Source organism: Ursus arctos, unplaced genomic scaffold, assembly GCF_023065955.2.
Source record: "Ursus arctos isolate Adak ecotype North America unplaced genomic scaffold, UrsArc2.0 scaffold_5, whole genome shotgun sequence".
Taxonomy (NCBI): Eukaryota; Metazoa; Chordata; class Mammalia; order Carnivora; family Ursidae; genus Ursus; species Ursus arctos.
In genome coordinates this window covers 2,297,612-2,368,224 of record NW_026623067.1, presented here as the reverse complement: position 1 = coordinate 2,368,224, position 70,613 = coordinate 2,297,612, and the positions used below count along the sequence as shown (strand labels likewise).

The 70,613-nt window shown below is 52.2% G+C and overlaps 2 protein-coding genes across 3 annotated transcripts; one reads left to right on the top strand and one right to left on the bottom strand.

Annotated features, from left to right (window-relative positions):
* Nucleotides 1–14,031: 14,031 nt before the first annotated feature.
* SNAP47 (synaptosome associated protein 47) lies at nt 14,032–54,158 on the bottom strand. Its single transcript, XM_026488576.4, has 5 exons — nt 53,885–54,158; nt 47,718–48,253; nt 32,776–33,266; nt 25,762–25,886; nt 14,032–15,037 (listed from the first exon to the last, which is right to left on the bottom strand). Exons 2-5 carry the CDS (start codon nt 48,200–48,202, stop codon nt 14,891–14,893), a joined length of 1,248 nt encoding a protein of 415 aa, XP_026344361.2. The 5' UTR covers nt 48,203–48,253; nt 53,885–54,158; the 3' UTR covers nt 14,032–14,890.
* Nucleotides 54,159–54,223: 65 nt separating this feature from the next.
* JMJD4 (jumonji domain containing 4) lies at nt 54,224–59,632 on the top strand. 2 transcript variants are annotated; one of them, XM_026488613.4, is made up of 6 exons: nt 54,224–54,632; nt 54,721–54,886; nt 57,450–57,575; nt 57,859–58,126; nt 58,668–58,814; nt 59,208–59,632. In XM_026488613.4, the coding sequence occupies exons 1-6, from the start codon at nt 54,368–54,370 to the stop codon at nt 59,508–59,510; spliced, it is 1,275 nt and encodes a 424-aa protein (XP_026344398.2). In that variant the 5' UTR covers nt 54,224–54,367; the 3' UTR covers nt 59,511–59,632. The 2 variants fall into 2 exon arrangements, with proteins under 2 accessions (XP_026344398.2, XP_057163172.1); XM_057307189.1 differs by having other exon boundaries at nt 59,126–59,632.
* The last annotated feature ends 10,981 nt before the right edge of the window (nt 59,633–70,613 follow it).

Here is a 70,613-nt window from a genome sequence, read left to right as displayed (position 1 = left end):
CAGCACAGTGGTTTAGTGATTCAGGCTGTGCGCTCTCGGGGATGGCATCTGGAGACAGATGTCTGCTTTTGGTGACAGTGTGTGATTCCATCGTGCCCAGCACACAGCTACGCCAGATTTCTGCAGTGAGAGGCAGGTCAGGGGTGGGCGCCCAGGGTGGAGCCCTCTCCAGGGACAGCTGCAGCCCCTCACCGGCCTCTTCTTTTGGGATGGGACCTGGACACAGCCACCCCTCCTCTCCCTGGGGCCCCACTCCAGGCTCGTGACTCTCTGAGTCCTTCTCCTGCCCCACAAGACGTGAGCTGGGGGCTTCAAGGTTTAGGGCAATCCAGAGTCCCCCCTCCCAGTGACACAGGCCTCGGGAGCTGGGTGTCACGCAGCCACAGCCCTAAGCAGGGTACACACCGACTGTGTGATGGGCAAGCCCACTCTGACCTCAGCAGCCCCTCTGGAAGGGTGGAGGAAGCCGGCTGCACACGGGCTTTGCAGACGCACTCAGACCCTGATTGGCACTCGGTGTCATCTCCGGGACTGCTAGGGCCTCACCCTGCACACCGACGTCCTGTCTTGCTGCCTCTGGCCCATCCTTGTCCAAGGGAGAGGCCAGGCAGTGGGCAGGCCCACAGGCTAGGGTGCTCAGGACTTGGTCTTTATCAGGCACCATGGCCTGCGTTCGTGGGTGCCTGCCTGTCTCTCCCATGTGGAGCAGGGCAAGCTCCAGAGAGACCCGGCCCCTGGGGCCTCCATCTCTTTCTGCCTCTCCTCTTGTCCCTGCAAGGCTGTGCTGGTGGGGCGAGCTGTGCCCACAAACAGTGGCAAACTGTGATTTCCTCTCTTGGGCCCAACTCACTCCCATGCATCCTGGAGGGGGGTTCTGGGCCCACAGTGACCTTCTGTCTGTGCCGGCTTCACTGCTGTAAACACCATGCACTACGATATAAACCATTCAATTGAAAACATGCCAAACATGTGGAACACATTGGCACGTTTCCGTGGATGGGGCTGGTGTCCACCGGCCTTCCAGCATCAGCCCCTGGCCACCCCTCTCTGGCCTGCTGCAGGTTCTGATCCGGCCGTCAGTCTGCAGTCAGCCGGCCCAGAAACATAGGAGGGGTTCCAGCAGATTCCCCTCGCCCACCCGGCTGCTGCCCCTGTGATGGGCTTCCTCGAGCTCCTGCTGTGTCCTCAGACATATGGGGGAGAGCGGGGGACTTGCCCAGGGCTGCAGCACTACGGGGGTCCTGGAACGAGACAAGGAGCAGAGAGGCAGTCGTGGTCTGGGCCAGGGGCTCTGCCTGGCCGGCACACGGGCTCTCGAGGGTGTACACAGTACTGATGCAGACATGGACATTCACAGGAGGGAAGGGACTTTCCCCAGATGGCAAGGAAGGGTGGCTGAGTGTTGAGCTGTCTGCTCCCTGTGGGTTCGTGGGGAGTGAGAGTGGACCACAGCTCTCCTGGAGACAGAGGGGCAGATCCCAGAATCTCCCAGCATCCCTGCTCTGCTGAGCACACAGCTACTCCCAGTAACTCAACACTAGCCAGACGGCACTGTGACGGGGTTCTGCAGATGGCATCAGGGCCCCAGATCGGTGGAGCTTCAGACATATCCAGGTGGGCCTGACCTCATCACGTGAGGTCCTTTACAAGCAGACTGTTCTGCTGGTCATGGAAGGGGAGTCTGAAATTCCCAGCATGGAAAGAATCTGGCTGCTGGCATGGATGGAGGGGGCCATGGGGTGAGGACTGTGGGTGACCTCCGGGAGCTCAGAGTGAAAGGAAGGAGGGACCACGGCAAGGAGTCGGATTCTGCCAGCAACCTGCATGTGCTCGGAGGAGCCCAGAGGAGCCCCGGGAATGCAGCCTGGCTCATACCTTGGCTTCAGCTTCTGGCCTCCAGAGCCATGAGAAAACACATCTCTCAAGGCACCTAGTTTGTGCTGCTTTGTTCCGGCAGCCCCAGGAAACTAGTGCAGATCCTCTTACCACGGCGTGGGGCACCACTGCAACAATGCCTCAAACTGTGGAAGTGGCTTTGGAATTGGGGAATGGCTTGAGAATTTTGAGACACACGAGAGAAAAGTCCAGGCTGCCTTGAACAGTCCGCGGTCAAAGAGTGCCAGTGGGCGCTCAGCCAGAGACGGTGGCGCTTGTCACGGCAGCAGAGGCTTCGGCTGAAGTGTGGCCTCCTGTTCAGCACAGAGGGGCACTTGGGAGCCACGGCCCCCGGGAGATTCCTGAGCTGGGGTGGAAGGTGTGGCCTGGCTTGTAGCGACATGGAGGCCAATGGAGGAAGACGCCTAGAGGAGCTCCTGATGGTTTGGGAAGTTCTCTGCCTGTCCAGGTTGCAGAGTTCCATGGTTGGGAGAGCACACCCCACAGAAACCCTGCACGTGGCTCACGGGCGCCCCGGCTTCTCTGTGGAAACCAGGAACAGAGGCAGTGTGGCTGGTGAGGTCGTGGAGAGCGTCGTGTTGGCACAAGCAGTACCCGCTTAGGCCGAAAGGGCCCGAGGGAAACAGGACTGTGGCACTTCCAAAATTCCACAGGCACAAAACAGGCTGTGGGCCTGCACTTCCCTTCGAGAAAAGACAGGGACTCCAAGAGTGGAGAGCAAAGCCCTGAGTCACAGGCCTTGAAGCTTACTGGAGGTCCCCCTGCTGGATTTTGGTATTTCTTGGAACCGAAGACTCCTTTCCTCCCCCGACTCACCGCCTTCCTCAGCAGACTCTCTTCTCAGGGCAGTCATAGGTTCATCAGAATTGAGTGGGAGGGAGAGAGTCCCCACACATATTCTGATCCCACGTACGCATGGCTTCTCCTGCCGTCAAAACTCCACACCAGAGGCGTGCACTCATTCAGCCCGATGGCCGCCCTCAGTCCCCAGTGTAGGTCAGGGTGCAGTCTTGGGGCCAAGTGCTCTATGGGTTCAGACAGACACATCCACACCACAGTGGCATCACAAAGAGTGATGGGGTTTCACGGCCCCGGAGCCCCGCTGTGCTCCCCCAAGTCCGCCGGCACCCAGTAAGGGGCTCTGTCTCCTGTCTCCACAGTCCCCCCTTCTCCAGAACGCCACCCTGTCCTTGGAATCACAGGGCAAGTAGCCTGCTCGGATGGGCACCTTTCACCCAGTGACACACAGTGCGGGTTCCCCCGCGTCCGGTGGTGTGGGAGCGTCCTTCTTTCCAGCGCTGACTGTTCATCCTCTGGGTGGACCACAGTTCATTTATTCATTTGGTCCTTGGGATAACAGTCCTTTATCAGGTATGCCGTGCGCAAAAATCCTCTCACTGTCTTGACAGTGTTTTTCCCAGAGTAGAAAATGGACATTGTGATGAAGTCCAGCTTATCCATTCTGTCTTCTGCAGGCCGTGCCTTCAGCGTTAGGTCTAAAAGGCCTCACCACGCCCAAGGCTGTCTGGGTCTCCCCCATGTTGTATGGTTTACATTTGGGCTCACCATCTATTTCTGAGTTAATTTTTGTGAAGGTAATATAAGGCCGCTGCCTAGATTTATTTATTTACTTTTTGGGCACGTGGATGCCCAGCAGGATTTGTTGTAGAGACTATCTGTGCTCCGTTGTGTTGCCTTTGCCTTTTTGTCCAGGATCCCTCGGCTGCGTGCATGGGGGTGTAACCTGGGCTCTCTGTTCTGCTCTCTCAGCGACACCACGCTGCCCCGCGTACAGTGCCTCTACCCTGAGTCTTGGACGGTCTCTGGCTGCTGTTCTCGATCCACACGGAGTTGCCCTACTCTGAGTCTTGCGCCTCTGAAAATACACTTCATAATCATCTTGTTGATGTCCTCAAAATAACTTGCTGGGGTTTTAATTGGGATTGCACTGAATCTATAGATCAGGTTTGGAAACGCTGACATCTTGACAGTGTTGAATCTTCTTATCTGCAAACAAAGACAGTTTTCTCCCCTTTCCGATCAGTATACTTTTCCTATCTTATTGCATTAGCTAGCACTGCCAGTGTGATGTTGAAAAGGAATGGCAAAAGGGAGCACTTTGCCTTGTTCATGATCTGAGCAGGAAATTTGCTGGTTTTTCACCATTAAAAATGAAGTTGGCTATAGATGTTTTATACATTTTCTTTATGAAGTTGACAGTTTCCCTCTGTTCCTATTTTACTGGAATTTTTCTTAAACATGAATGGGTGTTAGATTATGTCAAATGCTTTCTCTACATCTATTAATATGATCATCTGGTTTTTCTTTAGTCTGTTGATGTGATGAATTCTATTAATTGATTTTTGGATGGTGAACCAGCCTTGCACACCACTTGGTCATGGTGTATAATTATTTTATGCATTGTTGGATTTGATTTGCTAACACTTTGTTGAGGATTTTTGCGTCTATGTTCATGAGAGATATTTGCCTGCAGTTCCCTTGTAATGTCTTTGCCAGACTTGTGTTAGGGTAATGTAACCTCATAGAATGGGTTAGGAAGTTTTCTCTCTGCTTCTATCCTCTGCAACAGACTGTAGATAATTACTATCACATCTCCCTTATATGTTTGGTACAGCTCACCAGTGAACCCATCTGCTCCTGGTGCTTTCTGTTTGGGATGACTATGAAATCACTGATTCATTTTCTCCAATAGATATATGTCTATTCGAATTGTCTATTTTTTTGTAATGTGAGTTTTGGCAGATTTTATACTTCAAGGAATTGGTCCATTTCACCTAGCTTATCAAATTTGTGGGCACAATTGTTCATAATGTTCCTTTATTATCATTTTAATGTCCAAGGGATCTGCTCCTCTAACGGTAAGGTGATTTTCCCCCTTAGGTTTGTTTCAAGATTTTTTCTTTATCTTCTATTTTCTAAAGTTAGATTATGATATGCCTAGGTTTAGGGTTTTTCATTGTTGTTTTGTTTTTGCATTGATCCTGTTTCGTGTACTCTGAGCTACCTGAATCTGTAGTTTGGTTTCTGGAATTAATGTGGGGGAAATTCTCAGTTGTTATTGCTTCAAATATTTGTTGAATCTGTTCTTTTTCTGTTCTTCTCTCTTGCTTCTCCTGATCTTCCCCTCAAACGTATGCTTCACCTTGTGTAGTTGTCCCACACACCTTAGAGGATCTGGGCTCCTTGCTTCCCAGTCTTGTTTCTCTTTGCTTTCATCTTGGAAATTTCTGTTGACACACCCCCAAGCTCACGGAATCTTTCTTCAGCTGCATCCACTCTACAGATGAGCCCATGAAGAGCATTCCTCTTTTCTGTCATGGTGTTTCTGATCGCTAGCATTTCCTTTTTGTTCTCTCTTAGCATTTCTATCCCTCAGCGTACATTGCCTGTCTGTTCTTGGGTGCTGTCTACTTTATCCACTAGACTCCTTAGCTGCTGTAAATTCTTGGTCTGATGATTCGAACATGACTGCTTTACCTGGTTCTGATGCTGCTCTGTCTCTTCACACTGTGTTGTCTTTTAGTGCGCCTTGTGATCTCTTCTTGATAGCAAGACACGATGTACCAGGTGAAAGGAACTGCTGTAAACAGGCCTTCCATGATATGGTGAGGTGTGGGGAGGTCTCAGTCTTCAGTGAGCTGGTGTTTCCACTATGACCTTCATCGTACTTCTTGGTCTCACTCGCACCCCTGCTGGTGGGGCAGATGGCTACAGCTAGCTGCGGGTTATTTCCCTACCCAGATCCCTTCCCCATTGGGAAGATGGGCAGGTGCTCTGGCATATTTCACAATGGCTACTTTCCTCTCCCTGCCAGGAATGTGAGGGGACGCTTTCTCTAATCTTTCCTGGGAGAACCTGGTGTGGTTCCTGGAGGCAAAACTCACAGAAGTGTGGCTCCCCACCCCTGCAGTCTTAACTCTCAGACTTGTCCACACTGAGCCTCCAGCAGCCTGTCTGTGAGAGTATAGGTTTATGTACCCAAGGACTGGTTCCCAACGGGGTGTCTGCTCCAGTAGGTTGTGATTCTGCGGGTTGACCTGTCTCCAGATTTGGGGGCAGCAGTTTGCCCATGACCTCACTTCTCTGAGGGACCAAAGGGGAGTTGTGTTCTTCGTTTGTTCAGCTTTTGTCTGGCTGGATGTTAGAAAGGGGTAGTGACTTCCCAGCTCCTTGGTGGGAGACAAGAACAGGAACTATGGCAATCTTTCTAACTTCCATGTTTTTCTCTCAGAGTAGGGGCAGTCTGCTACTCTTGTCCTATGCATGTCCCACCAAGTAGTTTGGAAGCAAGTGATTTGTTTTCTGGCTTCGGAAGTCAGAGATGGAGAGGAATTCCGCTCCAGGGTAGACCATACTGAGTCTCTCCCTCCAGTACCAGGTCGAGGGCACTCAGATAATGAAGTAGGAGCCAATGATATTTAGATGAGACTGGACAAAGAGCTGATGTGTAAAGAGTTGAGACTTTTGAAGATGTTGGGATGGAGTAAATGTATTTTGTATGTGGGGTGAGTGTGAGTTCAGGAGCAACAGAGGGCAGAGTGTAATGGGCTGACTTGTTGCCCTTAAATGATATGTCCAAGTCCTGGTTCCAGGAACCTGTAAATGTGAGCTTACCTGGAAGAAGTGTCTCTGCAGAGGCAGATAGTTTTAAGGAGCTTGAGATCACGGTGGGTTATCTGGTGGGCGCTGAACCCATGACAAGTGTCCTCCAGAAAAACACAGAGAGGAGAAGGCAGTGACGCCAAGATGTGGGGGGAGATGGAGAGATGCAGCCACAGGCCACCAGCAGGTATAGAGGCAGGGAGGAGTCTCCTCTGGGACCTCCAAGGGGAGCAATGCCCTGATCATACCTTGGTTTCAGATGTAAGCCTCCACATGACAAGAGCATAAATTCTGTTGTTCCAAGCCAGCCATTTGTAGTAGTTCCTTATGGAAGCCCCAGGAAAATCACACACCTCCAGCAGATTTTGTACAGTTTGCAGCCAGGCCAGGTGATGGGGAGACCCCACCCGGGCTGTGAGGTCTGTGCATGGTGAGGGGAGGGTATGGGGAGACCCCACCCGGGCTGTGAGGTCTGTGCACGGTGAGGGGAGGGTTCCGGTACTGGGCACTGTAACAAGGGAGGGTTGAGCATGTCCATAGCAGCAGGTCTTGGACTGTGGGCATCCTAGGGTCAGGGTGTGATGTGAAGACAGGAGGGCAGAGCACTTACTTTTCCAAACCTAGAGGTCAGAGTGAGCTTGGACAGATGCATAATCTCCTTTCTCATGACGGGAACAGTCCTGCGAGCACACAAAGCAAGTGAGGTGGGGGGTTCAGGCCCCTCCTGATTGGGTTGGTGTGGAGGGATCAGGACACTGTTGCTACCTAGGGCATCTTGTTCCGCTTGCCCAGCAATTTCTCCAACGACGCAGTGACACCTTCTGTCAGGGCCAGGTCCTGCATGGATAAGCCAGTTCCTGCATGGATAAGCCAGTTCCTGCATGGATAAGCCAATTCAGAAGAAGCTGGTCTGTGGGATTAGCAGGCAGCCACTGACTCCGGAAGGAAACCAAGTCCTTATGGGATGGGGCATACAAGGGTGGGTTTGGATCTGCACGCTGAGTGGCCTTGGTGCCTCTGGGCCCCACCCTGCGACCTGAGCCACCTTCCCTTCTTTCCACACTGTCCTTCCTGCAGGCTCACTCCTGCTGGCCAGTGGGGATCTCATGTGCAGAGCAGACAGTATCTGCTGGAGGGGCCAGTGCCACTCTGGGGCCCCTGGGAGCCCTCAGAGCAAGAGCACACAGGGGGCAGAGGTGAGTGTGTGATGCAGGGATGAGGCACTCACTCAGCACCTGCGGACGGTGCCGGGGCCTGACCTCCTGCCTGACCCTAGCACCTCATTCCCCAGCAGTGCCTCTCAGAGCTGTTGCCATGTGTGGAACCACAGTGTCACATCCATTGGAAAACACAGCCTGAGGTCCCAGTGGCAACATCCAAGGGACATCATGAGGCTGTACATTCCCTGCTTTTCCTTGATAACCTTAAAAATAAAACAGTTGTTTTATCAGCAAGAATGGGTTTATTCCAGGATAGCAGAGAGTTCTCAGTGGTTGGATTGCAGGGGTAGTCAGTTTTTGGTAGAACAGGCAGTGCACACCATTTCCTTCTGGGGCCTGTAACTGGTGACTCTGGCTGAGGGTGCTTCTCTTGGGGTCTGCAATGACAGCTCTTCGTGCTCCCCCTTCTGGCCTCTCTGGCTAGCACTGGAGTCCACTTGAGGGAGGCTTCCCTGACTTTCCACCTCTTTGCCTTACAGTGTGGGACCAGCGCCAGTGGCTGCCCCCCACCCCTCCCAGGGCATGTGCCCCGGTGCCTCCCAGAAGGGTCAGCCTCACCAACCTCCTGTACCAGCCTCATGGACAGGCCACTGTGGGTGGATGGGGCGGCCCAAAGGGCAGCGGTGCTGGGCTGTTTGAGCACTTTCAGGGAAGCCTGTGAGGCCCTGACCCTCCTCCACATCCAGCCGGGCTTCTGCACCCTGCAACCAGACGGACGCAGGCCCTCTACTCGTTCCAGGAAAGATGCCCTTTTGCTAAGCTTCCTGCCCGCTCCAAGCAGAAGGGTCAGCTGGGGAAACAAGTCACCCGTCCTCAGCTCACACTTCTCTTAGGGTGAGAGGAAGGCAGTGGTGGGGACAGGAGGTGGTGAACAAGATCCAAAGGGCCCTGCGGAACCCAGTGGGGGACTGTGCCGGGGGTTAGTGCGGAGCCGCTGCGCCGGGACAGCGGTTGTGCACGACGGGGCGCCAACCATGCTTGGAGGACACGCTCACCCACACCTGCTGGAGCCCCGGATGTGCAGGCCAGGAGGACAGAGCACAGTCTCCACTCCGGTCCTGCCCATAGCTCCCTGTCCCCGCAGCCTGGGGCTCCTTCCCTGGCACCACGGCCCTCCACCCCGGATACCGAGCGTGGCCCGTGTGGGTGTCCTGGGCTGGGAGGAACTCCCGGCGTCTGCCTCCTGCCTGCTTGTGCCAAGGAAACCAAGGGATGAGACTGAGCGGCCCGTCTGGGAAGCAGGACCACCACTGCCTCCAGCCCTGTGGCTTTTCACTTTCAAAATGAATCAGGGAAAATTACCTCCTGGACAGGCTCAGTGCTGTTCCAAGTTTCCAGAAGGGTGCCAAGAGTTTGAAGTATTATGTGGATGTGGAAATCAGTTGCCAATGTGAAAATGGACTACAATTTGCGTGTCTTTCCAGTTTTACTCAAACCTACAGCTAGTCATTACACTGACAGCAGGTTGAGAATGGAGGGGGCTCCTCATAGGTGCGGCTGGTGGTCTCGCACCAGGTTGACACCCCAACCAACAGAGCTGCCTCTGAGAAGGCATTTTATCAAATTTCAAACCCAGCCAAGAACCCCCACCCTGACTGACTACATATAGTCGAATTTTTTTGTGTGTGTGTGGTGTTTGAAAATATCTCAAGGATGTTTGTTTTTTCCTCTCCTAAAATTTCTGCGTATGTGGATTTGGGGGCCTGTAGAGAAAACAACTTGTGGACACCAGCACCAGTCATTCCTCACCTCACTCCCCTCCCCTCTCCTAGCTCTGCCTTTCAAGGGGGTAGGACTATGTGCCATCACTGCAGCCTGTGAAGCTCGGGGCAGCTGAGCACAGCCCAGGCACGGGGTGGGGATCTCCCGGCCGCGACCCTGGACTCAGCTGTGCAGTCGGGCTGAAGAGGGCAGTGTGTCGCCCTCCAGGACAGAAGGCCAAGTGCTGTGTCCTAAGGAACACACACCCCTAGGCAGGGGGTGGGCCTGCCGCCTGTCCTACAGCTTGCGTGCTAGGACGAGTTTAAAATTCAATTAGTTGAAAGAATAACATCAAAACAAGCGTAACATTTCATGACACGTGAAATAAATGACACGGGTAGCTGTCTCTGAATACACCAAGCCCATTTGCTTACAAGTCCAGGCTGCTGTCCTGTAAACAGCACACCTCAGATGTTGCAACAGACATCCTATGGCTCATAAGATGAAGTAGTTACTTCTGGGCCTTTTATAGAAGAAGTGTGCCCATCCCTGCCCAAAACTGATTAACTCAGGACGGTTTGGTCCTGACTGAGAATCAGCAGTTTCACGTCAGCACAATGTTGGTACCACAGCTGCGAGAGTCTTACTTTTGGCCCACAGTTATATCGAGTAAAACTGAACTCAAAGCATTTTGTGTTTTAGGAAGTGCAAACACCTCACTGGGTGACAACAGACCAACATAATCCAACCCCATCAGTGGAAGGGCAAACATTTTGGTGCAGGAATAAAGCACACGGGTGACCTCAACCCCACATATGGACTGAATGTCAGTGTCAGATTGGTCCACATTATGAAAGTAAAACAGGAAGGAGGAAATGCCATAGGCCCCATTCCAAACAGCAGCCCAGTGCGGTCCCCCTGACACGCTCCAGAGAATCCACTCACCTGACACAGAGAACTTCATTCCAGCCATCACAACAATGCCTGGGCTACCTGAGGATCACAGGAGATATCACGAGCCTGACTACTCACCTACTTCCCCTTGTCCAGCTTGCAGGAGCAACTCAGTGTCCACTGCCAGTTATGTTCTCTACAAGAGTCCAAAATGTGAAGGCAGAGCCAGTCCATCCAAACTAGGGAGTAGCAGGAGGTGGAGTGAGTGCACATAAAGGGACCAGTAGTAAAGTTAGAGCTCCTGGGGTGGGAGCACTGGGGGTAGAGTCAGAGCTCCTGGGGTGGGAGAAATGGGGGTGGAGTCAGAGCACCTGGGGTGGGAGCAGTGGGGGTAGAGTAGAGCACCTGGGGTGGGAGCAGTGGGGGTAGAGTTAGAGCTCCTGGGGTGGGAGCAGTGGGGGTAGAGTAGAGCACCTGGGGTGGGAGCACTGGGGGTGGAGTCAGAGCTCCTGGGGTGGGAGAAATGGGGGTGGAGTCAGAGCACCTGGGGTGGGAGCAGTGGGGGTAGAGTAGAGCACCTGGGGTGGGAGCACTGGGGGTGGAGTCAGAGCTCCTAGGGTGGGAGCAGTGGGGGTGGAGTCAGAGCTCCTGGGGTGGGAGAAATGGGGGTGGAGTCAGAGCACCTGGGGTGGGAGCAGTGGGGGTAGAGGAGAGCACCTGGGGTGGGAGCAGTGGGGGTAGAGTAGAGCACCTGGGGTGGGAGCAGTGGGGGTAGAGTTAGAGCTCCTGGGGTGGGAGCTGTTGGGAGGGTGGAGTTAGAGCCAGTGGGGTGGGAGCAGTGGGGGTGCAGTTAGAGCTCTTGTGGTGGGAATAGTGGGGGTGGAGTTAGAGCTCCTGGAGTTGGAGCAGTGGGGGTGGCGTTAGCACCTGCCGGGGGAGCACTTGGGGTGGAATTAGAGCTCCTGGGGTGGGAGAGTTGGGAGATGGAGTTAGAGCACTTAGGGGTGGAACAGGGAGGGGGTAGAGTTAGAGCTCCTGGGGTGGGAGCAGTGGTGGTGGAGTGAGAGCACCTGGAGTGGGAGCAGGGGGGTTGGAGTTAGAGCTCCTGAGGTGGGAGCAGTGGGGGGTGGAGTTAGAGCACCCCGGGTGGGAGCAGTGGGTGGTGGAGTTAGAGCACCTAGGGGTGGAACAGGGGACGGGTGTGTAGAGTTAGAGCCCCTGGGGTGGGAGCAGTGGGGGGTGGAGTTAGAGCTCCTGGGGTGGGAACTGTTGGAGGGTAGAGTTAGAGCTGGTGGCGTGGGAGCAGTGGGGATGGAGTTAGAGCTCCGGGAGTGGGAAATTCAGGTGGAATTATGGCACCTCGGGTGGGGAGCAGGGGTGGAGTTAGTGCATCTGTGATGTTGTGGGAACAGTGGGGAGTGGTGGTATACAGTTGGGATTGCGAGTAGTGGGTTTTGGAGTTATTGCCTGGTTTCATAGGGTTTTTGCACTTTTGCCTCTGTGTTGGAGACTAGTAGTCAGTTCAACAGGTAGGTTTCTGTGCTTAGGCTCCAGGCAAATCACTTTGGCAATGGATTTTTTGCTACTGGAAGGGTCTAAGGAGAACAAGTTAAGTCTGGGGTCAAGGTTAGTAAGTACCAATCGTGATGGACCTTTCCTTTTAACACTGTAATTCTACAGAGAAACAGACCACAGTTTCTATCATTTAAGTATCTATGGAAGAGAATGGCCTGGAGCATAATGGTCTCATGGTGCTACAATGCCTTCAGTCCCACATGCCTTCACTCCCAGTGTCTGAGGTTTTAAGCATCCCCAGTTACTGGGAAAGAAGGCTTGTTTGGGGCAGAGTCCTGTCATTGGCCAAAGTGTGTGCAGCCCCCATGCCATGCAGGTGCTGGGCGGTGCCTATTTTCAGGACGAGTGGCGCCCTCCTGGGATTCAGAACAGCATCAAGGCGGGGGCAGGTTTGTCTTCCCTTTGGCTGCTCGGGGCTCTCCGCAGATGACTATGGAGAGAGAGCAGGCCTGACAGCACTAAGTCAGCCAAGCTGTGACTCTCACTCTGCCTGCTCCTTAGAAACACTTGAGATCATGTACACCCATGGAGATTCTGACTGAGGAACCTGGGGTCCGTGTGTGTGTGGGGGGGCATTTTCTGAGTCCCTGGTGCAAGCCCAGAGTGCAGCTGTCACTCAGAAACACATGCTCCACCCCTGGGAACGCCATTCTTCGTGGGCCGTGTGATAGGCTGCAGCTTCTGGGTGCACAGCCCGCCCACCTGCACTCGCCCTGGGCCCAGGGCACGGGCTGCCTTTCCTCCAGCATCATTCTTCGCGCCATAGGATACGATCCAGCCACTGCCTCTGGGCGCTGCATAAGCTCTCCATGACTGACCTTGTTGACGCGTCTACACATGTGCTGTGCTCTCCCTGCCCTCCCCAGCACTGAACATGAGCGGAAGGAGCTGCCTGGGGCTGAGACCTCTGGAAAGGCTGTAAGCCCTGAGAGCTGCATCCTCATCGTGCCAGGAAAGGTCAGGAGCAACCACACACACGCCAGCATTGGAGTCGGAAACCCTGAAGGGCAGGCGCACTTCTCATTTGGAAGGTCGGGAAGTACAGAGCAAATAACGCAGCTGGAGACTAAGAACAGAATTCAGCGCATTGAAGGAGGAGTGAAGCATGAGAGACTATGGACTCTGGGAAACAAACTGAGGGCTTCGGCGGGGAGGGGGGTGGGGGAATGGGATAGACTGGTGATGGGTAGTAAGGAGGGCACGAATTGCATGGTGCACTGTGTGTTATACGCAACTAATGAATCATGGAACTTTACATCAAAAACCAGGGATGTACTGTATGGCGACTAACATAATATAATAAAAAATTATTATTATATAAAAAAAAAGAATTCAGCACATTGAAAGTGAAGAACTGGAAGGCCCCTGAGAAGGTTATTCTCTGTAACTGCTCCTGCCTGTGTCTTCTTGAATAGATCAGCCACCACGAGGCTGAGCACTCCTGGATGACCCCACCAAACCTTGGAATGCAACCTTAGCGGGAACCGTCACACCGTGCAAAGGCTGACCGGAGGCAGCTCTCTGACGAAGGCAGAGATTGGGGAGATGTGGCCACGGGTCCAGATGCCTGACCCTCCCCCCCAAGCTGGGAGAGAGGCAGGAGGGCCCCTCCTGGAGCCATCAGAGGGAGCACGACCCTGCGACACCGTGACTGCAGACTCCTGGCCTCCAGACCCGGAGAGGACAGAGCCTGCCGTCCTAAGACCTCCATGTGGTCATTCGTTAGCAGCCCCAGAACACTAGCACTGCGCCTGTGTATTCACTCTTCAAACCACCCAGGACCCAGAACGCCAGTGCAGGGCCTGCCGGAGGAGAAGCAGAGGAAAGGTGCCTCAAAGGGACACCTCGGCAAGGCCCCACGGCACCTCTCCGTGCACCGCCCTCTGGGACGCCATTCCAAAGCAGTCTGGAGGTGGCCTGTTCTACTGTGACAGGCGAAGGGGTCACCCACTTCTCCACTCTGCCCCCATCCGTCCTTCCTGGAGGGGCCCTCCCACCAAGACACCCCAAACCAAGCAAAAAGCAGCATGAATGCCTATCTTCAAAATATATTCTAAAACTATGATTTCTCTTTTGTTTCTGGATAGAAATGGGGCAGTTAAAGAAAAAAAAAAAACAACACTTTTTAAAATAGGTGCAGTATGTATTATTTTCACATTTGGCTACAAACTGGGCAGTGAGAAGAATATTCCTGGTGTTGACAGGATGACCTCGAGATGTACTGGACTTCAGGTAAAAAGTCACAGAACAACCCAAAAGAAACCGGCCTGTCAGAGAAGAACAGAACAAAGTGACTGTGGAGTGGCCCATGCAGAGCAGCCCCCAGAGGGGAGGCAGGCTTGGGCCTGAACGTGGTCCTGGAGAAGGGGTTCCGCGGACACAGGATGCGGGGTTTGGGTGGGCAGACTCAGAAATCAGCACATTTCTTTCATAGAGATTTAAATTGTCCTTTTACACCCAGTGAGAACAGAAAGAGAATGAAAATTCAGCTAGTGGTGATGCTGGCCACGCAAAGTAGCCACAGAGCACTGGGTGCAGCCAGCCTTGCAGGGTAGAGCCTTCCTGCTGCTGTGGACCCTCTGAAGGGCTCAAGTAGGAGTGGGGAGCCTGGTCCTACAGGAAGCAGGGGAGAAGGAAGCTGGGCCTGCAGGGAGGTAGGGGGAGAAGGGAGCTGGGCCTGCAGGGAGCAGAGTGCAAGCGCAATGGGGGCAGGGCTGGGAGGTGGCTGGCTGGGTTTGCAGGCACAACTCCCCTCTCCTGGAGCTCTTCCTTCCTGCATCTGTGCTGTGGTCCAGGTCACAGCATACTGAGCCCTCCACCCTGGGGCAAGCCTGAACCTTCTGGCTCAAGGTGTCCAACTACTAACCAGCCCTTGGAATGACTTCCCAGGTTTTTACGTCAAGCACACGTGCAGGTGTTGAGAACAAAGTACTCAGGGGAGCGACTGTCATCAAAACCAGTCCCCTCTCTGCTCTCCTGTCCTAGGTCAGTTTTTTGGCACGTCGGGTATGCTTGTCGATGGTTAAGGTGGTCCGGTCGACAGCTGCAGTGATGCCATCCAGGGCCTCATCCTGCCTCTCCAGCTCCATCTCAGCGTCCAGGGCGAGACTCTTCAGCTTCCTCAGGATCTGCAAGAGCAGCACATATGGCAGGAGGGGCTGCTGTTTCTCAGACCCTCAAAAATAGACGCTATTTCTTTCCATCATTTTTACAGTACTTGGGAAACTCTGTGAGTCAGTGGGGATGACAAACACTGTCCTCCCATCCTGGGTTTGGGTCTCAGCTCTGCAGCTTACCAGCACGGACCCCCAGGGAGCAGGGACCCCCAGGGAGCACAGACCCCCAGGGAGCACGGACCCCCAGGGCAGCAGAGCTGAAGGAGACGAGGTGTCAGCCCTCTGGCCCTGCTCCAGGCCACAGTCCCTACACCTCCCGACAATGCCCCTGGGGCACTGTTGCAGCAGGAGGGCTGACCCAGGGCACAACCCGGACCCAGTCACTGTCTTTATTACCTGTCTGTACCCACGTACCTAACTGCAGACAGAAGCTGGAAAAACAGGATTTAAAATGAAAAGCCAAAGCCCCTTCCCTCCTCCCTGCTGGAAACATTTCACAGGTACCTTTGCGCAGCTCCAGGCGGCGCAGCAGCTACAGACGCACAACCCTGTGAAGAGGGGGGCTGGCCTGGGAGCCAGGCCCCGGGGCTCCCGGAGGCCAGGCCCCTCACCCCAACTCTGGGACTCATGTCATGCTTCCTACGTCTCACACACTGCTAAGAACAGCCACTTTATTGCAATCCTATTGAGACTACTTGCATTGCGAAACGTACTTTAACTACATGCGTGGGGAGCCTGCGTTTAAAAATTTAATATCCTCAAGCTGACAACAAAAAGGAATGATTTTAAGAGAAACCTTAATGACCAACTACTTGCAATAAATGTTAATGCCTCTTTTAGGGGAAGTTTCAGATCCCTGGTTAGGTCAAGACAAAGGAACTGCACACTGTGAATCATCACCACAGTCCTGGGTGCCTGTTACCAAGTCCCCGTGGACCAACCACATACAGACGCGTCCGTCCTCGGCCCTGTGGGGATGGATGTCAGCGGCGAGGGCCCCAGATCCAGCGCAGCTGGCAGTGCACCACGCCACACACGGACCTCACCCTCACGGGCACAGCCCGCTGACCTGCCGCCTCGGAGCCGCCCCAGGACAAGGAGAGCGCGGCACCCCGGGGGAAGGTGTGACCCACGGTGCCTTGCGCTAACACCAAGCAGCCTCGCACTGCCCACCAGCACGTGGGCGAGCCGCGTCGTCTGCCACATGAGGACCAGAAAGGAGGCAGGGAGGTGGCCAGAGGGTAATAAGATCAAGTCCTTCCTCAGGAATGGGGAGGCTGGACTGACCGCGCAATGTGAACAGGCTGTGAAAACTATAAAGTGCGAGGTGAGGTGCCCCTGCCAAGTCCTGGAGGGTTCAGAGGCAGGGGCCCTGCGCCGCACGCATGCTGTAGAGGGACCTGAGGCCATCTGCAGTCACACACGGTTGTGGCAGAGGCAGGCCGTGCCCATGTCTCTGCCAACACGGCACCATCCCTGGGAGCTCCGTCCAGGCATGGAGGAACAAATCCTAACCCCAGGTAGCAGGCTCAGACAGCAGCCTTCTGCGCCCTCTGGGAGCCGCTGAGTCACTGGAAAAACTGGATGGAGCTCTGGAAAGTATACCGTGGGGTCAGTCGGCTCCGAGGGACGGGCTGGATGACCTCATACAGGAGGTCTTTTCCATCGCGTTCCTATGACCTCATATGGCTGAGGCCCAAACGGTGCAATAAACAGTTGCAGCTCCGCACCGTGGGAGCGGGTCCTCGAGCCCCTCTCTGCTCCACGACCCCTCCCCGCCGGCCCGCGCTGTTCCGTGCACTAAGGAGGCCGCTCAGCCAGGCATGCACACATACAGCCCCGGGGAGGCCGACCTCTGCCACCCGCTTGCACCTGATCTCACTCCCAGGAGCGGCCCCCGCCCTGTGTGGGGTGATCAGACCACACGCGCTGTCCTTGTCAACCACGTCAAGTGTCCTTCAGGGCCCAGCAGGCTCTGGGCGGTGAGCGGCCATCACCACACCTGTGTGGATGGCCCACGATCCTGCTCCAGGACTCCTACTGCAAGTAGGAAGTCAGGACACGGGACCAGAGAAGAAAATACACATTGTCCCAAACCAGGATGCCATCTGTGCCCGTTGGACAAGCACTGCTGGTGACACGGGGGCACCTGTGTGCCCAGCGTCCTTCCATCGCATGCCCGTAGGCTGGCACGGACACGTGACCCTGGGGGTGGAGGCACGCAGCCACGCAGCTCTGTCTCCTGCTTCCTCGTCCCCGGTCGTCCCGGATGAGGGTGAGGGCTGTGGGGCTCTGTGACGCTCAAACGACTGTTCCACACACAGGGCTGAGAGGGCGTGCCCAACACCCCAAGCTCCACGGCCAGCTCAGAGCATGGCCCGGACAGGATGCGCCTGTGGACACCAGGGGTCTCCGTGAGATGCCGCCGTCACAGCCGCACACTCACAGGCTCACGCTGCACACGTTCCTTCAAAAGGCAAAAGGGCCTTCAGGGGTCAGCAAGCCATTCAAGCAGCCACGGGAAGAGGGCGCAAGACCCGGGCCCACTCTGGAGCCGTGAGCAGCTACATATGGCAAAGATCCTGAGTGAGGAGAGCCACACCTGTGACTTCAGATTTTCTAACACTCACGTTTTCAACAGTAAAAATGATAAGCATTTTTTAAAGTTTAACTTTTTTAAGTCATCTCTACATCCTCACATGGGGCTCAAACATCAAGACTCACATGCTCCTCCGACAGAGCCAGTCAGATGCCCCATAAAAAATGATAAGCATCATTAATTTTAATAATACATCCTGTTTAACCCAACCAAATAAAAACACTATCATTCCAACATGAAATCAACATAAAGAACAACGAACGAGATCCATCCTTTGATATCTGGTGAATGGTATACTCACGGCACATCTGCGCACGGCTCTCCCACCGAGGGCTGTGCTCTGTGTGGGCCCCTGCTGCCTCCCCGCCCACAGAAGCAGCAGCACCGGGAGGAATTCACAGGGTCCAGAGTCTACGCTTCTTACGCACAGACACACAGTGACAGTAGGCACAATACTTACTTTGTGAGCAAGACCAACCGACCTGCCTACGAAAGCTGGGCGTTTATGGAGTCTGTAGTATACACACGGGCTCGTTCCTGCTGAACTGTCTGGTTTTGGAAACGTCTCACCAAGACCCCTGCTTCGCAGCTGGAAATGCTTCAAACTACGCTTGAAATGAACCAATACTGCAAAAACCCAAGTGATCTGCATAGCTACCGAGTCTGCAAAGAAAATTACTGAGGAAGCTTCGAACTAAGAGTCCCTCCGGAATATCGGTCCAGAGTCTTTCCCTTTAAGGAAGGGACTGGAGACATTAAATGCCATCATGTGCATTCCACAGAACACGGGGTGGAAAGAACGGGGAGCGTGAAGTCTGGCCAGACCTTCACGCACTTGTGACTTCTGCGGCCCAGGATGACAAGCCGTCTAGTCATCAGCATGTCACACCGCCAGGCTCTGAAGTATCAGCTGGCCGCTCAGGAGAGCCTCCGACCAGGCCCCGTACTCTCTTTCTTGAGCCCCTGCCATGCCAGTAAGTAAGCCGCTGACCAGCCATCTCGGCAGACACATCCACTCCTAACACAGAAAGTGTGCCGAGCTGAGCAGAGGCAGGAGGCCGTCCGGGAGCAGCATTGGGACAGAAGCCACAGAAACACTCAGCCATCTGCAGCCCAACGGCTGCAGGCGCTCAGCCAAGTCTGCACAGGAGGCTCAGTGCCCCACAGGCAGGGGGCGTCCGTGACCAAGGGGGGTGGGGACACATGGCCCAGATGCCCTGGCTGGAGGCAGGGGGCGCCACGTGGTCCCCAGGACAGAGCAGACACTCCCGTGCTCTCTGCCGTTCTGGCCTCTACCTCCCGACACCACAGATGCGAGCAGATACAGAGACGTTTCCATCTTGTTTATACAAACGGGAGAACAGCTCATCCAGCAGAGGAGGTCCGCTGACCAGAGCAGATGTGTTTAAACGTGGGCACCTCGTGCCAGCCATCCAGGTGTGGGAAGCAGGGGCTCAGAGGCCCGTGGAGTGTCCAGCCTCGGGCGTTCAGTGTAAGTGCATCAGGGCAGGACGTGGGGCACGGAAGCGCGGGGCCCTCATGTTTCCAGCACATCCGTAACGTGCTAGTGGCCTCACTGATGGTCTGAAAGAAAACGTTTTGTTCCACTTCATGATGAGACTCCAGCATTCAGAGTATTATCATATTCATATGAAGACCTAAAGTGAGTTTAGTATTAGCCAGACTGTCTGCCCTGATCTTGTTATTAAGCTGACTCACTGAAAACCTGTGAATTTTCTTGCAGTGAGAAATTAGCAACCATTTAAGAACAGAGCTGGGATAAATCAAGCTGTCTGCAACTCCAAATAGTTCTACCAGTTGGGGCCATTAATATGCTATAGAGAAGGTAAAGAGGGAAAAACTGGCTTCCAGCACAGCCAAAGCTCTGGAGGCTGTAAAGAACATTCTAGGCTACAATCTGTCACATTCAGCACTCACAGACCACCCCTGCGTCCCACCCTATCCCTTCTGCTGCATTCCTTGAGGCCCCAGGGGTTATCTGTGGACAGCGGCACAGGGTTGTCTTCTACGGAGGCCCCTGCTGCGGCCCCCTCTTCCAGACCCCCTCTCTGTGGGGGGGCGGGGGGAAGCTAACGCACCAGGTCCCCACAGAGCTGCGTCCCCACAGCGAGACTCTGATAGCGGAGTCTTCAGGGGTTTGTCAGCCCTCACTCCAGTTCCCAGTGGCCTCTCAAGGTCCAGACAGGGCAAGCACATGGCGAGCACCGGGCTAGAGGGGGACCCTGGGGACCAGCCTGCTCGCCATCAGGTCACGATGGGATCCAAATAGGACTCATCCCAGAATACAAGAAAATAGACATAAAGGCCTAAAAACCACACATCACACTGAAAGAAATTAAAGACACTGAAATAATGAGGGATGACCTGTGTTCCTGGACTGCAAGACTTAATACTGGCAAGACGCCTCCAAGTGACCTGCACATTCAACGGAATCCATATCACGTTTCCAGCAGCCTCTTTATTCCCCCAGAAACAGGAGAATGGATCCTCAAATCCATTGGAATTGCAAGCAGCCCTGAAGAGCCAGAGCAGTCCTGAAAAAGCAGAATGAAGTTGGAGGACTGACTCCCCTCACCCGTCGCCAGCAGGAATAGAAAATGGTGCGGCCGTGGCGGAGCACAGCCTGGCAGCCCCTCGCCATTCCCCATGTAGAGTTACCCTGGGACTCGCTAGGAGCAGCGACAGGACCCACACGGATCCCTGTGTGTGTGAGCATTCAGAGCAGCACCACGCACAACAGCCGTGGATGAATGCATACACACAACGTGGGCCCCTGTACAACGTGCACCACTCAGCTGCGAACACAGAAGACGGATCTGCCCGCCCGAAAACACAGTGGGAAGTGAGGACAGCAGGCACGGAAGGACATGTGCACGACAGAGAGAAAGCCGCAGGGGCTGGCGCTTCACGGGACCGTCTGGGGTGGGGGCACGGAGGGTGCTACGTGCACCGTCAGTGGGTGAAGTGGCCGTATGTATATGTATTTACTATGATAAAGAAACACCATTCTACAAGACAGCCAGGCACTCAACGGTGAAACCACCGAACGCCAACGTTAACGCTTCGGGTTCGCTTCCAGGCTGACTGGGGAGACGGGAAAGCACCCATTCCCTGGCCCTCGCTGGCCCTCACACTCCTCCCTCCGCAGAGCCCAGCAGCTGCTCTGGAATCCTGTCCACACCACCAGATCCTGAGGCTCCTTGTCTGGCTCTGCCAGCCCATTTGCGTTTCCGGGACAGCGGAGGGAACAGAATGTGGTCCCCCTGGACCACAAGGGAGCCGTCCCTCCACGTGGCCCAGGTTTGTCCCAGCTTTCTCAGCAAAGGCGAAGACCCGCCAGCCCTGCCCGAGACGGCACACGGGCCTGCCCTAGGGTGGGGGCCACAGCCAGCGTAATGCGAGCCCCGCAGGTTGTCCAGTGATTGTGGAGGGAAGCCCGAAGGGGGGGGCACATGAAAGCACAGAGGGGGCCCGGGGCGGGGGTCCGTGACGGCAGGCTTGTGGCTACCAGTGACCAAGGTAACAGCAGAGCAGATGGGAAACCCATGCATGCATCTGGAAGGTACGGCATGATGCTTCCCTGCAAGTCAGCTGGCATCACTGTGCTCGTTCCTGCAGCAGGTGGTGGCCAGGGCAGGTGCACAGCCCACCTGGGAAGCTGGGGTCGACAACAGCAGTGCCAGGACCCCAGTTCCAGTCCAGAGCTTGCCCTGCGACGCACGTCCTTTCACTGAAATGTCAACTGTCGTGGACGTCACAAGTCACTAAGCACGTTTTCCCCATTACCAAGGCTCTTCTTGTGGTTTAGCAGACAACATAGGAACGCTTGTTAATAATTTACAAAGCAACAGGTCTAAGCCACAGCGCGTATCTGGACTGCTTTCAAAGCCATGAATACAAACAGCATGATCACCTCCCCCCCCCCTTGTTGGTGCCCCATCGGTAATGAAAGGAACGAACAACCTGGAAAAGGGCACCAAGAACACCTGAGAACGAAGGGCAGGAATCTGGAATGAGAACATCTGCAGTCCTTCCAAACAGCTCATGAAAGCAAACCCAGCCTCGCCCGCCTGGCACACAGGCTCCGGTGGGTTCCTGGACACACACGGCTCTCTGTCCCCGAGCTCTCTGCACAGCCTGCTCCAGCAAGGTCTCCACATGCCCTCCCGGTCGGTCAGGGCCTCGCTGTGCTGGAAGGCACTGACCCTGCCCGGCATTCTCACCGGCCTCCCCGCATAGCCATCTGCTCTTCCAGGGACATGTCCATTCTGGAACATGTGTTCCTGGAGCAGGGTCTGGGCTGTTGCCACCGCGGATGGGAAGCATGGCAGCGGGTTCCACGGCTGGGACGTCACCCCCATGACTGCACTGGCAGCCACCCAAAGAAGCGGAGATCTGTCATCTCTCCAAAAAGACAGTTAACACACTGAGACCAGGGACAGGTCCTGCACTGATAAGACATTTATTTTGGGCTGAACTGCATGTGTTAAGTCGAATTCTCTTGCATCAATTCGGTGTGGAAGAAATGACACAAGAGGAGACACGTGAACGAGGACAAGCTTGAATACCACGAACAGAGAAGGGAGAGAAGAGCTGAACACGAAAGGTGCTCTCCTCTTCCTACATGAGAAGGAGACAGTATTGTGCAGAGTGTCACAGCTCTGAGCCGGGACCCGCTCAAGAAGGCACAGGCCGGCGGCATCTCCACAGCTGCTCCAGAGCTCCCTCCTGCCACGACCCCACAGTCTGCGACCCCTGTGAGCCAACCCTCGGTCCCTCTGTTAGCTCCCGAGCACTGTGATTACTGCTTACAAAAAGTCACACCTAGAAGGCAGACCGCCTGCCTCCTTAGTCAGAGGAGTGCAGAACCATGACCTAACCCCAACTGCACCAGCGGCGCCCCCCTCCCCACTACGGGGACCCATGACCTAACCCCGAGTGCACCAGCGGCGACCCCTCCCCGCTACAGTGACCCATGACCTGCACCCTGAGTGCACATGCGGTGCCCCCTCCCGCTACAGGGACCCATGACCTGCACCCCGAGTGCACCAGTGGCGCCCCCTCCCCACTACAGGGACCCATGACCTAACCCCGAGTGCACACGCGGCGCCCCCTCCCTGCTACGGGGACCCATGACCTAAACCCCGAGCGCACGCGGCACCCCCTCCCCACTAAGGGGACCCATGACCTGCACCCCAAGCACACACGTGGCGCCCCCTCCCCGCTACAGGGACCCATGACTTGCACCCCGAGCGCACACGTGGCGCCCCCTCTCCACTACGGGGACCCATGACCTAACCCTGAGTGCACACGTGGCACCCCCTCCCCGCTACGGGGACCCATGACCTAACCCCCGAGCGCACGCGGCGTCCCCTCTCCGCTATGGGGACCCATGACTTAACCCCGAGTGCACATGCGGCACCCCCTCCCCGCTACGGGGACCCATGACCTAACCCCCGAGTGTACACACGGCGCCCCTCGTCACGGGGAGGCCAGGAGCGCCTACTGGAGTCCTCCGTGGCCGTGCTGCTGTGTAGGCAGGTCTGGACTGCGGAAAGGAGGCGGCGGGACTAGCCAAAGCAGTGGTGGTGAGGATCTGGCGAGGGAACGTCCCTGGACGCTGGGATGCCCTGAGGGCACCAGGAGCTGCACCAAGCAGGGAGCAGATGCAGATTTCCTAACAAGCAAGGAGCAGCTCTGAGGCAGGAAAGGCCAGCACATCAGACGTGAGATGGTTCAGGGCGCTCCGCCAAACCCATCCCAGCGAATCCGCTTCCTTTCCTGGCCGCCACCGCACGCCCTCCCCGTGAACGGTGGATGCTGCAGTTATGGCCGCTGCGGGGGTCTGGCACAGTGGGAGCTGGCACAGGGCGCAGAGCACACTGGCCCTGGGGAAACCACAGCCGGTCGTCGCTCTCAGCATCCCACTGCAGGGTAAGTCACGGAGACCCATTTCCACGTAACGACGGTAATCGCATCTGCCACAGAAACCACAGCTGAACGGGGGGAGAGGGGGGGCTGGTTCTTGCATTTCTGTTTTCCCCAGAAATTTACCTCATTCCTACTTATGCTGGAGCTTCAACGCCACAGCTAAGAATTCTTCTCTAAATAGGAAACATGTGTTTTACCTCCAGAAGACGATCTCTGGTGGAACTGGGCTGTCCCTGCAGGGAGGAGGACCAGCAGCTGGCTGGTGTGAAGCCCTGCTCTCCCGCGGTGGCTCTCCCCAGCACCACCACTCCGGGGTCACCACTTCCCTACCCTGCGGCCAGCATCCTGACTCACGGCACCCGCTGTTCCCGGCACAGACACCACAGGGCTCACCAACCTGCTGACGACGCTCAGGACCGACCCCACACTCGCACCCTCGTGGAGACGGAGCGTGAGGAAGCTTGCTCTCCTCGGCGCCGCTCCTGTCTTCATCACGACCTCTACCATCCTGGCTTCTAGGGCACAGACGGCTGGTTTGAAACCAGAACAGCCCTCTGGCCACCACCAGAATTAACATACAAAATCCCTACATTTCCCATCAAAAAGCCTTGTTCCCACCTTGGCCTTGACAGAGTGGTGGGACACTCTCGTAGGAGGGTGGGAGAGGGGCCCCAGATCCCAGCAACCTGAGGCGTGTGGGCGCACACCCACCCTCAGGAAAACGGAGGGTTTCCCTTTATAGGATGAGGGTTTTTCAAGCCCTGAAGCTGTGTTCCGGGGTCAATATGTGCATCAAAAGCCATCATTAGTAACCTGCAGAATTTGCTGGTTGCAGCTAGAAAGCAGCTTTTCTGTGGGTCATTACTCAAAGTGACTAAGTTGGACCAGGGGAAAGACTGACCAATCGTGCATATTTAAAATATCCCATAGCAAAGATGAGCGCTTTTTTCCAGAAAGGAAATGGCCAAGCTTAAAGGAGGCCATGCCTATGCAGACACGTCAGTAAAGACTTCTTCTTTAAAAACAGGTTTGAAAGACAAACGGTCTTCCTGTGTGTCCTGGTGGAAGTGTGTGGTGCCAGGGATGACACGGCCTCTCCAAAGCGGAGCCTGGATCCGAAGAAACCATGAGCTAGGAACCAGGGAAACCGAGTCAGGAAGCTGCAAACCAAAACTGCAACAGAGAAACAACGGAGTTTTTCCCACAAATACACTGTGAAGCAAATGAGAAGGACGGAAGGAAGCCGTATCCTAAGAAGCACTTTGCGGAGCGGCTGGCACAGGCCTCACACGGGTTGTGAGCTGAACAGACGCACGGCACACGTCCCTGAATGAGACAGCTGATGTCTGATGAGCTGAGGTGAGCATGGCACGGTATGGGGCTTTTCAACAGTTTTTAAGTTCTAAAGACATGTACGGAGATATCTGTGAATGATGGGATACAAGGTCTAGGCATCTGCTTCAAAACTACTTAAAAAGGAAAAAGAAAAAACACTGTACTGTCCAGCAATAACACAGGAAGACAACCTAAAAGTACTTCTATCAAATATTGTTTAAATTTCTACTTGCCGGACAAAAAGTGGCAAGCGTCCTCAAGAATCCAGTGTCAAACCCTTGAGAGAGATCTGGGAGAGCAAGCACGGTCAGCTGTACACGCACCTGTGGAGCCATGCACACACACGCACAGTACACGCACACACACACAGACACACATAAACACATGCACAGTACACATGTGAACACACAGCACACACACGTACATAAAATGCACCCACAAGACACACAACACACACATGCACATGTGGATGATCTCACCGCACACACACAGCACATGTACAGCACATGCACACACACATACATGTACCACACATGGAGACCGCACACACATGCACGCACAGAGCCCACACGTACATGTGCACATGCACACATTCCACAGGCAGATGCAGCCAGCAGGGTGACTGTGTGGGCACAGGCACACGGGCGTGTGTGCATGTCATGAGACACAGGCACCTGGAATGGGCAGTGCTCTTTCTCTATGTTCTCCAGCTCCAGAGAGCAGACCAAAGTGGGCAGGCACACGGCAGCCCCCATAGACGAGAGGCCAGCATCAGGCAGAGAGGAACTGTGTGTGGGCAGGAAGGAGCAGTCACATGCAGGGGCGAGGCAGCCCCATGAGCGCACGTTACCTGTCTCAGTTCCTGGGCGTCCCCCTCGGAAACGAACGGCTCACTCATCTGCAGCGGAAGCAACTGGCCCTCCTGGCTCCCCGAGCAGGGCTCGCGATGCATGGCACAGTCCATCAGCCCAGACGCTGCAATGGAAAATCAAACAGCAGTGACATCTTCCCGGAGGTGCGAACCACGCAAGAACATTCAGAACTTCATGAGGAGTGACGTGCAAGACTGACAGGGCAGACGCAGTGTCTTCAACTCACCCACCGGTCTGTGGCCTCTGTGCCTACCGGGGTGGTGGGGCTGGTGGGCCCATTGCTCCGAGCTCTGCTACGCCGAGCTGGGGTGGGGGCTGCCTGAGCTCACTCTGACCCCAGCCCAAGCTGCCTCCTTACCATGCTCTGATCAGAGAGGGCACCACTGACCATGGTCTGGGTCTGGCTCTAACTGCTCTTTCAGGAAAGGCCCTTTATCTGTGTGCGGCCATTTTTCTTCTTTGGGGGAAAGGGCTACACGTGTGGAGTATCAAACAGGTCACTTGTGGAACCTGGTGAAATGCACATAAAACACAGTGCTCGAAACCACAGCACCATCTCGTCACCCCACAGAGCGCTGTGGTTCTCCAGAGCACAGGAAATGGCCAGCTGGTCGAGCCAAGCAAAGCTGGCTGTGTGGCCGCATGGAGGTGGGGGTGAGTCAGAGCGCTGCACGTGGCTGGGCCCTGCTCAGGGATATTCCCGGTCACACGGCACCTGCGCCTAGGCAGGCTCCCCGAGGAGCGGAAAGGCAGCCTGGAGATGTGGTGATAACCGAGGGGGCCTCGCATGGCCCGTGGCGGGCTACCTGCCCTTTGTTTAAAGAGCTGACTCCAACCACAACCCTGGCACCACAGGGACCAGAGAAGGGCATCGGTCAGGGCCTGCTGCCTGCATTTTCCCATAATACAAAGCACCTCGGATATGCAGCACAGCCCCGTTCCTGTATTTGGATGCTGGAAAGCAGACAGCTGTCTGGATGCCAGCACCAGCTCCCCCGAGCACGTCTCTGCTTCTGTGGAATGGGAGGCACAGAAGGGCCAACAGGACCCTGGCGGTGGTGAGCAGAACCGCCTGATGAATGCACCATCAGGAAGGGAAGGACCGGGAAAGTGGCCTGGGCCACAGCTCCCCACTGGGCCCAGAGAGCAGAGCCCAGCTGGCCACCCCCAGCACACACACAAATATCTCCTCTACTCGCATTTCTCAAAATAATCCATACAAATCAATACTCCCTGAGGACTGCCTGGCTGAGTAAGGGAAGCATGGCCTCGTTCAGGATAAACGCACGTCGGAGTGAGGACGACACAGAGTTCTCAGGGTCCGGGAATGGAGGAAGGCCCAGGCCAGGTGGAGAGAGCTCAGAAGCCAGTGCCCGAGAACGGGCTGCATGGAGGCAGGACCCCGGGTCCCGGCCTGCCTCTGCTGGAGGAGGCTGGGTGCCGACACCCCCACACTCTGTGTGCGCTGTGACTGGTGCACCCTATGGAGACCCACCACACCGGCAGGGGCATCCAGGAGGCTAGACAAAACCCTTACCATGCATACAGATGTCTGGTTTTCTATTTCCTTCTTTAAGAAAAAGAAAAGCTGATTGCAACCCATCAAACTGACCTCACAGCCTGCGTTCTGAAGTCTCCAAGTCCGTCCCTCTTCCAGCTTCATGAAGGCTTCAATTAGCAAGGGACTTTCCACAGCATGCAACTCAGTGTCGTTCGACCTTATGTGATCTAAGATGTCACTACCTAAACTTCACATAATAGCAAGCACTCTTCTGAAACGGCTGCACAGAGCACCATCAGAGCTAGCTGGAAGGTATGACGGCAGAAACAGCCAACGCACACGTTCCCTACCAGCTATTATTAGCCTCAAGGAAAGGCCAACCGACGCGCACGTTAACAAGCATCAGTGCTAACGCGACGACAGACACTGGTTCTGAGGCCTGGCAGGAGACAGCAAACTCCTCACACAGCCTTGACCCTCCCCTTCCTTGGCTTTTAGTCCCCAGCCTCATGGACTCCTGCTCCAGCCACCCTAGCACCCCATCCTCGGACCCCTAGTTTACTGTAGCCAGCACCCCATCCATGGCCTACTAATACCCCATCCTCAGCCCACGGGTCCTCTGCCCCCAGCACACTGGCAGCCCATCACTGGCACCCTGGCCCTGCCCGCCCTGCACCCCATCTGCACCCATCACACACACAGATGTCCCCCCTGCGCCACTCCATCAGCAGCAACCTTCCCTCATCTGTCGTGGCATCATCCTGCTTGCACACCCTCGGTATTAACGTGCTGGGTACCGCACTGCTTCTCCCAGACCCAGGCCCATGTCGGACTCACACCGGGGCCCAGCCCTGGGCTCCTTCCCCACTGCAGTGGTTTCCGCTCCAAGATCTAGAACTATCTTCTGAAGGGACACACTGACCTTTTTTGAATGTTTAACAAAACAGGTTTTATTTAACCAGAAAGCCGGAATAGAGAATTTTTCTTCCTGGAACACACTAAGTCAGGGGTATTTTTCATGACAAGCTGTGGGGTCAGCAGGCTTACGCCTAGCACAGAGCTCTACACCCCTGGTGCTCTGTGTTGAGACCTGAGTTACCGACTCAGTTACTCCAATGCTCTGAAATATCTTTAAAAAAAATTAACTTCAGTATAAAATGGTTTCTGTCGCTAAAGTCATTAATTATCAGAGTTAAACAAAATCAGCACAAATTGTTCAAGCTACAAGGGAACTTACGGACGATTTCACTTTCCAGGAACAACAGCTGGGCTGGTAGGCAGCTGCGGACACCGGTCTCCTTGACGCATCAGACGCAGACCCCGGGCTCACCAGAAGCTCAGAGCAAGAACCACCAGCCCGGCCCTGAGAGCAGGAGGACCCACCCACCCCAAGCCTGTCTAGTCCTCCTTGTCCCTGGGACCCAAAAGCCTCATCGATGACACAGGGAAGGAAATGCCTCCTCCACCCAGGGACAGACACAGAAGCTTACACAACTGGTGTGGGAAGCCCTTTCAGAAAAAACCACGAAATGTCCAAGCCCTCAGCACGACAGGAAGCATAACAGAGAGGGCTGAACCGGGGAGAGAGCAATGCCAACTAAGCCCAGCTAAACCAAGTACTTGGCCAATGTACCGTGGACCCAAGGGTCCTTGGAAGAGATCAAGTGGGTGGGAGCCACAGCTCCCAGAGGGTCTGCTGGGCTCAGGGGGTGCCCATGTCCTAGTACCCTGGGGGAGTGTCTGGGAGTGGTCAGTGTGGTGTCTGTGTCCTAGTGACCACACGGGTGGGGGGGGTCTGTCTGTGGTCAGCGTGGAGTTCGTGTCCTAGTGACCACATGGGTGGGGGGGTCTGTCTGTGGTCAGCGTGGTGTCTGTGTCCCAGTGACCACACGGGTGGGGGGGGTCTGTCTGGTCAGTGTGGTGTCCATGTCCCAGTGACCACACGGGTGGGGGGGTCTGTCTGTGGTCAGCGTGGAACCTGTGTCCTAGTAACCACATGGGGGGGGGTCTGTCTGGTCAGTGTGGTGTCCATGTCCTAGTGACCACACCGGTGGGAGGGGGTCTGTCTGTGGTCAGCGTGGTATCTGTGTCTTAATGGCCACACAGGTGGGATGTCTGTGGTCGGCGTGGTGTCCATGTCCTAGTAACCACACGGGTGGTGGGGGGTCTGTCTGTGATCAGCATGGAGTCTGTGTCCTAGTGACCACACAGGTGGGGGGGCGTCTGTCTGCGGACATCCTGCTGTCCATGTCCTGGGATTGGAACTCCACCACCTGAAGCCCAAGTCTTCAATGAGCAATCCCGCACAGGGACATCAGTGTCCCAGAGGTGTACTACTGTCACACAGATGTGTGCCCCCGGATGCCTGGGCCTGTTCTGGGTGCTGGAGATGTGGTCATCAAGAGACAAGTGGGGTCTGGTCCGGACGCAGCACGTGTCCCAGTGTGAAAGCACAACTGCTAACCAGAGGGCAAGTGTTGTCTCTTAAATGAGGTGGTCAGAGAAGGCTTCTCTCAAAGGTGGCAGTTGGCAAACAACAAAGACAAAAATAATTACCAGGAATAGCATAACTGCTATACATGGGCCATGCTCTGAAGTCTTCTTCCTAAAACCCATCACCCCAGGACCATGAGACAACATCAGACACAGCACAACTGGGAGACAGTCTACCACAGCTCAGCACTACTCCTACAAGACGTCGAGACCCTCAGAGCAAGCAGAGCCCAGGGAGAGGCCACTCGTCACATGGGATTCCAGATGGGATCCTGGAACAGCCAGCACGAGGCGTCTGGACAGAGTGCGGACAGGCTCGCTAGCTGTGACTGAGGATGGCCGCGGCAGGGGCACTCGGTGTTGAGGTATGGGGGCTCCGGACCAGCCTCCCAGCTCAAGTCGGAAACTACGCTAAGATGGCAAGAGCACTTTAAAGATGCTCTGCAAAAAAGCAGCCATCTTCCACTGCTTTTCCCCAGGGTGGATGCGGCCCACCTATGTCATTCCCAGCCCCCGAAGCCCAGGAGACCCGCAGGGCCAGCTGCTGGCCGGGCCACCGACATACACCACACAGGACTGCGGAGGTCTCTGGAAAGTTCTTCCAGACGCTGACTCAAGGCAGACACAGGTCCTGTGGCAACACTGCCACCTGCTGGCCACATGTTCTACCAAACCGGCTTCTGGAGGAGAGGGGTGAATTTCTGAGATGTCAAGTCATGGTTTCCACCTCCACCGCGCGACAGTGAAAACACAGGTGCTGGCAAACAGCAGCAGAGGCAACAGAGAGGGCCCGCCCCGGCCTCCCGCGGAGTCTCCAGCAAGCCAGACACTGTCCTGCTGTCCTGCTCACAAGCCCACATGCTGGCCTCCTCCCCCGCTCCCCTCCTCACCACCTGCGCCCCTATACACTCCCAGGCCAGGGTGGCCTCACGGAGGAAGGCTGGCACCCCTTGCTCCGTGCAGATGCAGACACACTGTGGGAGGCCCAAGTGAGCACCAGGACGAACACCTGTCTGTCACCGTGGATGGGGTTCCTCTCCTTCCACACACACTGTGACTGTGACTGGTGAGGCCACACATCGAGAATCCAGGTGCTGCTGGGAAGGTGTCTGTGGATGTGGTGGAGGCCCAGCACCGGCTGACTTTATGTGAGGCTCCTCTGAGGAGGAAGATGTGCACCGTGTGGTCAGCAGCGTTGGCCTGTGCCCTTCCTGATGGCGGGCCCTGTGGAATCTGCACCCACCTAGCTTCCCGCCGCTGGACCACAGAGGCCCTGGCACGGACTTCCTGCTCCTTCCAGCCCTGTCTGCACCTGGACACTCGGGGTCAGAGCAGGCCCAGCAGCTTCTTCTCCCCTGTGTGGTGTGTGCTCACATCTGCTACCTGGCTCATGACATTCTGTGCCGTGTCCTCTCTCTGAAACCACCAGGTACACAGAAAACCCACGAATTTGGTGGAGCTCCACGAGAGCAGGGACTGTGGGTGCCTGGCACAGGGAGTTCTCCATCTGCACTAGCAGAACCAATAGCAGAAGGCGTTCTCTGTCGGGCCTACCAGCCCCGGCTCTCCTCACTGCCTGGGCCCCACCCAGCGGCAAACAGCAGGGTGGGGGCTGTCAACGGCCTGGCCTGTGGCCTCTCTCATCAGGGTCTTAGGCTCGCTGGCACTGCCCACCCTTCTCACCCCTTTATGGGCTTCTCAGTCCTGCCTTGAGAGAAGGGCCCCCCCAAAAATTTGGAAATGCCAAGAAATTATGTTTTTACATTAACACTTCCAATACTTTGGTGCTTATGGGGCCACATCTATTTTCAGGTAAATTTCTTTTGCAACATGAAGCCATGTAGAATAACTTCAAAATATTCATGTGCTATGGAACCAGGTGACATATTAGCACTGAAATCAATCACTTCAGAGCAAAAAGAAAGGAGAACAGTAGCAAACATCTCTCTTACTGTAACAGACATCCAGCAATCAAAGTTAATAAGGAAAGACTACCAGCCTGTTCGAAAAATCACAGTAACACAGACATAAGATCACCTATAATAGTACTAATAGAAAATTAGGTATTTTATGACTTTGGGATTTCTTAAGCTGGGTGCAAAAACAAACTTAAGGGGACTTTACCCAATTAAGGATTTCTGTAATGGAGAATGACAGTGGGGCAGAGGTATCGGCAACCTCTAAAGTCAACAAGGGATGCGTCCCTACAACACGGAAGCAACTCCTACAAATCACAAAGAACAAACAAACCCAGGATAGGCAATCCACAGAGAGAACGTGTGAAGCCAGAAAGCAAAGAAGAAGCGTCAGAGGCTCCAGTCACAATCACAGACGTGATGATAAAGACAGCAGCGAGACGCCACTTGACAGCATCAGGACGGCAAACCTGAGACGTCAGATGACCCCAGGCTGCCCTGGGCCAGCCTGGGGCTGGGAGCTGGGACCCTTGCAATCCCCAGGGCCACGCCCAGCTTCATGCTCCCCAAAGAGACACTCGGGAGGAGAGCATGCCTCAGCGTCAGGGGAGGCCTGCAAACCCACAAAAACTATACCGTAGTTTTCAGAGATTGTGATTCCTAAACACGTCCCTGGAAGGTGCGCTGGGATGACCCCAATGGATGCCGAGGTCAGGGGTGGAGGGACTGGACACCCACCAGGGCGGGCAGGTCGATGCCAGTGAGTCACACAGAGGGAAGGGGGAAACGCCTAACGCGGAGCCTTCCTCTGTTCTGAAAGGGCCACCAAGCCCTGCTGACCTCTGGGAAACCACACGGCCCTCAAGTGTGTGATACACCTGAGCTCTGGGACTCACGCACTCTGAGGTGCAGGCACTAAGGAAAAGGTCTGACGTGTTTTCATTTACCGACAAACAGTCACGGGTGCACAGAAACCAGCAGCTGCTCCAAATGACGCAGCACATCAACGGTGGACCACAGGCGCGCTGCGTTTGACCGCGCTCTTGGAGACCAAGGCACAGGCTGCGCCAATGCTCGCTCACCCGCCTGCCAGACGGAGCAGCCCTTCTCTGCTGGGGAAGACGTTCTGGCGCTTCTGGGCGTCAAGGCGCCTTCTAACAACTCCATCTTCTTGCTGAACTGCACCTCCAAAACGGGGATAGCCTCTGGCATCCTGGCAGATATCAGGCGATAAGCTATGTCGGGCTTCCCGATGAACCGCTGGCGGATGCTTATTTCATAAGGCGTGTGAACCTTAATATCATCTATATCTTCCCTTCCAAATCTGTGCATGAGCAAAGAACTCGAGTCATGGATTTCCAACCCAGACACAAGGATGGTGAGACTTCCTGCTTTAACATGAGATGCTGTTCCCTGGGAGATAACAGCAGGAATTCGGACCATGACCCCTTCTTTTCCAAGAGCTTTGGGACTAGCTGTTGAGGTGCCTCCCTTGGGCTTTGTTTCTGCTGGCATCTTCCAAAGCTTGGAGCTAAAGGGCCACCAAGAAGGGGACTCCAGCTCTGTAAGCAACCTAGAAGACCGAACGAAACACAGAAACACAGTCAACTGAGTTTTCATGTTCTCTTGAAAACTGCTTTAGCCTTTATAAAGCAGTTAACCATTTTATAGTGTTCTCTTCCACAAGCACTCCATGAAGCAGAAGCACAGGAATTACTATCTGCATGTCATAGAAAAGAAAACTGAGGCTAAGAGCAGTATCTCTTAGGCTACAGACACAAAGCCCATCAGTAGTAAACACAAACAGGAACACTGTCTTCTGACTAGAATGTTGCCCTTTTCACATTGGACCCTGGGTAATTCTGACTCAAAATAAATCCTGACCTTAATCTGCAAGGAGCTGTCTAATGGAACTTTCTGCAGTAATCTGTCCTGTCCATTGTGGTGACAAGCACATGTGGCTACTGGACACCCAGAGTGTGGCTGATATAATGGCGGACTGAATTTTTAATTTAACTATACGTGGCTAGTGGCTAGCACACTGGATGGCACCACTGTAAAATACCTGCGAATAACACCAAGGGATCTACCCTGGAGCCGAAAAAATGGAAGCAGGAAAGAAAAAGCAAAGGAACAAAGATCAAACACTATCAACAGAAAATAAATATCAAGATGGTGGGGTTAGACTCAACCGTATTAGCAATTATACTAAATGTAAACAGACCAGATCCTCTCATTTAAAGGCAGATTGTCAGCCTGGATTAAAGAAAAAACCAACAAGACACAGCTATTATCTTGTTTACAAGAGACACTGTGAAATATACAGACACAGAAATATCAAAAGCAAAAAGACTGGAAAAAAGATATATTGTACCAAAAGTAAACTCTAAGACAGGGAGTGTTACCAGGGATAAAGACAGACAATGCATAATAAGACGAGAGTCAATTTGACAAAAAGATTTAATACTAAACGTGTACCTCTAACAAAATTTCAAAATTCAGCAAGCAAAAATTAACCAAACTAAAAGGAGAAATAGACAATCACAGTTGGAGATTTTAACAAATGTCTCTCCATAATTAATACAGCCAGAAGACAAAAACGATTAGTAAGAGTATAAACACTATTTAATCCACTCAGCCTGACTGATATTTATGGAAACATCACCCAACCGCTGAAGGCACACTCTTTTAAAGGGTATTCAGAACATTAAGAAAAGAGTATAACACATCTCAATTAAATTTCAAGTATTGAAATCCTACAGAGAATACCATCTGTCCCCAAAGAAATGAACTTTGAAATTAATGACAAAAGACTAATAGAAAATCCTCAAATATCTGGAAATTAAGCACAATTCTAAATAAAGGGAATTGGAAAATATCTGAAGTGAATGAAACAAAACAATATGCAGGAAATGGCAGGATGCAAATAGAGCACTCGGGGTATTTGAAAACTTCTTAGAAAGGTTTGAAATCAGTGATTTAAGCTTCTGTCACAAAAAGTTATAAATTAAACCCAAAGTAGAAGAACAGAAAAGCAGAAATCAATGAAATTGAAAAGAGAAAAAAGAAAATATTAACAAAGTCAAAAGTTGGTTCTTTGAAGTAATTTTTAAAAATTAAACCCTTACAATAAATGATCAAGAATAAAACAAAGAGGGGGTGCCTGGGTGGTTCCATCGGTTAAGCTTCTGCCTTTGGCTCAAGTCATAATCTCAGGGTCCTGGGATGGAGCCCCCAATAGGCTCTCTGCTCTGTGGGGAGCCTACTTCTCCCTTTTCCTCTGCTGCTCCCCCTGCTTGTGCTCTCTTGCTCTCTGTCAGAAAAATAAAATATTAAAAAAAGAATAAAACAAAGAGAATGCATATTAACCAATATCAGGAATAAAAAAGGAGGCATCACCATAGATCCTTTAGCCCTTGAAAGACTTTTAGGGGATATCATACCCAACTTTATACCAATAAATGGGACAGCTTATATGAAATAGACAAAATACTCAAAACACCCAAACTTTCAAAACTGAAGCAAGAAGTAGTATAAGAATATGAATGCCCATAATGAAATGGCAGCAAGAGAAATTTAGAAAAAATCTCATTTACAAATGTACCAAAAATAATAAAATACCTTAGGGATAAATTTAACCAAGGAAGTCAAAGACTTGTAATCTGAAAACTATCAGACATTGATAAAAACAAAACAAAACAAAACAAAAAAAAACCCTGAAGATGACACAAATGGAAATATATACCATGCTCATGGACTAGAATAATTAATATTGTTCAAATGTCCACACTACCCAAAGCAATCAACAGATTTAATGCAATCCCTATCAAAATACGAAGAGCATTTTTTACAGAACTAGAACAAATAATACTAAAATTTGTATGGAACCACAAAAGACCTCAACTAGCCAATGCGATCTTGAGAAATAAGAATAAAGCTGAAGGTCTCACAATCCCAGATTTCAGGATATACTACAAAGTTGTAGTAATCAAAACAGTACACTACTGGCATAAAAACAGACACACAGATCAAACGAATAGAAGAAAGCCCAGAAATACATCTACAATTAATCTATGACAAAGGAGGCAAAAATATACAAGAGGGAATGGACAGTCTCTTCAACAAATGGTGTTGTGAAAACTAAACAGTCACATGCGAAAGAATGAAACAGGACCCTTTCTTATACCATACACAAAAATTAGCTCAAATGGATTAATGGATTAAATGTGAGACTTGAATCCATAAAACTCCTAAAAGAAAACATATACAGTAAAATCGCCTGGACATCAGCCTTAGTAACATATTAATGGATATGTCTCTTTAGGCAATTGAAACGAAAGTGAAAACAGACTGTTGGGACTACATCAAAATAAAAAGCTTCTGCACACCAAAGGAAATCACTGACAAAACGAAAAGGCAATCTACTGAATGGGAAAAGATATTTGTAAATGATACATCTGATAAAGGGTTAATGTCCAAAATATATAAAGAACTTATGCAATTCATCACCAAAACAAACAAACAGACAAACAATCCAATTAAAAAATGGGCAAGGATCTGAATAGGCATTTTTCCAAAGAAAGGGGGGGTAATCAGAGGGGTGAGTGAAGCATGAGAGACTATGGACTCTGGGAAACAAACTGAGGGCTTCAGAGGGGAGGGGGCTGGGGGAATGGGATAGACTGGTGATGGGTAGTAAGGAGGGCACGTATTGCATGGTGCACTGGGTGTTACACGCAAATAATGAATCATCGAATTTTACATCAGAAACCAGGGATGTACTGTATGGTGACTAACAATATAATAAAAAAACATTAAAATAAAAAAAAAGAAGCCAATAAAATCAGAAAAAAAATAGTGCAGTTTAAGTCACAATGGAATTCTGAAATAATATTCAGGTAACTTAGAGGAGGCAGGGGGAAAAAAGAAACGAACAACAGAGGGAACAAGTAACACAAAAAATAAAACAGCAGATCTAAGTGTTTTTACACCACACTAATAATTACATTGCTAGGATGGCAAAACTGTTCCAGACTCAGTCCAATTTCTATCAAAATCCCAGCTGGCTCTTGTGCAGAAACTGGCCAGTTAATCCTAAAATTAGAAAGAAAATGCAAGGGACCCAGAACAGCCAAAACGATCTTGAAAAAGAAGAATGAAGTTGGTGGGCTCCCACTACGTGAGTGCAAAGCTTACTACAAAGCTACGGAAATGAAGATGATGTGGTACTCCCGTAAGGTCACACACATGGATCAGTGATAGAAAGTCTAGAAACAAACCTTGACGCGTAGGGTCAACTGGTCTCCAACAAGGACAACAAGACAATTCAACGGGGAAACACTGAATTGAAAGACTGCTGAGACCACTGGTATCCACATACAAAGAAAAGAAGTTGGGCCTATTTCTCACGCCATAAACTCCAAGTGGATCACAGACCTAAACAGAAAGGCTAAAAAGGAGTAAACCTCTGTGACTTTGGACTAGGCAATGAATCAGATAGGGCACCGAAAGCAAATGATGAAAAAAAAATAGATACACTGGACCTCATCAAACTTTAAATCCTTTAGGCTTGCACCCAGCCAGGTCTGGGCCACAGGCACGGAGGTGCAGTCAGGCCCTGGGGTCCCGATGACCCGAGGAGGAGCTGAGGACACGGTCACGAAGAGGGCCTGGCGCACCTCTGCTACAGTCGTCTGCCACGGTTGGACTGTGTGCTCCAGGGAGGTAAGTGTGCTTGGCAGTGTCTGAAGGAGGGCAACTGCAAAGCTCTGAAATGCTCATTTTTTGAATGTAAAAGATCCATGTTGGATGCCAGATCAAGATCAGGAGGAAGAAAAGGACATTTGGTACTATTATGTTGAAACCAAAATAAAAACAACAAAGGATTTTCTCTGGTCACTTAAAACAGAGAAGCCAAAATAGGACACAGATGTTTTGCTACATCTGTTGGGTTGGACCAGTTTTTCCCACCACGAACATGGGAGAAGGTGGATGAGTTCTGGTTTTGAATGTGTATAAAATAAATGATTCTCCTGCTCTAGGTTATTTTAAGAAGAAAAAAATTAATTGAACACTTATGAGCAGGGAGCATCATAACGTGTTTTGAGAATTGTTCTAAAGCACAAAAGTGGGGCGACTGGATGGCTTAGTCCATAGAGCATGCAACTCTTGATCTTGGGGTCATGAGTTCAAACCCTACATTTGACATAGAGATTACTTTTTAAAAAATCTAAAGCAGAAAAAGTGGGAAGATTGTTATTTTCAAACTTGACTCTTCGACCAAATGATACAACTTGTCCATCCTTTATGAATATTATGAATGCCACTGATGGGACTTAAAATTGAAAACATGCAGTCTGAGGAGAAAATGTCTATTGGGAAAGTTTAGGATAAAACTTTTTTTACTCAATCTGTCCTATTTAGTTCGAAAATAAATTGTGTTTGATTCCTTGGGAAAAAATTCTCTGCTTCAAAAAATATCTGCAAGAAAGTAAAATGGGGGCACTTGGGTGGCACAGTTGGTTAAGCGTCCAATTCTTGATTTCGGCTCTTGATCATGATCTGAGGGTCGTGGGACTATGGCCCCCTGGGCTCATGGCTTTGTGCTCAGTGGGGTGTCTGCTTAAGATTCTCTCTCTCCCTCTCCCACCGTCCCTCCCCATTCCACGTCTAAAATAAATAAATAAATAAATCTTAAAAAAAAAAAAAAAAAGAAAGAAAACGACAATCCACAGAAAGGGAGCATAATTTTCTAATCATGTATCTAATAAAGGGAGTTCTATCCAGAATATATAAAGAACTCTTACAAACTCCATAATAAAAACACAACCGCATAAAAAAATGGTCAAAGAATCTGAAAACAAAATATACATATGGAAAGAAAGCATATGAAAAGATGCTCATTATCACTAGGAAAATGAAAGTCAACCCCCCCAGTGAGAGCTACCTCATACCCACTGAGAGAGTTATAATGAAAAAGACCAATGATGATAACAAGTACTGTGAGGTTGTGGAGAAACTGGAGCCCTCATGCATTACTGGTGATGTAAAATGGTGCAGCCACTTCGGAAAACAATTGGTCAGTTTCTCAAAATGTTGAAGAGACCCAGCAATTTCCCTCCCAAGGGGAATGAAAACAAATGTGCACAGCAGCACTATTCATAATAGCAGCAAAGCAGAAACTACAAAACGCCAGAAAATAAAGCAACAGGGTGTCTGGCTGGCTCAGTCAGTACAGCACATGACTCTTGATCTCAGGGTTGTGAGTTCAAGCCCCATGTTCGGCATGGAGCCTACTTAAAAAAAAAGGAACACAGTACTGGTATATCTTACAAGGATGAACCCCGACAACATGAGGCATGCGTGATCTCTCCAGAAGAGACAGGGCTATGCAGAAAGAGAGGTCAGTGCTGACCTGGGCAGGGTGAGAACAGAGTGACTGCCAAAGGGCCTGGGGCAACTTCTGGGGGTGACAGAAATGTCCTAAAATTGGACTATAGTGATGTCTGCACAACTCTGTAAATTTACTAAAAATCACTGAATTGTTCACATACAATGAGTAAATTTTATGGTATGTAAATTAGAAGGCTGTTCTAAAGAATCTATGAAGGCACCTCAGAATAAAACATCAGAATATCTAGGATGGGGGGTGGGGAACAGTAGCCACAATCCTACACAACTTAGCAATAACATACACTAGGAACACAATGGAAAACATCCTCAGACTGCTGAGCTACATTGGGCTCAACTGTGAAGAGCCAAACCACCATTCAGGGGTGCCATTTTCCAACATCTGAACACCGAGGCCATACTATTTACTCAGACACCAATGAAAATACAACCAAACTAATTACAACTAGATTCCAGCAAACTCCTGATATCTAAACTGGCTTACCAACTTGTCTGCATTTCATTTAAAGAGAGACGAGGAATATGGAAGTAGTAAGCATATAATCCAGAATTTTAATGTATATAAACAAATTTGTTTTCTAGAAGTTCTATGGGGCCCTTTTGCTGCTTTTGATCATGGAGAGGCCAGCACATGGGTTTCAATTATCATGAACTGAAGCAGCTTTCCAGCCAGAGGGAATTCAAAGAGACAAGCCCTATTTCCTTTTCGCCTCCTGGGAGCCAGACGTCTAAGAACATCTTGGCTAGTTCACTAGCTGAACCGAGAGACAAGGGAAGAGAAACTTCAAAGACCATACACAACAAGAAAGGCATGGCTCACAAAAATAGTTTGGAAAAGACACAAAGGTCAGCCCCAACCCTCAAAAGCAAAGACCACCAATTCCCAAGGAATAGGAAAATTAGGTTTGCAGAGTAAATCAGTCAGCTCCGGCTTCTGTAACAAATACCACAAACCACATGGCTTGAGCAACACACTGATTTCTCGGTTATGGAGACTGGGAAGTTCAAGATTAGGGCACCAACAGACTCAGTTTTGGGGGACAGCTCTCTCTCTAGCTTGGAGATGGCTGCCTTCTGGTGTCCTCACACAGCAGAGAGATCTCTAGCCTCTTCCTTTTATCCCACTGTGGGGGCTCCACTCCCATGACCTCATCTAAACCTAATCACTTCCCAAAGACCCTGCCCGAGGGGTCAGAAAAACTGACCAGAGAGATTCAACAGCATATTTGACCAGGGAGAACACAGAATCACTGAATTTGAGGATAATACCTTTGAAATTACCCAGTTTGAGGGGCAGAAAGAAAAAAGAGGGAAGAAAAATGAACAGAGCTTAAAGGACCCGTGGGATATCATCAAACATCCACAAATGCATTATAGGATCGACATCCCAGATGGACAAGAGAGAGAAAGGGACAGAAAATTAATCTGAGGAAACAATGGTTGAAAACTTCCCAAATCTGATGAAAGACATGAATGTACACATTCAAGAAGCTCAACAACCCCCCAGAAGGATAACTTAAAAAGATCCACACCGAGGGACATTACAGTTAAAGTGTTGAAACCCAAAGACAAAAACAGAGTTTTGAAAGCAGGAAGAGACAAGTGACCTGCCACATTCAAGAGATTCACAGTAAGAAGTGGTCCAATGTAATCAATCCACCAGCCACCAAGCAGCTGGCTGAACAGCCTCGAGAATGAAGCCACACTGGAGACTCGGGGTTGGTCTCCAGATTGGGCATGCAGTGGTGGCCGTGGCCAGGCTGGCCTTGGTGAGGTGAAGTCCATGTTGCTGAGCCCCATCATAACTTCCATCTCTGTCACCATGGCCACTTTGCTCATGGGCCCACTGGGCAACTGCAGGAGATGCGGGGGAAATAGGCTGACTGGTATCCAGAGAAGAGGTCATCCTATCCACCTGATTATCACAATCCTCTGCTGAAGAGACTCTGGTGGGCATTCACATGGGATATATCTTTGTCTTTTGTCCCACTCAGAGAAGTCTATCAACATATTTCTACCCCAGACCTCCTTGTCATGAAGTTTCCAATTCCCCAAACATCCAGCCAAACCACTGGCCACAGCTAATCAGTATGCGGCCTCTGGCCATTCCTCCTTCCAAGGAAACTGTTGAGCAGAGTACCGCACAATGGTCACCAATCTCAGGGGACTTCAAACACTTCTGCTCACAGCATCTTGGTATTGGAGTTACCACAGAACACAACATGGTCAAGCACTGGATGGAGCAATGCCTTACCCAGCTTTACTCACATAGAGAAGAGACAGAACAAAATCAGTTCCAGTAGTAGGCACTGGTCCCTCGTGGCCAGAAGGTGCCCCTGGCAGCCAAAGTAGGTTAACTGGCTTATGTACATCCCTCTAATGCTGCAGTTCAGGGACTATCCCCCCTCCAACCATGGAGTCTGAAATCCAGAAGGCTGGGGCTGTGCCTAAGAGCCACCGACACGCATGCTTCTGCAGAACAAAAGAGAACTGGTTGAGCTTGTAACAGAGAAAGCTATTTCCATACTAGGGGATAAGCCTACACAGGCTGTGTGTTCCAGCCCTAAAACCCATTCTCATGAGGCTGAGAGTGAGTCAAAAGACGATGCACAAGACTGCCTTCCCAACATGATGAATTTCCAGGTGCATGGCTTGAAGTTCTGCCCACTGGGAGGATTTCTGGGGGATGCCTGCAAATTGCACAAAACCATCTGTAAACCAATCTCCACTATTTCCCTCCTCAGTCAACTAACTGTAGGGCACTCCCCGTGTAGGGAATGTGCCCCAGGTGCAGACTGGGAGAGAAAAGGCGGTACGGCAGGAGTGGGGGCCATGTGACCTAGTCTGTGCTTCAGGGCCTGCTTAAGCCTGATCTCCTGTATCCCACTGTCATTTGATGACAGGGTGTCATGGTGCATGCCCTACTTCATGGCTTGGTGGGTCAAACAACACCCACTTCATGAAGAACAGCTCAGATCACGTGATAATTTGATTGTCCATGGTCAAGTGTTCAGTCTCTACAAAGGCCCAGAAGCGGGCCAAGATCTGTTTCTTAAAAAAAAAAAAAAAAAAAAAAAAAAGTTGTCCATAGAGGACAGCAGGACTTTGCTGCAAAACCCTACGGGCACACACTGTGACTCCCTATGAAGGTCCACCGAAGGCTGCAAAGAGCACCCGTCTACCACAGATACTTGGAGCACCACTGGATCTGCTGGATCACGTGGCCCAAGGGGCACCTGGACGTGCTGCAGAGCCTTCTTGCTCTGGGCCCCGCTCAAAACCACCGACTTTTCCAGTCACTTGGTAAACGGGCCAGAGTAGCACACCCAAACGAGGACTACGCTGTTTCCAAAAGTGCTAAGGGGCTCACTAGGCACTGTGTCTCTGTTTTGTTTTGTTTAGATTTTATTTATTTATTTATTTATTTAAGACAGAGACAGAGAGTACGCAAGCATGTGTGTGAGTGGGGGGAAGAGCAGAGGAGGAGGGAGAGGGCAAGAATCTCAAGCAGACTCCCGACTGGGTGTGGAGCCCCACGTGGGGCTCAATCTCAGGACCCTGAGATCACGACCTGAGCTGAAACCAGGAGTTGGATGCCTCACTGACTGAGCCACCCAGATGCCCCCACTGTGTCTTCTTTTTGGTTGTAGGAAAAGCCAGGTGCAAAAACCTATCCTTCACCATAAAAAAGATACTTCAGCAAGCCCCACTCCACTGGATCCCTAGAAATTTCAAAGAGGAGGAAAGTCTCTAATTTCTGTCAAACTTCTTTCCCACCTTCTGACATGCAAACATCTTTCCAGTGCATCTAGAGTAGCTGCTACTTCTTACTCGATCCAGTCCGCATGGTATCCACCATGGAATGGGCCAGGATGCTATCCTGTGAAGGGAAAGACAGTCAAGGGCCCTGTGACGCAAAGCGTGACACAGGGCTGGAGAGCTGGTGTACCCCTGAGGTGGGCCGACGCGGACGCGTTGATGGTCTTGTGGCTGAAAGCAAGCTGATCTGGTGGTCCTTGCTAATAGCATGGAAAGAGAGCACCTGCCAGACCGACCACTGCAAGCAGGTTCTCGAGGATGTGCTTGTTTGCTCAAGCACCTGGAACAGCAAGTGCAGTTAGAGCACCACCTGGTAGGTGTAAGACAATCGTCCTTGTTCTGCACAACTGAGTGAGTGAGCTGAGTGCAGACCATGCAGGGCTCGCTATCCATGAACCCTTCCCGTCCTTGATGGGGGCACTGATCTCTGAAACCCCTCCAAGAATGGTTTACTATTCTAGGCAGCCCAGAGGCTCCCACTTGGCCCTGGCCACCAGAATAGCCCTCACTGCACAAGTCAGGGAACCAGTGTGTGATTCTGCCAGCTGCAGAATGATGTGTTCTAGGACTGGGAAAATAGCCCTGGGATGGGTTCAGAGCCTACTGGGCCCACTGTGAGACTGTGAGGTAGACCCGAGCTAAAACTTCACTGATCCCTTGACCCCCAGAAGCCCCTACTCTGACTGGTCTGATGGAATCAGCATCAGTTCCAGCATCCCATGGTCCTGAAAAGTCTGATGGCCTCCTGCTCCCCAATGCACAGCCACCCTGACTAAATGCCATAAGCCCTGTGGGGGAAGGCTGGGACAAAGAACAAAGGTGTCAACTTTTAGCAGCAAACTGGGGTCCTTCCAGCTTCCCCATCATTCAAGGGGTTTCGGACCTGCAAACTCGGTCTTCAAGTCTGGGAACTGATTCAGGGGCCATGACTGCTTTTCAATTCCAGTTAGAGGCCTGCTCACTTGATGCAGCTCGGGTTAAGAACCAGGTCCACTGCCTGTCTACTTCTCCTCCAGGGCACAGGTCTCCAGGAGTCAGATGATTCTGATCGTGGCTTTGGCTCTGCTGTCCATTACGGTGACCATCCCCACTTGTCTTCAGCGGCCAAGGGCCACCGCCTGGCCCCGCCACCCCAGAATGTAGTTATCCCCACTGCACAACCCTCTATGTGGAAAAAGACAGAATACCAGGGACCTTTGAAAACAGGTGTGAAGTTGGGCCTCGAAACCCAACAGACTGGAAGTTCATTGAACAGGAGCTCGGTGAGATCATTAACCTCACCCTGCCCCACCTCTGTCTGGTCACCACTGAAGAGGGCGTGGTGAGTTGAGATCAGGAAACGGGAGCAGATGCCTCCCCCAAGCCAGGAGGCACACCCCAGGCCCTTCCTGCAAGAAGCTTTCCAGAAAATCCTGAGAGATAAGAGGACCGCAATCCAGAAAGCAACAACAGGCTGCTATTCAAAAGGAACATTTGGAAATTAAAAATTAAATCTCAGAGGGGCACCTGGGTGGCGCAGTCTTAAGCGTCTGCCTTCGGCTCAGGGCGTGATCCCGGTGTTCTGGTATAGAGCCCCACATCAGGCTCTTCCGCTAGGAGCCTGCTTCTTCCTCTCCCACTCCCCCTGCTTGTGTTCCCTCTCTCGCTGGCTGTCTCTCTGTCAGATAAGTAAATAAAATCTTAAAAAAAAAATTAAATCTTAGAAATTAAAAATACCACAAAAATGGAAGGGTAGGAGGGAGAAAAAACTCAAGAAATAGTAGAACAAAAAGACAAGGAGAGAGAAAAATGAGAACGGTATCAGAAGATCAATACCAGACGGCCGAAACGATGGGAGTTCTAACACTGAGAGGCAGAACCACACGTCATGCTCACTGCACACCCGTGCCAACGCCCCCATGAGCCAGGAGACCCCCACGAGGAGCACCCACGGGCAGCTCTGTGGGAGCTCTCTGTGGAGCTGCGGCACATGTGGCCCTGTGCACGCCGTAGCTCGGTGCTCCCTGCAGGATGCCTACCCTACTACTTGGCCCATTTAAAAACTCTTCTAGATGGTGCTCTGCGGTACACATCAACTTGCAACTTGGTTTTGTTTCGTTACCACGGCTTTGGGGTGGATCCAAGTCGGTCTGCGCAGATCTACAGGAATCGGTGCATTGAATCCGAGTCAGCAGTGATGTGGGAAACAAAGGCAAAGGGAAAGGTAGAGGACATTAAATGTCCTTCTAACCTGCATCCCACTGACAAGTACTTGAGGCGGGCGGGCTATCACCCTCCTCCAGAAGCTCCCGACTGTGTTAATAATGCGTCACTACAAGGAAGAACCACCTTGGTTTGACCATAGCCAGGGCTCTGGTATCCTGGGTTGTCTTGGGCAGATGAAGAAACTTCTGGACCCTCCCTTATCTCTACTTCCTCCCACACTGAAGTATAGAATCATCTGCTCCTCGTAACCCCCGGCAGCAGGCAGCAGGCAGCAGCAGCTCTCTCTGCCCACGGGTCCTGTCCCTGTGCTTTAATAAAATGCAAAACCATTTTGCACTGAAGACATCTCAAGAATTCTTTCTTGGCCGTTGGCTCTGGACCTCACCAAACCTCACCTCTATTCAAAAACTACACAGTTGACTACCGACCGCATCCCCCTCGAGGAGCGACTGACTGAAGCTGCCTGTGAAGGGCCCGGCCACACACGCTAGGCTTGGTCATGGGGTCTGTGAACCTTCGGCTTAGCTAGGTCCTGCCAGTGGCCGAGCCAAGTCCCATCCATGACTGCGACACAAGACTTCTCGTCCCGACCCAGCCCCTGACCGGCATTCGGTGCTGCCCCACATCTACACTTGTTGGTTTAATCTACCTTTCTCTAATTACTGGGGTGCCAGTACCCCCCTTTCGTGGGCTGGGCTCATCGGCTTAAACACAAGGCCAGGTACCCCGGCCTCGCTGTGCCCCTTCCCACTAGCTGGGAAGAGTGCCGCCAGCAGCTTCTGATGCAGCCACGAGGCCAACACGGGGCCCCGGGGCGTGACGCAGAGCAGAGCCTTCAACCTGCCTGGGACGCCGCCCTTCCTCTGCACCTGTGTGTGGGGGAAATCGCCTCCCAGCTTCTGTAGGCCACAGGGTCTGCAGATTTGGGCGACAGCAGCCGACCCTACACTCTAATCAACAGCCCCCACCCATTTTTCTATCAAATTGGCTTTTTCTCATTCTGTCATATGAGCTCTTTACCTAGTTGGGTATGAATCAATACGGGTGGGTGTTACAAACATTTTCTCCTGTCCTCAGGTTCATCTTCTCACTTTGCCTTTTGTTAAAAGAACATTTCTAAAATTGTCAGATTTTTTTCTCTGAAAGGATTAACCAACAGATGTTCCCAATAGTGTAAAAATGCTTATTCCCTGTCCTCCAGCTCATAGTGTGTATTCTTCCTTTAATTCTTATTAACTTGGTCATTGGAACCTAGGTTTTCATTATGTTACTGTTGACATAGCCCTCCAGTGAAGGGCTGGCGTTGGGCCTGCTCTGGGATGCCGTTTGGCAACGCCAACCCCAGCTCACGTCTGAGTCCTGAGGATTCTCTGCACGCCGCCAGAAGGTGAGGGGAAGACAGCACTGCAGATGGTGGGGGAGGCTTTCAGAGACTAGGCCTGGAACTGATCCGCATCACTCCTGCCCACTGCTCAGTCCCATGACCTCCGCCCCCCACATGATGGCAAAGAAGGGAGGAAACTGTCCAGCTGTGTTCCCAGGACCAAAACTCAGAGGTCTGAGGACCTTCCAGCTCGGCCCCCACAGGTACCCCTGCTCAGGGTAAGATTTGGGGCCCTGTTCCCTGCAGCGCTAGGCCCTTCACCATGCAGGCACTTAGGAAAGAATACCCCAAACAGACACAGGTGGTCACTGAAGAGTGAGGCCCCTCGAGGCTGAGCGTTCTCAGCACCAGGAGCCACATGGCCCTGATACGAGACAGCGGGCCCATCACGAGAGGCTGCCACCTTGTCACGAGCTCCCAGGCAGCCCTCCCAGGAGCTACAATCCCTTTCGCACTGCACATGGCATTGAGTCAGTGCAGCACTTTGCCAAATGGGGTCTTTAGGACCCTGCGGGGGGTCCGTTTCTTCACAACAGTACCATGGCACTGCTCGGCTTTTTGCCCTTGCTCTCCCACGTGCGCAGGGAGCCCCCGGAGGCCCCAGGACACAGGATAACATGGCAGGCAGGCTGCAGAAGCAGGCAGGAGGGCCCAGCGGTCTCCGACAAAGTCTTTCTATAAAGAGATGTGCAGAACCCTCCGAAAGCGCCACTCTTGCCACTAAACACACCTGCTTTACCAAAGCCACTTTTCACTGACAAGGTTACTTACGTTACTAAGTCATGGCTTCATTATCGCACTTTTTAAATGAACAAATAATTTTTTAATGTCTTAGTTCTTAAGAAAATACGGTAATATTGGCATACATACCCACATAAACAAAAGCTCCTTGGGGCCCCCAATGTTTAAAAGTGTGAGGGGTCCCTGGTTTGGAAGAGGCTGGTGTGGCAGCAAGGGTGGCAGCTCCTGGAGCCAAACAGCTTCAGCTCAAACCCTGCAGCTACATGGCCGCACAGAACAACACACCTTGTGTGCGTGACCTGGCCCCTCGGCCTGTTTCCCCCATGGGACAAGATGAGGTAACCTTCCTTATTCACATAAAACTGGAGCTCTGTACCAGGAACAGAGTGTGTCCCCCACCAACGCCTGCCCGGCGTAACCTTGCACAGCAGGGGAGTGGCCTGTGTGTCCGAAGTGCCCCTGTACCTGTCAGCCACGTCCAGGTCAGATTCCATCTTGTCCAGGCCCCTGCTGATGCTGTCCAGCTGCTCGCCCTGATGGTGGAGGACTCGGGCTGTCTCTTCCAGGCTCTTCTGGGAAGAGGCCATCAGACCCGTCAGCTGCTTCCCCTTGGTCACAGGCAGCGGTGCTTCCGACGGAGACAGCAGCAACTCTCTCCAGAAATGCTCAATGATGCTGAAGACTACATTCCGACTGGGCTGCAAGGAGCTGAACCAGTGCTTGAGGTGGTCCTTCTCCAGGATGGTGATAGAACTGAAGACAAAGTGAGAAGCCTCCTTCTTGATCTCAATCACACCAGAGAGGGGGAAGCTGACCAGGGCCTCCCCGGTTTTATCCGTCATAAATCTCAGGGAGTGAGAAGTTAATGAAAGCTTTCCAGGAACCCATCGCTTCTCCGGTTCTAAGTAGTAGCAGCAAGGCCAGGAGTGCACGCAGATCTCTCTGCTCATCTGGCTCCCAGGCTGGTCTGCTGCACGGCCACAGCTACGGCCACTCTGCCTCTGGAGGAGACGGACAGGTTAGCGGATAGCTGAGGCTAGCGCGTGTCAGTGCACTTGGACCGCAGACAGTAGGACAGCCCAGGGACTCCCACCACCCAGAACAGGCAGGATGGAGGCCCACCCCACCTGAACCAGGGTCCATAGCTCAATGCGACGGCCACCCCAGGGTCCCTCACAAGAACACCACTTCTGCTGTGACAACCCTACCAATACACACTCCTCACATGTTCCTACACTAACATTCTCCTCCTGAAATCTTCGTCATGAAGGAAATAATCCTACAGGCAGACCTTTCCCTTCTTGTATGGCCCACGAATTTCATCAAGTTCTACGTAATTATCTAGTTCCACGTACGTATCTGTATGTACAGTTTTATATGGTTGTAAGTAGTGAAGGTACGCTGTTTGCACCTACAGTTTGCATTTGCTAATGAAGTTTGGAAAGTCAGACATGACGGATGTGAGACAATCCTTACAGAACACCGCGTGCGCCCCTCTCACTGACCAGATAAAGCTCACAAAGCCAGGAAAGGAGGAGGGCCCCGTATAAGATCAAACCACAAGCACGTGACATGGACTTGGCTACAACTAGGCCTGGGAATACCTCGTGCACCTCCCTTGTGGGCAGAGGTCCAGCTGTACTGGGGCCTGTCTTCCACTCCCCCCGCCTCCCCATGCCACGTGCACACATGGTTATGGCATGACCTCACTTGTAAACAGAGGAGAACAAATCACTGATGTTATCTCTTACAGTACTGAGAAGTGTGGCCTTCACAGCGTGGCCAGAGCCTCAGGGAGTCTCTGAATCCCAGCATGGGTTCTAGGCCCCACAGGCCACGAGGGGCAGCAGGCACCAAGGAGCCGACCTGACATCATCCGTGGCTCCTAAAGCTCAGTGCCACGGAAAGCCAACGAATGTGTTCACTGAGCAGACTTCTCCATGATGCCCCATCAAGCAACAAAGGCTGGGCAAGACAAGAAAAGAGCTTGCATCGCACAGAGCTTCCTAATTACACGGAGTCCAAGTGCCTGGAGAGTCGGCAATGCATCACAACACGGCCGACGCACCCAGCAGACAGCAAGCTCACCCTGTGACCTCAGGAGGGCTCTGTGAGGGGCCAGCAAACCCACAGTCCAGACCTGCTGAACACCACACCAAGTCACCCTCCTGAGGCCTTCCACACACATGCTCTGACCACCTGGGGCAGAGACGCAGCACGGCTCCCTCTCCTCTGGGACCACGTCTCTTGCTGGACATAGGGAATCAGAAAGCAAACGTGTCCTGCTCAGACTTGTCTCCCCAGCAAGAGGGACAGCCACCCGACACTGAAACAAACACGGGCTACAGTGTGCTGCCGGCCTGGGGCCTCTGCCGGTGCAGACCTGCGAGGTCCCGTACAGACCTGCCAGCGCCGTTGTGCCACGGGGCCACCCGCGGTCACTCAGACTGTGCAGGGTGGAAAGGCCTCTACTCTCAGAACCAGGGAATGCTACCCACAGTTTCTGGTGTTTCCTAGTCCAGGACCAAGCTCAGAGGCCGGGCACCTCGGCCCCACCACAGACCCTGCTCGCTGTGCTGTCAGCACCTGGAGCCGGCCTGACCCAGGTCCTCCTGGCTGAAGGAGCCTCCTGCCCTTCAGCCACCCGACCACCACAAACCGTTTCAACCCGCAGAGAGAGTTGGGGCCTGTGTTGTTCACTGCTGCCCGGTGTTGGGAAGCTTGCTGCAGCGTGAAGGCTGAGTCCCTGTTAACAAGAGCCTGTGCCCTGGGGGACTCCTGTGCTCCAAGTGAGACGATGCACACATGCTCCCCAATGACGGAGTGTGGCACTGCGGGTCTGAGGAGCGCCACCTGCCACATGCTTTACGACTATGGGAAGTTCCTTCACCCTCTGGGCCTGTTTACCCACCGCTAAAGTAACTGAAGACTGAAATATGCTAGAATTCAAAGACAGAAGGACAAGGGAAGAGGAACGAACTGTGAGGAGGAGAAACGAAAAACTTCTGACTATGGTACTACATGTGAGGACGGTGAGAACAGCACTCAGGTTTGACGATTCCAGGAAAAAGCAAACGGAGAAACGTGTGGCCAGCACCCTTCCTACCGCACTATTTCCATGACATTTTTCCCAACAGACGGAGTAAACAAGATGAAGGGGAGGGCCAGAGCAAGAACAACATTCCCACGCCCTCCCTCTCCCTCAGCTGTGAACTCACCTGCCACACCTGTCCCCTGCTCCGCACAACCGATGGCAGGAAGCAGTGCCCCTGCTCCCTGCAAGGCCAGGCCTTGCTCTTGTGCAATGGATCCCAACCCTTTCCAGCAACACCGACCTCTACGTCCTTCTGACACCAGGCCACACTATTTCTCCAAAGGCCAGATGGCAAGTACCTTAGGCTTTGTGAGCATAGGGTCCTTGTGTAAGGGTGCAGCTCAGCCACCCTACAGCAGGAGCAGCCGGAAACCGCACAGAGGCAAAGGGGTGTGGCTGTCCTCATTCCCAACACTGGGGGCCACCACGCTTGCCCTCCCCCGTCCTAGACCCTCTCATCAGTGTGCACAGACGCCCTAAGCTCTCCATCCTAGGGCAGACCAGCGGCCCCCTCCCCACATCCCCACAGCCCTCTCCAGCTACTGCTCCTCCAAGAGACACCTGCTGCGGCTCCCACCATCAGGGACCTCCCCCCCTACCCCAGGACAGGCTGCTCTGCTCACTGCTCACTGACGCTGCTCAGCGCAGACCTCCAGGTGGCCAAATGCAATGCCCACCTCTGTGTATTCTAACTTCTGTCCGACACAGCTGCCCCTCTGGAGAGACAGCATGCTTCATCCCTGGTCTCCCACCCCCGGCCTCGGGTGATCCAGGGGCGCCCCTCCTTTCCTGCCCCAGCCCCCCACTACCCCATGGCCAGCTCCAGGGGTTCCCTTTCTCCTGTAACAGACCTTTTGCTGACCACAAAGCACTTGCCACAGCTCCCTGGAGCCTGTTGACAGGCTCAGTCTACATGCCGAAGCAGCAAACATCAGGAGTAGGGTCCTTGGGCACAATGCCAGCACGTTGTGGGCATCAGGTAAATACGTGGAAACAGCTACTGTGTCCACCATGGACAGCTTTCCTCCTTCCGCCCGCTGACCCGGGTCTCTGGTCTATGCTATGCTCCTGGAGGCCTTATCCAGTCCTTGCTGTTATAGCCTGGAACCCACGTCGACCTGCGCTGACCCTGGGAGTGGAGCTGAATGAGGATGGGAATATCTTGGAGCAGCACCCCAAGGGATGCTCACGGGGAGACGTGAGCAGGTGCATGGATGGAACGCCTGACACCTGGCATTCTGTACGATGCACTACTGCAGATGGACGTCTCTTAGTGCCTGCACCAAGCCTGTGCCCTGGAGTGAGCCTCAGCATCAAGTAAACACCCTATTTTTAGTCACTTTCCAAAAGAACAGAACCAGTGACATTTTACACATGCTCCAAGGACTCCTGAACACAAGAAGTCTGGAGGCAGAACAGTGGGAGCAGTGTGTCCCGGCGCCGGCGGCCACCTTTTCCATTACATGCACCACCTGCTCTTCAGAGCTCCCACTCTCAACCTGGGAGGTTCAGATGTGCTGCTGGGGGCATCTCAGGGCCACAACACGGCCTACTCACACGGCATGCACCACCCTTCTCACCCTCGGAAAGGAGAAGGAGGATCTTTCCCTACTCCCACTGCATTTCCAACCCCGCGCTAATGTGAAAGTCCCCTCCGGCTGTGTGGACAGTGCACTGCTGGGGCACGTCCAGGCTCGGAGCAGCGTCCTGCCTCCACATTCTGACTCAGTAGGTCCGAGTGGGGCCCAAGAAAGTGCTTCCCTCACAGTTTCCAGACAATGTGTTGCAGTCCCAGCACCAGCACCAGAGGGCCATCGTGTGGACTAGAGGAAGCACGGCATGGAACATGGGGTCCCGTCTCCTACCCTGGCTTCCTGGCTCAACTGCTTCAACAATCCTGGGGAGCATGTGGACCCGCTGGCCCAAAGCCTCCCCGTTTCTAGGAAACTTGGTTTCAAGAACCGAGCTTCAGGACCCAGAATCCTGGGATTCTTCCCAGGCAACACCTATCTCAATTTCATATTTCTTCCAAGATACACACTTTAAATCACACTTTCTCAATCTTCAGACAATGACAAACACTCTGCTTCCCACACTCTTCCAAACTGCCTCCGGTGATCTGCATTCACAACTGAAATCCAATAATTAAGGATTCATGCTAAGATGTGGACTGTATATGGTCAATTTTTTTAAAATAAAAAGCTTAAAAACAGCAGGAGCTTACATAAACAAACTTCCACATGTATGAAATACAGAGACTTTGTGTGTGTGCACGTGCCCACGGCGGGACGGGAAGAGGAGCGAGAGACATAAAACAGGAAGCAATAAAGGAATGCCTGGAAAGATAGCTGCATCTCAAAATGCCTTGAACAGTCCGGTGTGGATAGGATTACAGGGGATTCTTCTCCACATCGACCGCCCCACATGTTCTCCCTGACTTCATGCCACACGCTGGCCCAGGGAGGAACTCCACACCTGGACCATACTGGGCACAGCGAGGCAGCCTGGGAAGGCAGCCCAGCACACAGGGGATCACACAGTCCTTCGTGCTGCCCCACCTGCCCACCTCACTGGCGTGCTCAGCTCTGTCCAGAACCTGGACGCTCCCAAACTCATCGTTCTCCTAGTCCCCCCTCTCCTCGGCCTTCCCCACGCTGTGGTCCTCCCTGTTCTCCTTCCGGGTAAGCTGCAGGACACGTGGAAAGAGTCCCCTTCAAGACGCTCTCCAAAGCTCAGAGTCCCAACTGGGGAAAACTCCCTTATCCCACCTCCAAGATAAACAGGGCGGCATCTCCCCTTCCCCTTCACTCAGAGTGTCCCCTGTGTTTGGGAATGACATAAAGCCAGCATCCAGATTTTACAAGGCACCAACTGAGCTGTAGACGCGTAGCCCAGAACTGAGTCAGGCAACCCTCACCAGGCACAAGACCACAGAGGTGCGTCTGCTCTTCCCTCAAGGATGCAACAGGTGCTCATGGCTCCTTCTTGTGCTGGACCCTGTGTGAAATGTGTGCCCGGCTCTGTACTGTCCTGTGCTCTTCCTTTCCAGACTGACAGAGTAGGCTGGTGTTCACAGGACAATTTTCTCTACACGCTCAGACCCGGACGTGTCACCCCCACCACGTCCCCCGATTTCCGTCCTGCTAGTGTGCAGCCTCAAATCCTCACCTTTGTTCCCCACCAACCCCTCATCACCCACTCCAGGCCCCCACCATCCCCTTAGGCCCCAAGCATCTCTTCCAGGTCCCCACAATGCCCCTGGACCCCCAACATCTTCTCCAGGTCCCCACAATCCCCCTGGGTCTCCAGCATCCCCCCCAGGCCCCCACCGTCCCCTCTCGGCCCCCAGCGTCCCCTCCGGGTGCCCAGAATCCCCTGGGCTCCCGGCATCTCCCAGGACCCCACCTTTGGCCCCGGGGCCCCTCTGTCAGAACAGGAGGGGTTCTCATAGCGGCAGCAGTAGCAGGCGGGACTGAGCTGGGACAGGGACTGGAGGACTCTGGCACAGGCCCGAGCGCAGACCGGGGGCGCCGCTCACCTGTGTCACTGGGGAAGTGCGAAGACGGCGAGACGCTGTTTGACAATTTCAGACGCCGGACGGACCGGTCGCCGCAGAGGAGCTGTGGGTCGCTCCCGCGCCTGCGCAGAATGAGGGCCGCAGGCTGCTAAGCGCGTGCGCCCAGGGCCCGGCGCTCCGGGATTCGTCCTCGGGCGGGAACTGTGGCCGCATTCACTCGATTCCGCTCCGCCGCGCCGGGCCGACGGCGGGCTCCGAGAGCCTGTGCCTCGCGGTTTTCGCTCCGGCTGGCACGGAAGAGGGGAGCGGCCGTTCTCGCGACAGCGTCTGCTCCGGAAGTAGTTGTAGCAAGTACTTCCTTTTCCCCTCACCTTTTAAAAAGCAGGGAGGTGGGAGGCCGCTGGCGGGTTCCGGGCGCACGCCCGTTGCTCGGCTGCGGCGTCCCCGGGAGCCGGGCCTCTCCCGCCGTGGTGCTGCCCAGCGCGGGCGCCGAGCCGGCCGGGGATGGACAGGGAGACGCGCGCGTTCGCCGAGAGCCACTTCCAACGCCTCCGGGGGCGGCCCGCGGGCGCGGTGGGCGCCACCCCGGGCCGCGTGGACTTCATCGAGAGCCCGGACTCCTTCTCCTACGCCGACTTTTTCAAGGGCTACCTTTTGCCCAACGTGCCGTGCGTTTTCTCCAGCGCCTTCACCGACGGCTGGGGCAGCCGCAGGCGCTGGGTGACGCCGGGCGGGAAGCCGGACTTCGAGCACCTGCTCCGGAACTACGGTACGTGCGGAGCGCGCGAGCTGCCGAGGCCTGGGGGGCCGCCGCCGCCCGCGGAGGGCGCACAGTGTCAGACAGCCTCTTGTTTCAGGAGACGTGGTCGTCCCCGTGGCCAACTGTGGGGTCCAGGAGTACAACTCCAACCCTAAGGAGCACATGCTCCTCCGAGACTACATCAGCTACTGGAAAGACTACATCCAGGGGGGCTACTCCTCTCCGCGGGGCTGCCTCTACCTCAAGGACTGGCACCTGTGCAGGTAAAGGGGGCGGGGCGCCGCTTCCCCGGGACCTGAGCGAGCCCCGGACGCGCCCAAAGCAGCTTGTCCTTCCTTCCCCCGGGTAGGAATCTTCGTGTGTACCCAAACCTGGCTCCTGCGGCGTGGTTGGACGTGCTCCCCATGGCAGGGTTCAGGCGAAGTCATTCATCCTGGCTGCCCCAAGTCCTGCACCACCCTGCTCAGTTCACGTTCTCAACCTTCCAGCAGGGCCGCGCCCGACTTGTGTAGCTTCTCCATCACCGACCAGCCACTCGCCCGCCCTTTCTTTCTTTTTTTTTTTTTTTAATGATTTTTTATTATATTATGTTAGTCACCATACAGTACATCCCCGGTTTCCGATGTAAGGCTCGATGATTCATTAGTTGCTTGTAACACCCAGTGCACCATGCAATACGTGCCCTCCTTACTACCCATCACCGGTCTATCCCATTCCCCCACCCCCTCCCCTCTGAGGTCCTCAGTTTGTTTCTCATAGTCCATAGTCTCTCATGTTTCATTCCCCCTTCTGATTACCCCCCTTTCTTTATCCCTTTCTTCCCCTACCGATCATCCTAGTTCTTATGTTCCATAGATGAGAGAAATCATATGATAGTTGTCTTTCTCTGCTTGACTTTTTTCACTTAGCATTATCTCCTCCAGTGCCATCCATGTTGCAGCAAATGTTGAGAAATCGTTCTTCTTGATGGCTGAGTAATATTCCATTGTATATATGGAGCACAACTTCCTTTTTTTTTTTTTTTTAAAGATTTTATTTATTTATGTAACAGAGAGACAGCCAGCGAGAGAGGGAACACAGCAGGGGGAGTGGGAGAGGAAGAAGCAGGCTCATAGCAGAGGAGCCCGATGTGGGACTCGATCCCGGTACGCCGGGATCACGCCCTGAGCCGAAGGCAGACGCTTTAACGACTGCGCTACCCAGGCGCCCCAATGGACCACAACTTCTTAATCCAGTCATCTGTTGCAGGGCATCTCGGCTCCTTCCACGATTTAGCTATTGTGGACATTGCTGCTATGAACGTTGGGGTGCATATGGCCCTTCTCTTCACTACGTCTGTATCTTTGGGGTAAACACCCAGTAGTGCAATTCGCCCGCCCTTTCTAAGGAGGCCTTGTGTGGTCCGACCGCACCCTTCTTCCAACTCCGGGAGCTCCAACGGTGGGGCTCTGAGACATAGCTCACACTCATGGGCCTCTGCACCCCACCGCTGCTGCGTTCCCACGCCCAGAAGGGGTCCTTGGGTTTTGTGTCCATCCCTCTACCCAGGGGTGTGCTGGACACAAACAGAGACCGTCCTACTCACACCCCAGCCAGCTGGTACAAGGCACAGAGTACAGGCTCGATGAGTTTTGAATAAACGAGTGGACGATTGAATTCTTGCTTTGTTGATGAGGAAAGTAAGGCTCAGGATGGTAACATGAGTCACTCCCTTGTGATTCCCAAGACCCATCCAAGAAAGCATCTCGCACCAGCATGCCTTGGATGCTCCCTGCCTTGTCTGGCAGGGAGAGCTGGCCAGGGGCTGGATCAGGGACACCCAGACCCTGGCTGTGGCCCCCAGGGACTCCTATTCCAGCAGCACTTGGGACTCCTAGACTTGATGGTCCTGCACGGTGGGTGTGGGCTTCAAAGCAGTAAGTGTGTTCTGGGTATTACACGAGACATACTTGTCCTGGAAACTTGTTCATTGTTTGAAGGTCAGTTTTGACTGAATATTGTGTGTTTTCCCTGGAAACCCTAGAATAAACAGAGAAGAGGGAGGTCAGGCAGGCAGAGGTGGCCCTAGGGGACGTGACATCTGAGCAGGGTTTTGAGGGATCAGTAGGAGTCTGGTGGCCTGCAAAGGCATGGCAGCAGGTGTTTGGTGCTGCCGGGGCTCTGTCCCTGGTCATGGCCTCTGACCATGAGTGATGTGTGAGCTACTACAAAAGCTTATTCCGGCATGTGGTTGGGAGAGCTGCACTCTCCCTGGGGCTCGGTTGGTGTCCTGTGTGTGGGGCCTGTTGTTTTGGTTGTGGGGATCAGGCTTTTGGACCAGGAGGAATGGGGGCCTGTGGGTTGGGGAGAAAGACCTCAATGGACATGGGCCATATTGCCTGGGCCACTGGTGGTGCACCCACGCAGCAGACTCGAGGTCATTGGCAGGGCGAGAGCGTGGGTGAGGCCCTCGAGTTCTGGAGAGCAGCGCGATGCAGATGAGGCAGTCCGGAGGCTGACGTCCCGGACCTGGTGCGAGGGCGTCTGGAACAGGTGTGCTGCTGCCTGCACGGGTCATTTGAGCGATGTCACAGCACCCCCAGCGCCGTATCGTCTGTTTCTGAGGGGGCTTCGTTCCTTGGGCGGGGCTCTGGTGGGGTCACTTGGGGCTGTGGTCATGTGGTGGCTGGACTAGCACGGGGTGGTCAGCCATACTGTGGACGCCAGCTGCAGAGGGCAGCTCCGGTTCATTGATGTCCTTCCTAACCTCTGGCTATCTCATGTGTTTGGGGCATTAGGTGCCAGAAGGTGGCCACTCCTGCCACAGCCGCATGTTACTCCCTGCAGGGACTCCTCGGCGGAGGACGTGTTCACCCTGCCCGTGTACTTCTCGTCCGACTGGCTCAACGAGTACTGGGATGCCCTGGATGTGGACGACTACCGCTTTATCTACATGGGGCCCACTGGCACCTGGTACCGTGGGTCCACTCCCAACCTCCTTTCTGTGCCTTGTCCCTGCCCCACACACTCTCCTCCACCCTGTTGACTCTGTCAGAGCCTCTCAGAGATGCCCAGGCCTTGGGGAGGGCTGTCAGGTGTCCCATTTCCAAGCCTCCGTACCCACTTTGCCCCTGGGGGCTCTTATGTGGGGGAGGTGTGAGTGCTGGGGCCTCCGGGGCCCCTGTCTGTGGCCAGCCTATTCTGAAGAACCAGACCACCTCTGGTTCAGTAGGCACCAACAAGAGGTTTCACACAGGTCGCCGTTCCACGCTGACATCTTCCGCTCCTTCAGCTGGTCTGTCAACATCTGTGGGAGGAAAAAGTGGTTCTTCTTCCCTCCGGGGCAAGAGGAAGCCCTGCGGGATTGCCACGGTGGCCTGCCCTACGACGTGACCTCGCCCGCGCTCCTCGACAGCCGCCTGTACCCCATGCGCAAGCACTGCAGCCCACCCCTGGAGCTCACACAGGAGGCAGGCGAGATGGTCTTCGTGCCCAGCGGGTGGCACCACCAAGTCCACAACCTGGTAGGGTGGGCATACGCCACCGCATGTGCCTGCAACATGGCCCGGACAGGTCAGGGAGACACCCTGGGGCCTCACTGGTCTGACCCCGAGCCCAGAGTATCCATCTCCCCGTTCATCTGCCTCTTGGCCTGCCCAGCAGCACTCCTCACCCTTAACATGTTCTTAGATGCCTTTCCACAGAGAGAGGGCCAGGCACACCCCTCCTGATCCCACAGTGGGCAGGCTGCCCTCTAAGAGAGCCTGGGAATAGGACTGCACAGACTATGGAGAAGGGCCATCAGCTCCTGTTTCTTCCCCACCTCCCACCTTTCTTCCCTGGGCAGCAGTGGGTCCTTATACACCGTGGAGTTTCCCCAGCTCCCCTGGGAGCCCTGCTCTTGCTTAGCTGTGCTCTCAGAAGATCCAGCCCCCTCTTCATGCTAGCACCCACTGGGACACAGGAGCAGCCCTTCCCAGCTGAGGAGGGTTGCAAGGACCTCGGGACGGGTTGGGGATGGTCTAGTGTGGGCTCATGGGGACACCCATGCCCCACCCCTTCCAGGAGGACACCATCTCCATCAACCACAACTGGGTCAATGGCTGTAACCTGGCCAATATGTGGCACTTCCTGCAGCAAGAGCTCCGGGCCGTGCAGCAAGAGGTCAGCCAGTGGAGGGACACTATGCCTGACTGGCACCGTCACTGCCAGGTAGGCCAGCCTGGGCAGGAGGGAAGGACTGGGAAGGGCTCTGCGGGGCTGCAGTGGGGGCTGAGAGATGGGGCTCACCAGGGCCAGGGCTGCAACGTGGGGAGGGCATGGGGCAGCCCTCAGGGCAGCCTACATTCTCACCAGAGGGCTTGGTCTGTAAGGCCAGAGCTGTGGTCCTGGGGACATGGGAGCCGCCAGCCTGCCTGTCTGAAGGTCAGTCTGGGCCTGAGGCAGGTCACTGGGGCTTATGGGCTGCAGGATTCAGACCCATCACCAGCTGGCCCCCGCGTATCTCTGTCCCCATCCTCAAGGACTGGGCCCTGCCCACAGTCCACAGACACTTGCCTGGAGCTGCAAGCAAGCCGTGGCTCACTGGTGCTCCTCTCTGGCCAGGTCATCATGAGGTCCTGCTCCGGGATCAATTTTGAAGAATTTTACCACTTCCTCAAGATCATCGCTGAAAGGAGGCTCCTCCTCCTGGCGAAAGGGATGGGCCCTGGTACCATGGAGGGTGGCGTTGGCACCGGGCTGGGCCCCCAGCAGGCTGCTTTTGATGTCAGCCGGATCACAGAGGTGCTGGCATCCGTGGTGGCCCACCCTGACTTCCAGAAACTGGACACAAGCATGTTCTCACCGCAGCCGGAGGAGCTCCTGCCGCAGCTGGAGGAGGTTGTGGCCACCGCCGCCTCTATTTAGTGCGTGATGCTTGCATCACACAGGGCCCTGAGGAACTGACATGGAAGGCAGGTGGGTCTACAGTCCCTTCCGTAAATAAAGCTCTGTGCTGTGTGGCATGGGACATGTCACCTTCCCGCGGAGCCTTGTGGCCTCAGGTGTCCCAGGTGTGGCTCCTGCTCTTACAGGTGTGATACTGTCCTGGCTGTTGGCAGCCCCAGGACCCTGATGCCTGTGCAGGGGGTTTGGGCTCCTTGTCTTCATGAGGCTCAGCCAGTGCTGAGTGCCCTGGATCCAGTGAGGGGGTGGGTGGGCAAGTCCTGCGAAGTGAGATCTGCAGCCAGAACTCAGGCGTGGGGGCAGCATGTGGCTGGGATTCCTGGTGCCCCCTGCCTTCCCTCAGCAACGACCAGCACCCGAGCCCATAGGCCTCCCATCCGCAGCAGTGCAAGGCAGCTGGCTTGTCTTGCAGGGCCCCCTCTGCAGTAGGACCACGCCCTTACTCATCTCCATCTTCCCTTGGAGCAAGCCCCTCCTCGTAGGGTGAACACTCTGGGACCCAGGGCCTCCGAGTCTATCCCACAGGAGAACCACTGTTTACATAGAGCCTGCCTTCCCTCTGCCTCCCCTGCACCCCCATCATGCAGGCCCCCAGGCATCGCAGGAGCATCATTCAGGGGTCCCTCGGGCTCGGCTGACGCCCATGATTTTATCTCCCTCTTATTTGTGACAGGACTGCCTTTGCTTATCGGGATCCAGGTCCATCCCTGTGTCTGCACACCCAGCGAGGGCCTAGACCTTGCCCCAGGTTTCCAGAGCCCCCTCTAGTCCCTCTCTCATCCTTCACATGTGCTGGCCATCTTAGGCCACTAGCAACCAGTGGTTCAAACCACTCTGCATATATGTGCCCCAGCCAGTTTCCTCTGCAGAAATGTTTCAGTCCAGTCTGCAGGCCAGTGTTTGACCTGCATACTTAGGTGCACCATCCAGTTTCTAGTCTTTGCACACCTGTGTGCACTCAACAGTGACACTAGTAGGGATCTCCAGAGAAATGGGGCCCACGGGATAGAGCAAGAGATGGTGGGGGCTGGTGAGTGAAGATCTGCAGAGCAGGCCAGGGACCTGGGGAAAGTGGACTTTGTGGTCTTGGGTCCAAAGTCTGCAAACTCAGGATTTGTGTGTTGCAGTCAGGAGGCAGAATTGCTTCTTTGGGAGACGTCTGTCTTGTCCTTGTGGTCTTCCACTGCTTGGATGAGGCCCACCCAAATTGTGGAGGGTAATCTGCTTTATCAAGGTCTATGGAGTTCAGAGTTAATCACATCTAAAGGATGCTTTCACAGGAGCATGGAGACTGGTGTTTGAGCGAACAGCTGGGCACTATGGCCTGGCCAAGTCAATGTGTCGGACTGAGCAACAGTCACTCCCTTGTGCTCGCTGGGACTCAGCAGGCACACTGCTCTATCCTGTGCCCACATCAACGCTCAGCAACTGCTCCTTTCCTGGCAGCTGCCTGCAGTCCTACAGCCGCCCCATGTGTAGCACTCAGCACCTCTCCACCCCTCCCACACTCTGCCATTGGACAGTTGTGTCTGCACGTGTCCCCGAGTGCTGGCCAGCCATGCTGTGGCTCATGCTCACCGGGTTATTCAGTGGTCACCCCTTGCACACTTGTTCTATCCTGTCAGCCTCCACCCCGGAACTCCTGCTCTGCCATGGACTCGCTCCTCCCTCATGTCCCATGTGTTCCTCAAATGCTGGTGCTCACGTTACTCTCCACTCAACTGCATGGTTTGCACACTTGCCATGTGCAATTCAACAACCTGTGCATATGTGTACCTCTTCCTCCAGCACACCTGCAGTGTTTCACAGTTGCTCCTCCTGGTCTCACCATCAGGATTTTGGTTCTAGCACACCCACTTTGTGCTAATAGACAATGTCTCACTGCACACTCACAGGCCAGGCGCAAACTCGGCATTGTTATGCTCCTTGTAGTTCCCTTCTCCACAGCCATGGTGTATCATCAAGCAGTGCTCACATGTTCACGGTGCAACCCAGTGACCACTGCACATGCAACAATTCATCAGTCATTCTTGCACATTCATGCTCTACCATCCAACCCCCTAAGCCACCCAGAACTGACACGTGTGGTTCAACAGCTGCTTGCTGCGTGTTGCTCTAGTTTCTTTCCCCCTCTTGCACACCCACTTGCATTCAACTATCTGCACAGTCACTGGGCCTGGGCTTGAGCTGTGCTGTGTGTCTGGATGACACTTGCATCCATTGGGGAGGAAGGGATAACTCAGATTGTCATCATACACCTGGCTCTTACCTCTGCAGGCCATCTCTTCAGGGGAAGTTGTTGGCAGTATGTGACCAGGTGCACTGGAGGCTCTGTAAGGCTTTGGAGGCTCCCTGGCTTGCCCTGGGGAAGGACCTGGAAGGGCACTCCAGCAAGCTTAGGGTGTGTGTGTTTCCCACCCAGGCTGGAACCATTCCAGGATTTCATTGGTGAGGCAGTGTACATGCAGCCCATGGATCGTCATTTCTGGTGGCACCCCTCTGATCAGGCTGCATCTTTCCACCTCCTCATGGGAAAAAGTTTGCACCTCCATGACGTAAACAGGTTACAGTCATCAGGCCTCAGCCAGAGAGGAGTGGCCATAGTGTACCTGATGGGGAGTGGGGCCTGTTCCTGGGGTGAACAATTGTGCAAGGGGGTTGGAAAGATGGCAGAGGAGTAGGGGACCTTTTTTCAGCTGGTCCCCTGAATCAAGCTGGATATCTACCAGATCATTCTGAACACCCACGAAATCAGCTCGAGAGGTAGGTAGATACATCGGGATCTCTACAAACAAACATTTCCAGCGCTGAGTATTGAGGTACAAAGCGGGGAGCCATGAATCTGTGCACAGATATTGGAAGATAAACGGAAGGGGGACAGAGCTGTCGTGCTTGGGCGCTGGGAAGCAATAGCCACCTGACTGGGGAGCTGGCCGGACTTGGGGACTAGCACCCACCAGAAAACAGACTGAGACCATGAACCTAGGAACATGTGCGCGACCAAACTGAAAACCGGAGCTCCGGAGCACACACTCGAACTAGACTGAAACTGGGAGCTTGGGAGCGCGACCGCGGCCAGACTGAAAACCGGAACTCCAGAGTGCTCACTGGAACCACACTGAAACAAGGAGCTTGGGAGCGTGTGTGGGAACTGGGGACAGCTGGCGGTTTTAAAAGCAAAAAAGGACAGAGACTGCCTGCCCTGGAAGTGAGGGCTGGGAGAGTGACTGTGGGGTGCACAACCCGGGATGCTGCAGGGTTTTTAGCAGCACCGAGAGAAACTGAGGTAAACTGGCCAGGAGAGCTTAGTGGGGAACGGACTGTGCTCTCTGTTCTGAGACAGAGGCTAGGATATGGCCACTGCTGCTCTGATTCTCAGAAGAGTCTCGGAAAGCCGCCAGAAAACAAAAGCCCGGAAATACCAGTTCACATTGTGCCCATCCCCACCCCCGCCCCTCGCAGGGGACCAGGCAACTCTACCCAAACATGGTTGCCTGAGTATCAGTGCGGCAGGACCTTCCCCCAGAAGGCAGGCTGTAAAATCAAGAAGCCCACATCCCTAAGGTCCCTATAAAACAAGTGCACACTGCCTGGGTCCTGGTCAATAATTTGGACTCTGTGCATCCCGCAACCTCTCCTCATCAGAATGATGAGGAGGAGGAATCTTCAGCAAAGAAAGGAGACAGAGACCGTGGCCTCTGCCACAGAACTGATGGATATGGATTGTCAGAAATGGAGTTCAGAGTAACAATGGTCAAGATGATGTGTAGGCTTGAAAAAAATATTAACGAAAATATTAAGGAGAATATAGAATCTCTAAGGGCGGAAATGAGAGTGAACCTGGCAGAAATTAAAAATGCTATGAATCAAATGCAGTCTAAACTAGATGCTCTGATGGCCAGGGTAAATGAGGCAGAACAAATTAGTGAATTGGAAGATGGTATGATAGAAAAGAAGGAAAAAAATGGAAACTTTGCTCAAAAAAATCCATCTCAAGAATGTAGATTACAGGAGATTACTGACTCAATGAAACATTCCAATGTCAGAATCATCAGCATCCTGGTGAGGGTGGAGAAAGAGAGAGGTCTAGAAGAGATATTTGAACAAATCGTAGCTGAGAAATTCCCTAATCTGCTACCAAAGGAAACAAGCATTTGTGTCCAAGAGGCAGAGAGGACCCCTCCCAAAATCAATGAGAACAGACCTACACCACGTCACATAATAGTACAATTCGCAAATATTAGATCCAAAGATACAGTCTTGAAAGCGGCCAGGGGTAAGAGAATCCTCACCTACAGAGGGAGGAACATCAGAATAACGTCATACCTGTCTACAGAGACCTGGCAAGCCAGCAAAGGTTGGCAAGGCATATTCAGAGCTCTAACTGAGAAGAACATGCAGCCAAGGCTACTTTATCTAGTAAGGCTGTCATTCAGAATTGATGGAGAGACAAGGACCTTCCAAGACCGGCAGAAACAAAAAATATGTGACCACCAAGCCAGCCCTACAAGAAATATTAAGGGGGGGTTCTATAAAAATAAAAAGACCACAAGAGTGATACAGAACAGAAACTTACAATCTATAGAAACAAAGACTTCACAGGCAGCATGACAGCATTAAAATCATATCTCTCAACAATCAGTCTCAATGTAAATGGCTTAAATGCTCCCATAAAATACCACAGGGTTGCAGATTAGATAAAAAGACATGACCAATCCATTTCCTGTCTACAAGAGACTCATCTTGAACCTAAAGATGCATCCAGACTGAAAGTGAAGGGACGGGTAACCATTTCTCATGCCAATGGACGTCAAAAGAAAGCCGGGGTAGCAATTCTCATTCAGACAGATTAGATTTTAAACTAAAGACTGTAGTGAGAGATACAGAAGGACACTGTATTATTCTTAAAGGATGTATCCAACAAGTGGATATGACAATTATAAATATCTATGCCCCCAACAAGGGAGCAGCTAGATACACAAGCCAATTCTTTAAAAAAAAAATAATAATTTTTTTTAATATTATGTTAGTCACCATACAGTAAATCCCTGGTTTCTGATGTAAAGTTCGATGATTCATTAGTTGTGTATAACACCCAGTGCACCATGCAATACATGCCCTCCTTACTACCCATCACCAGCCTATCCCATTCCCCCACACCCTCCCCTCTGAAGCCCTCAGTTTGTTTCTCAGAGTCCATAGTCTCTCATGCTTCATTCCCCCTTCTGATTACCCCCCTTTCTTTATTCCTTTCTTCTCCTACCGATCTTTCTACTTCTTATGTTCCATAGATGAGAGAAATCATATGATAATTGTCTTTCTCTGCTTGACTTTTTTCACTTAGCATTATCTTCTCTGTTGCTGTCCATGTTGCAGCAAATGTGGTGAACTCGTTCTTTCTGATAGCTGAGTAATATTCCATTGTATATATGGACCACAACTTCTTAATCCAGTCATCTGTTGAAGAACATCTCGATTCCTTCTACGATTTAGCTATTGTGGACATTGCTGCTATGAACATTGAGGTGCATATGGCCCTTCTCTTCACTACATCTGTATCGTTGGGGTAAATACCCAGTAGTGCAATGGCTAGGTCATAAGGTAGCTCAATTTTTAACTTTTTAAGGACCTCCACACTGTTTTCCAGAGTGGCTGTACCAACTTGCATTCCCACCAACAATGTAGGAGGGATCCCCTTTCTCCACATCCTCTCCAGCAATTGTTGTTTTGTGGCTTGTCATTTTTTTTGCCATTCTAACTGCCCTAAGGTGGTATCTTAGTGTGGTTTTGATTTGAATTTCCCTGATGGCTAATGATTTTGAACATTTTTTCATATGTCTGTTAGCCATTTGTATGTCCTCATTGGAAAAGTGTCTGTTCATATCTTCTGCCCATTTTATGATTTGTTTATTTGTTTCTTACATATTGAGTTTGAGAAGTCCTTTGTAGGTCTTGGATACCAGTCTTTATCTGTGGCATCATTTGCGAATATATTCTCCCATTCTGTGGCTGCCTCGTAGTTTTTCTGACTGTTTCCTTGGCTGTGCAGAAGCTTTTTATCTTGATACAGTCCCACAAGTTCATTTTTTCTTTTGTTTCTCTTGCCGTTAGAGATGTGTCATGAAAAAGGTTGCTGTGGCCGATGTCGTAGAGGTTGCTGCTTATGTTCTCCTCTAGGATTTTGATGGATTCCTGTCTCACATTGAGGTCTTTCATCCATTTGGAGTTTATCTTTGTGTATGGTGTGAGAGAGTGGTCAAGTTTCATTCTTTTGCATGTAGCTGTCCAATTTTCCCAGCACCATTTATTGAAGTGACTGTCTTTTTTCCACTGGATGTTTATTCCTGCTTTATTGAAGATTAGTCACCCAAAGAGCCGAGGGTCCATTTCTGGGTTCTCTATTCTGTTCCATTGGTCTATGTGTCTGTTTTTGTGCCAGTACCATGCTGTCTGTGTGATCACAGCTTTGTAGTGCTGCTCAAAATCCGGCATTGTGATGCCCCCAGCTTTGTTTTTCCTTCTCAACAATTCCTTGGAGATTCGGGGCCTTTTCTGGTTCCATACGAATTCAAGGAGTATTTGTTCCTGTTCTTTGAAAAATGTCCTCGGTATTTTGATCGGGATAGCATTGAAAGTGTAGATTGCTCTGGGTAGCATGGACATTTTAACTATGTTAATTCTTCTGATCCATGGGCAGGGATATTTTCCCATCTTTTTGTGTCTTCCTCAATGTCTTTCAAGAGTGATTTATAGTTTCTAGAACATAGATCCTTTACATCTCCGGTTAAGTTAATTCCAAGGTAACGTATGGTTTTTGGTGCTATTGTAAATGGGATGGATTCCCTAATTTCTCTTTCTTCAATCTCATTATTCGTGTATAGAAATGCAACTGATTTCTGAGCATTGATTTTGTATCCTGCCACATTACTGAATTGCTCTATAACTTCTAGTAGTTTGGGAGTGGATTCTTTTGGGTTTTCCGTATAGAGTATCATGTCATCTGTGAAGAGAGACATTTTGACTTCTTCTTTGCTGCCTTGGATACCTTTGATCCCTTTTTGTTGTCTGATTGCTGTTGCAAGGACTTCTAGTACTGTGTTGAGTAATAGTGGCGAGAGTGGGCTTCCTTGTTGTGTTCCTGATCTTAAGGGAAAGGATTCCAGCTTTTCCCCACTGAGAATGATATTTGCTGTAGGCTTTTCATAGATGTTTTTTATGAGATTGAGGAATGTACCCTCTATTCCTATACTCTGAAGGGTTTTAATCAGGAATGGATGCTGTATTTTGTCAAATGCTTTTTCTGCATCAATTGAGAGGATCATATGGTTCCTGAGTCTTTTCTTGTTGATATGATGTATCACGCTGATAGATTTGCGAATGTTGAACCACCCTTGCATCCCAGGGATGAATCCCACTTGGTCATGATGGATAATCCTTTTAATGTACTGTTGGATTCTATTAGCCAGGATCTTGTTGAGGATTTTGGCATCCATATTCATTAGGGAAATGGGTCTGTAATTCTCCTTTTTTAGGGGGTCTTTGCCTGGTTTGGGGATCAAGGTAATATTGGCCTCATAGAATGAGTTTGGTAGCTTTCCTTCTGTTTCTATTTTTTGAAATAGCTTTAGGAGAATAGGTATTATTTCTTCTTTGAATGTTTGGCAGAATTCCCCAGGAAAACCGTCCATGCCTGGAGTTTCATTATTTGGAAGGTTGTTTATTACTGACTCAATCTCTTCGTAATTAATTGGCCTGTTTAAGAAATCAATTTCTTCCTGTTTCACTCTTGGTAGTTTATAGGTTTCCAGGAAGGCCTCCATCTCTTCCAGATTGCTTAATTTATTGGCATATAGCTGTTGATAAAAGTTTCTAATAATCCTTCCAATTTCTTTGGTGTTGGTCCTGGCCTCTCCTTTTTTATTCATAATTTTATTAATTTGGGTCCTTTCTCTTTTCTTTTGGATAAGTCTTGCCAGTGGTCTGTCAATTTTATTGATTCCCTCAACGAACCAGCTTCTAGTCCTGTTGATCTGCTCTACTGTACTTCTGATGTCTAATTCATTGATTTCTGCTCTAATCTTCCTCAACTACTTCCACGTGAGTGGATTAGGCCTGTCCCTCTGTTGCTGTTTCAGCTTCTTGAGGTGTGAATATAAAAACTGCATTTTAGATTTTTCTATTCTTTTGAGTGAGGCTTGGATGGCTATGTATCTCCCCCTTAAGACTGCCTTTGCAGTATCCCATAGGTTTTGGACCGTTGTGTTTTCATTCTTGTTGGTCTCCATAAATTGTTTAAATTGATTTTTGATTTCCTGGTTTATCGAGTCATTCCTGAGCAGGATGGTTCTTAGTCTCCAAGTGTTTGAGTTTCTTCCAAATTTTTCCTTGTGGTTGAGTTCCAATTTCAGAGCGTTGTGGTCTGAGAATATGCAGGGGATAATTTCAATCTTTTGGTATCGGTTGAGACCTGTTTTGTGTCCCAGAACATGGTCTATTCTTGAGAATGTTCCATGGGCATTAGAATAGAATGAGTATTCTTTGGTTCTGGGGTGTAGTGTTCTATATATATCTATGAGGTCCAACTTGTCGAGTGTGGCATTCAAAAGCTTTGATTCTTTGCTTAGTTTTTGCTAGGGTGTTCTGTCTATTTCTGATAGTGAAGTGTTGAGGTCCCCTACTATTAATGTATTTTTATCTATATGTCTCTTTATTGTGGTTAAGAGTTGGCTTGTGTATCTTGCTGCTCCCCTTTTGGGGGCATATATATTTATAATTGTCATATCCACTTGTTGGATACATGCTTTAAGAATTATATAGTGCCCTTCTGTGTCTCTAACTGTAGTCTTTAGTTTAAAATCCAATCTGTCTGATATGAGAATTGCTACCCCAGCTTTCTTTTGAGGTCCATTGGCATGAAAGATGGTATTCCATCCCTTTACTTTCAGTCTGAATGTATCTTTGGGTTCAAAATGAGTCTCTTGTAGACAGCAAAGGGATGGGTCATGTCTTTTTATCCAATCTGCAGCCCTGTGGCACTTTATGGGAGCATTTAAGCCATTCACATTGAGACTGAATACTGAGAGATATGATTTTAATGATGCCATGTTGCCAGTAAAGTCTTTGTTTCTATAGATTGTGACTTTCTGTTCTGTATCACTCTTGGGGCCTTTTTACTTTTATAGAACCCCCCCTTAATATCTCCTTTAGGGCTGGTTTCGTGGTTACAAAATTGGTCAATGACTGGCGATTCTGGAAGGTCTTTATCTCTCCATCCATTCTGAATGACAGCCTTGCTGGATAAAGGATCCTTGGCTGCATGTTTTTCTCTGAAAGAGCTTTAAAAATGCCCCCCAACCCTTTCTTTTATTCCAGGTCTGTGTAGACAGGTCTGACGTAATTCTGATACCTTTGCCTTGGTACATTAGAAATTTCTTTGCCCTGGCCACTTTCAATACTGTATACTTGGATCTAATATTTGCGAATGCACTACGACGTGATGTGGCGTAGGTTTGTCATGGTTGAGCTTGGCAGGGGTCCTCTCTGCTTCTTGGACACGAATATTTGTTTCCCTCTAGATTATGTATGTTTTCAGCTACAATTTGTTCAAATATCTCTTCTAGACCTCGGTTTTTCTCCACCCCCTCAGGGATGCCGATGATTCTGACATTGGATTGTTTCATTGAGTCAGTAATCTCTGTAACCTACATTCGTTGGCATGGATTTTTTTAAGTCCAACTTCTATTTTCATTTTTTCTTCTACTAACCCATCCTCCAATTCACTAATACGTTCCTCTGCCTCATTTACCCTGGCCATCAGAGCCTCTAGTTTTGACTGCATTTGGCTCATAGAATTTTTAATTTCTGCCAGATTCACTCTCATTTCCACCCTTAGAGATTCAATAGTCTCATTAACATTTTCGTTAATACTTTTTTCAAGTCTACTCATGATCTTGACCATTGTTACTCTGAATTCCATTTGTGATAATTTGGTTACATCCATATCCATTAGTTCTGTGGCAGAGGCCACAGACTCATTGTCTTTTCTTTGCTGGGGGGAGGATTTCTCCTTCTCGTCATTCTGGTGAGGAGAGGTTGCGGGGTTGTCCAGAGCCGAAATTATTGACCGGGGCCCAGGCCATGTGCCCTTGTTTTATAGGGATCTTAGGGATGTGGGCTTCTTGATTTTTCAGCCTGCCTCCTGGGAGAGGGGCCTCCCACTCTGATACTTAGGCAACCCTGTTTGGGTAGAGTCTCCGTGCCCCTGCGAGGGGGGGATGGGGATGGGCACACTGTGAGTCTGTATTTCCAGGCTTTTGTTGTCTGGTGGCTTTCCCTAGTGGTTTGCTGTCCCTCTCCTGAGAGTCAGAGCAGCATTGGCCGAATCTCAGCCTCTGTCTCAGAACAGAGGGATCGCGGACCGTTCTCCACTGATGTTCTGGCCACTTTAACTCTGTTTCTGTTGGTGCTGCTCAACCCTGCAGGGTCCCCGGATGCGCTCCACACACCCGGTGTCCCAGTCCTCACTTCCAAGGCCGGCGCATCTCTGTTCTTTGTGTTTCTAATACCACCAGCCGCAGCCGCCAGCCACCCCCATGCACTCCCAGAGCTCTTGGTCTCAGTCTGATTCCAGTGAGCACATCGGAGTTCCATGAGAAGTCTGGTGGCGCGCACCCCAGCTCACGGTCTCTGTCTGTTCTCTCACAGGTGCCGTCCGTGAGTCTGCCCGCTCCCCCCGTGCAGGTGGCTAACGCTTCCCAGCACCCGAACGCGGCAGGCCCTCCCCCTTCTGTTTACCTCCAGATATCTGTGCGTGGTTTCACGGCTCCCCGCTTTGTACCTCAATACTCAGCGCCAGAGATGTTCATTTGTAGAGATCCAGATGTATCTTCCTGCATCTCAGGCTGATTCCGTGGATGTTCAGGCTGGTCTGGTACCTATCCAGCTCGACTCAGGGGACCAGCTGAAAAAGGGGTCCCCTACTCCTCTGCCATCTTAACTCCCCAATCATTAGAAACTCTTATCAACAACTATATGCCAATAAATTAAACAACCTGGAAGAAATGG

What these genes read in the sequence shown, in the direction of transcription:
- JMJD4 (XM_026488613.4), top strand. Translation starts at nt 54,368, where the DNA reads ATGGACAGGGAGACGCGCGCGTTCGCCGAGAGCCACTTCCAACGCCTC. An exon ending in AAGGACTGGCACCTGTGCAG is followed by an intron (nt 54,887 to 57,449) that starts GTAAAGGGGGCG and finishes TACTCCCTGCAG; the next exon opens with GGACTCCTCGGCGGAGGACG. An exon ending in ATGGGGCCCACTGGCACCTG is followed by an intron (nt 57,576 to 57,858) that starts GTACCGTGGGTC and finishes GGTTTCACACAG; the next exon opens with GTCGCCGTTCCACGCTGACA.
- SNAP47 (XM_026488576.4), bottom strand. Translation starts at nt 48,202, where the DNA reads ATGAGCAGAGAGATCTGCGTGCACTCCTGGCCTTGCTGCTACTACTTA. An exon ending in GACCTGGACGTGGCTGACAG is followed by an intron (nt 33,267 to 47,717) that starts GTACAGGGGCAC and finishes TCGGTCTTCTAG; the next exon opens with GTTGCTTACAGAGCTGGAGT. An exon ending in ACGCCCAGGAACTGAGACAG is followed by an intron (nt 15,038 to 25,761) that starts GTAACGTGCGCT and finishes CTGCTCTTGCAG; the next exon opens with ATCCTGAGGAAGCTGAAGAG.